We start from the raw sequence: 63,333 nt of genomic DNA, 5'->3' as shown, positions 1-63,333 counted from the left end.
AAATATTGATTATGTTTTCAATAGAAATGGGTGGATTGATTCTGAACCACTGATACTTACCATTCTAACATAACAACCATGATTGTTGAAAATATCAGCCATATTTTTAAGCAATTCAATGAAAATCTATAAAACTATGCTCTAAATGACATGCACTCATTCATGCTGTTATCTGAGCAGCCAATCGTGTAGCAGCTATGCGGTGCATAAAATTATGTCGATATGGGTTAGAAGCTTTAGGTAATGTGTATATTAGCCATCAAAATAAGGAAAATGGTTGGCTGATCTCCAGAGGCTTTCAAGCTTGTAAATAAAAAAAAAAAACATCAATTGAGTGACAGTGCTGCAGACAGGAATGCCTTGAGGTCAACAGAGAATGACCAGACTGGTCTGAGCAGGCAAAGGCCATGGCAACTCAGATAACCCCTCTGTACATTTGTGCTAAACAGAAAAGCGTCTGAGAATGCACATGTCTAAAGTTAAGAAGGACGGTCTACATTAACATATGACCATGTCAGATTTCACTTCTGTCAGCTAAGAACAGAAAGCTGAGGCTGCAGTGGACACAGGCTCACCAAACCTGAATAGCTGAAGGCAAAATACAGCCTGGTCTGACGACTCTTGGTTTCAGCTGCAGCACACATATGCCAGGGTTTGGCATTACTACCAATCAATCATTACTTAAATTCCACAGGCTATTTGAGAATTGTTACAGAGGAGAGGATGTGTTTCCAGCATGGTACAAAGCAAAAAGCAAAGCAAAAGTAGCCTCAAACTGGTTTCATGAACATAAGAATAAGTTCAGTGTTCATCAGTGGTCTTTCTAGACACTGTATCTGAATCCTATAGAACACTTTTAGGAGGTTGCCGCATGAACATGCTCCTGAACAAATCTGCAGGAATTGTTTGGCATAATTAAGGAATTCCTACCCTCTCAGAGAGAGCAAGACCAGTTATGCTCAATGGGACTCCTGGTCATGGATGGCTGTGGCATCACAGCAAATCAAGCCTGCCATCTCCTGATGATGGGGCCAATTTATACATGGTTGCACACGTAGATGCTTTCAAAATGGAAGTTTAATAACCCCCCTGAAAGATTTTCCACAATTCCACCATTGGGTATCAGTATTAAGAAAAAGTAGTATGGTCTCTTGGATCTCATTCTTACGTATTGTTACTTAAATTCAGTAATAACTCAAAGTAAAACCAGCCAAAAACCAGCTTAAATAAAATGTTACTGGGTAAAAACAAACTTAAACAAACAAACAAACAAAAAATCTCCTCAAGCACAGCAGTTGCTATGGTACCTCAGGTTGTTGCTAGGTGGTCATCAGATGGTTGATGTGCTTCTGACTAGTTAATATGTCAAATATGATTATTGCCAGGGTGGTTGCAATGATACTGCTTGGTGTTAGCTTTGATGTGCTGAATGGTTGCAATGGCATTGTTAGTATACTAGTGTGATGAAAAAAAAACCCAAGTATATAGTTGCTATATGCATTAACATTGACGTTCTACACAGGAACACCATCCCTGATCATACCAGACAATGGGATAACAATGCTTTGCAATGCACACTATAAAAAGAAACAACTAAAACAGTATATGGAAAACTATTATTCAAATAAAACAGTTTAATAAGTTTTATTCTTGTTTGGAGGTGAGTGCCGATCTTTCAAACAAATACACAGACAACCATAATCAATGTTTCTGCTAATATATTTTTATTTTTATGTTACTACATAGACAAAGATTCTCACATACACATACAAACAGCCTCAAATAAGTTCTTATTAAAATTGTTTGTGTTTCACTGAAATATGTACAAGGAACTATAATTGCATTAAAATAAAAAGACACTGACTAAGAAGGTTGGAAATGGCTTAGAAATTTATTCGACAAATTAAAATGGCACACAAACATAAAACAAATTCAGTAGGTATCAACATCTAAGGCACTTGCTGGTCAGGCATTGATGATGCTCAACTTCAGTATCTCAACTTAATTCTATTGCTAAAACATGAATATGCATATTCTCCTTATGAAGTAATAAGGCTACTGAGAGTTCCCTAGTAGACAAAAAGCAGCGTAATTCAAAATTAACCCAAAAGCATTTCTCAAAAAAGACGACCAAGAGCTTGTAGGAAAAGTGTAAAATGTGTTAATAAGGACCATTAAGAGTTTAGTAGTCAGGGCTATTAAGAGTTTCATATAGAAATGTTAAAAGGAATTAAATGTCATGTAATTTTACCAGATGACACCCCTCCACTCTTGCTTCCTCAACCTAACAGCCGTCTTCTATATATCACTCCCACAAGAGAACAATCAGCCCTCTCGGAGGGGTCTGGAGGCAGTTGAGGTGGTCACTGCTTTGACATGAGTCGTGGCAGATAACTTGTTACTCTGTCCAGGAGGGGCGTGAAGTCTGGAAGAACTCCAGCCAGGTTGGACCCGGTGTAGTAAACAGCTGAGAACACGGCAGCGGCTGACACAGACAGGAGTAGAGGAAGTGAAGAGTAGTGGGACTCCTGGACAGGAGCGCTGCGGGTCTTCATAGGCTGGGTCACACGCTCCCATTGGGTGTAAATGGCTTTGCGAGCCCCATCCCACCGGCCTGGCCCAAACAGACGATACTGATATGGGGTGCTGGGACCGAACAATACCCTCCAGCCCAAACCAGGATCCGTTAAGAAGAGCCAGAACAATCTGGGATGCACACCCAATTGTCCAGCCAACTCATCCATGTAGGGCAGGTAGTCTACTTGGATGGTGTGTCTCTGAGAGGCCACATACCTGAATGAGGATGGCAAGAATTACGCTGCAGCAGAGGGCAGTGATGTACATGATATACAGGCACTCTATATGACTAAGCACTAGAAGGAGTAGAAATACATTCAAGGTCCCAGCATACTGCTTGGGATAAAAGACGTGGTCTTTTAATTGGCCTTTGCAGCTGTAAACTTCACTAATTGTGAAAGTATACATTCTCAGATGTTTATAAATGATTTTGGAATAGTTTAGGTTTATTATGTTGCACAATGGGTAATGATCCCAAGAACCACCTCAAAGAAATTTTGGTCACAACCTGAACAACCTAAGGCAAATCTGCCAAATAAAATTGGTGGCAATTGCTACCAAAGTTGCTATTACAGCAGAGGGTTGTTCCACTAAATAACAGTCTGAAGGGCTGATGACTTTTTCAGTTTTTACAGAATTTTTACATTTACTTTTAGCATATTGTTTTGAAATAAAAATACTAACTGAAACAATCTGTGTGTCATTTGTAATTTAGACAAATGTGATGACTTTGGCAAGGCCCTGTAGATATGTCTAAGTTGTCTGAGTTGAAGTAAACGTCACTGACAACAAAATACACTGAAGTGACGTTTACTTCAACTCTTGGGGCTTAGACATATCTTCAGGGCCTTGCAAAAGTCACTAACAACAAAATACACTAAAGTGAGCAGAGACTTTGCTAAACATGCATCAATTAATGAATTTGAGGAGTTATATTTTTGTATGTTCAGCATTGCGGTGTAGAATAAAAATGGGAAAAAGTTGGAAGTGCAGACTGAACCTGTGAATTTAGAGTGTAAACTGTCTATGAATATACATTCTTGCATAAACAACTATGTAATATATAATGTAATTGTGTAATTATTATTTAAACTCAAATCTAAAGGCTTAACCCCAATTGATACCTTAATTATTCATTAATCAGGGTATATATTATTAACCAATAATAGTTTTTCATTTTAAGCAACTACCACAAATTATTTATCGACTATTATGAAATTATAAAATTGTGTGTATTTGTGACCTGTTTGTGATCTTTAAGCTCTTTCTCAATACTCCTATGCTTTTATTCTCTCTACAGCAGCAGTTGGACCAGACAGTGAACCCACATCTTCCAAGACCAGAACTGGGTCATGCCATAGGTAACTGTTTCTTACCTTTTAGCCATTTGCTCCTCCTTTGCTTTGATGTCTTTCAGCATTTTTCCCGTTGATGGAAGCTTAAGCAGTCCTACATGACACCACAAAACAACAACAGTCATGTGCAGTATAATCTACATAACATGGAGCGGCCATCCTACTACGGAAAAGCCACAGCCCAGTCAAGTAATTGGGTCACTTATTCCACAAATCTCACAGCTCACGATGAAAGCATACTGAGCTGGGACATCCAGCAGGCTAAGTCACTCACTCACTCACCTTTGAAGACACGTGTGGCCCAGCGGGCCTGCATTTCAGAGATGGGCATGATAGCGCCCAGAGGCTGGATGAGGCCAATTACAGCCAAAGTGGACTTCTCAAGGCCTGGAGGGTACATATGCTTATACAGTGACGTCTTGTTCCCAGTTACAGAGACCACGTGATCGGGCAGAAAGGGGAAAGAAAAGGTATAGCCAGTGGCGAACACGACCAGGTCAATATTGTCCTCAACAGTGCCGTCCTCAAAGACCACGCTGGAACCGCGGAACTCACGCACGTTGGGCATGACCTTAACTGTGCCTGAGATAATGCGGTTAGGCAGGTCATCATTCACCATGGGATGTTGGCTAAGCAGTCTAAGGGAGAGAAATGGGGAAACATTTGCTCAATTAATGTGCATATGACATACCAAAGCTTCCACTACATTACAACTGTAAACCCACAGCAACAGACACATACAATTAATTAAAGCCCACATTCCTGGCTTAAAAAACAACAACAAAAAACAGAATTGCACACATTTCAGTTTAACTTATTTTAGGGCACGATAATGTTTGGGACATAGCAATGATAGCTACATTTAAAGCAGTCATGCTCAGTACTTTGTTGCAAATGTCTTGCATGCAATGACTGCTTGAAGTCTGAGATTCACAGACATCACCAGGTGCTGAGTACCATCACTGGTGATGCCCTGCCAATCAGCCAAAGCAGCCATCTTTAGCTCTTGCTTGTTTCGGGGACTTGATCCCTTAGGTTTTCTCTTCAGCATAAGAAACGCATGCTCAGTTGGATTTCAATCAGGTGACTGGCAACTTTCATTGCCATCATTGTTTAATTGGTGTTTTGTGAATGTAATGCATCCAATTAAAAACAGACAGTCTCCAACAAGGTTTATTTACTGTTACACTGTGCTGTTGAGAGGCTCTTTTATGACAATGTTGATTCTGAAATTTGCACTCTGAATAATTAAGGGAGTAGATTATAATTGAGTTACTGTACCTGTGTTTTGGCTGCAGTCCATACATTGCATGGTTGAACCTCATATTGAGTGCCTTCTCTCCAAAGCTGTTTATGACATTACGAGGCACAACAATCCGAAGCATTCGTTCAAACCTGCTAAAGACCATGTCCGTGGGAATGCCTTTATAGCCCACGCGATTCAGGATCCAGGAACCCCTCCTAGTGCTCAGAAAAAGCTGGAGAGACACAACACTTTTTTTATAACAACATGACATAACATGACATAACATAACATAACATAACATAACATAACATGACATACACACACAGCTGTGCACCGGCCTGAACATTGGTTTTTAGGGTTATCTGCTTGGACATATAATTCCAGGAAAAACCTTTAGGAAAAACCTTCAAGAGCAGCTGATTGAGTGGTCATTCCTTTCATTTTCATAGAAGTGCAGAGGTTGTTTAATTTTCAAAAGAACTGCCTTCACTTTTGCCCATATAAGTAACAACTGTTTATAAAAGAAAATTGGTTCTAAAAGTGGTTCTGAAATCGGTCATGAAGTACCACTCTTTTTCATGTTGTACTATGCTTTTACATACTACTCACCTCAATAAGGGCTTGTCAACTTGTTCATTAGTTGCATCAGGTGTGTTGGTATCAGAGAAAACTCTAAAATATTCAAAGCAATGGTACCCCAGACTATCAAAAATACTGTAAAATTCTCTGAAGCTGAGCACAATACGGCCTTCTAGGTTTGGCAACCACTGTTCTATAGCATCTTTCTCAGAAGCCTTTTCTGGCATTTCTTTTAAAAGTGTCCAGGTGTATTCTTCTGGACCCATGCTCTGGTTTTATGTTCTCCCATCCCTGATTTTCCCTTCCACCAGGTGGTGGTAGTGAGTGTCTCAGCGCCAATGAGTTTGTGAGACTTTGCTGAAGGCAGTCTGAGGTCTCATCTTTCTTTCCAGTGAGTGCTCACTGGTGCTGACTAAACACATTCATTACCTCAGACAAATGAGAAACATGTTTTACCTCAGCATCTTTTCATTCAGATACATTCAGTTCAAATACTCTGATGACGACATGTCACTGAAGCAAAACGTCAGCTTTACACAAGATTTGTTGCAGTAGTGCTGGACTTGCCTGCTTGGTCATCCTGCTAAGCTCCACTGCAATGTCGCCTCCTGAATTGCCAATTCCAATCACAACCGCTCTCTTGCCACGCCATTCCTCTGGGGTCTTGTAATCCCGACTGTGGAAGTATTTACCCTTGAATGTGTCCAGCCCTAAAGATAAGTGAATTATTATCCCCAAAAACTTGGAAACTGAGTGAGCACAACAAATCACATTTTAAAAGACTTTTCAATTGAATTACCCTTTATTAATTATTTATTATATTACATTTAAGATGTTTATTCATAACCTTGTGTGCCTCAAATGAAAAATACAGCATTTGCCAGCATTCCAAACCAAAGGTTACCTTTTAACCTTAGTTAAAATCCTGGCCTATGTGCTGGCTTTCTCAGAAGCTACTCTTTTGAGACCCAGGATGCTACAAATATCTATTATCTAATATCTAGTTCAATTCTTCTCCAGCAGGATGTCCTTGTGTGATCTGAATCAAACCAAAAAATACTTAAAAGGCAGTACTTATAACACATTATATGTGTGTATATATATATATAAGATATTGAGTGCGACATGATTGTTGGTGTCATATGGGCTGGAATGAGCATTTCTAGAATTGCTGATCTCCTGGTTGTTTCCAGCACAAGACTCTCTTTGAATTTCCTCAAACAGGTTTCCGAAACTGCAACACAATTATGCTTGCATTACAAATAGTATGTGTTTGACTTCTGTAGGCTTTATCCATTGTGCATAAAGTGCACCACTCTACCACTGCCTATACATCTGATAGGAACACAGAGTACTAGCAAAGCCTCTGTTGCACCTGTACACCTACAGTCCAAAGTTCATTCCTGGGCAGGTGCCATGGCTCCTTCAATATTGACATTATGCAACATGGTGCAGTTAAAAATATAAACTGAAATGAACCCTTTATTCAGAGACTCTTTTATATCAGGGTTTTGGGTGCTCATCATGGTCCACCTAGGTCTACAATGTTAGAGCACAACTTGCTGCAATACCTGGGAAGTCTTTTACAGGAATGTGCGGGTGGCAGTGGTGTCCAGTGCACACCAGCACAGCATCAAACACATGTTTCTCTCTGTTCCCTTGGCTGTCCTCCGTCTCTATATCCCACTGACCAGAATGAGCAAAGTTTGGTCTTGGAGTGACTTGAAGGACTTTTGTCTGGAATTCAAAACAAAGTTTATGAATACACTCGATCTTCAACAAATGAATACTGATGGGTCAGTTGAATCACACACAAGAGGCGAAGTGCAACATAATTGGATACACAACATATTTCGAGCACTGCCCTAATCAGAAAGGTCATTGTGCAAGTACAATGTGGTACAATATGTGTTAATGTGTCACTCTCACTCCCACACACCTGATGTTAGAGCGTAAAAACAGCCTGTGGCCTCAATATACACTACTCACAAAAAGTTAGGGATATTTCGGGTGAAATTTCGGGATGAACCTAAAATGCACTGTAACTATTACAGGTGAACTTAATGTGACCTTCTCCAAACATTTGAATGCACATGTCCAAATGTTCAGTGTTTTAGTACTTTTTGCATGACTTGCTGTTTCTCCAACAAGGAGCTTAACGGCAAAATTCACAACAGGGGTTTGATCCATGAATCCACCAATACATTTCCTGCTTATATTAGAATTGGTATTTAAACAGTCCTAATCATCAAGCTGTTCACATTTTCACATCGTGAGACCAAGACAACACCTAACAATTGATCAACAGTACCTCGCCACTGCGAGGCTTCAAACAGGATATTCTCAGACGGAAGGGGCTATTGAGCTTAGGGTGTGACAGCAAGTCATCGGCAAATTGCAACAAAAATACGGAGAGACTGGAAGAGTCACAGAAAGGCATGGCGAGATTACATGGCCATTCGATAATTGCCCATCTCTAGTTTAGATAACAGTGTTAAAATCTGCAACTCCTGGTGCATTTTATCTGCATGTCAAAATCTTGTGTTAAATATTACGCATTGTGATAATATCTTTACCTAACTGTTATAAAATAGAGAGAAAGGCCCGTCTCCCTCCACCCATCCTCACCCTCTTCTATAGAGGGACCATAGAGAGCATCCTGAGCAGCTGCATCACTGCCTGGTTCGGGACTTGCACAGCCTCTGACCACAAGACCCTCCAACGCATTGTGAGGACAGCTGAGAGGATCATCAGAGTCTCTCTCCCCTCCGTCATGGACATTTACACTGCTCACTGCATCCGCAAAGCAACCAGCATCACACAGACTGTTCTCCCTCCTGCCATCAGGAAGAAGGTACCGCAGCATCCGGTCCAATATGACCAGACTTTGCAATAGCTTCTACCCCTAAGCCATCAGACTTCTCAACTCAACACAACTTCTGAACTGATGTAAATAACTTTACTACCTCACTGGACTACACCTTGCATAATTTGCACACTACCCCCAATTATGTATTATTCTCTGTCTGTTCTGTGTTGTGTTGTCTGTCTGCACTTGTTTGTGTTGCACTTGTGTTCTGTACGCACTGTGTCTATGTTGCACCATGGTCCTGGAGGAACGTTGTTATTTTATTGTATGACCTTGTGATGCCAGCATAAAATAAATATGATGTTAAATCAGTCAAAACCCTGCTTATTACACCCATCAGATACATGAAAGTACAGACCTAGAGCAATCACCCTTCACCATGGAGCAAAAGGCCCCCCAGGTACAAGCCATGTAATCTCTCACTTTATATCATCATGTAGGCTACAGTATTAGCCTACAGGCCTCCAAGCGATGCTGGCATTAAGGAAACTTTGAAGAGTCGACACTTCCAGATCTACTGAACTTGTTTAAGATGAGGAAATCACTGCTGCATGCTGCTACTTAAATGCTCTACTATCCTGATATAATGTCACCATAGCATGCATTTTTTACAGTTTCCTAACTTTTTGGAGTAGTGTATATTCTGACATCAATGTAACAATACAACATTATTCACAGTCTCCCACATAAATGATGGTCCTCTGCTCATCCCGATTAATGCAAGCGCAATCAATTAGTAATAGTTGGGTCAGCTCACCTTCAGGCGAATGTATGGCCAGAGCTTGAAGTGCTCAGCATACATGTGGAAGTATTCCATGATGTACGAGTTGTGCATGAAGTTTGGAAAATGGGCTGGAATGGGGTAGTCGCTGAAAGACATCATCTCCTTTGAGGTGTTGATGATCACTGAGTGGTAAATGCTGGCCCTGTCTTCCTCAGGATTCTCCTGCAAGTGTGGGTGAGAAAGAGGAGTGTCCTTGTCATTATGACACTCTACTAAAATAACAAGGCAATTTTACAGTCGCCCAACAGTAACACAGCAAGACCATCGATGATCACTTCACCTCACCTTAAACCTCCAGAGCCCTCCAATGTCATCACTGCTCTCAAAGCATACTGGCTCCAGCCCTTCATCCAAGCAACACTTAATGCAAGCCAGTCCAGAGCTGCCTCCTCCAATCACAGCCACCCACCGAGCCATACCGACACCTTTACAGGATAGAAGAACACAATTTATGAAGACAAGTACAAGTGGATAATATTTTGTGTGTTTTGCCCAGTTGTGAGAATACTGCGAGTTTGAATCCTGGCTATGATGAAAATCCAAGAGAGCATCACTGGCAGGTGTATATGACAGTAAATACCAGAGCTTTACTGTATTTATTGGGGTTTTGCCCTATATAGCAAAACCATGTTTGTAATAGTGATTTGTGAGTGTGAAGAACCTCCTAAAAGCTTAAATAACCTCTCATCTGATGTAAAGGTTCTTTAGCAAATAAAAGCTTTTTTTTTTCCACTCACTCATCTCTTTTACAAACATGGTTCTTTATTGAATTCTTTCATGGCATCAATAATAATAATAATAATAATTTTAAGATCGTACATATGCAGCATATTATACAAAAATGTGTACTGTTTACAAATTGCTACAGTAAGTTTTTAGCTTTGCTGTTAACTTTTACTGTACATTTGTAGTGCACTACAAAAGCCAGCATACTGACATACCTTAATATGTACTACAGCAGTGAGTGGTGGTATGCAGTCCAATAATTCTGAATGCCAAATGTGCGGTTTTGTCAGCTGAATACATCTAGGCATACAACCGAACTACAACTACAGCGTCCATTAAAAGGTTTGGGGAAGATGTTCGAAAGGATAGTTTTGAAATAACTGACATTCGTGAGGAAAAACACATCTGAAGTTCCTCCTGGCCCCATTTATCTTCCTGTAAATTCCCATTTCTAGCTTTCAATGTAACAATGTTCTCTCTTGTCCTACAGCCATGCAATCCCTACTCCTACTACCATGGCCATGCTTTCATCGACTTACTATACTAACCAGGTTTATTCCAAGAAGCAACACTACATTACAATACTAATGTACACTGGGCCACAGGCCAATACTGTATTGTATTATGACACATTTTGATATTAACATTACACAAAGAGTTATTAATCATGTTTAACTGAATGGAGTTCAGCATATTTTCGGTAATAATCACTGTACTAAGTATGGGATAGTGTTTAGATTAGTGCTTAATTATGATTAATGAACGTCCATGTTGCAGACTGGACAGGACTGAGTCACATGACTACACATGCAGTAGTATGTTTTAAAGAGAGCAGTACATGAACACATGCAGAATGACAAAAACAAATCCAAATAATCAACATGGGCGAGATTACACGGACAGTGGTGGCATCTGCCATCTTTTATGGAGTGGTCTGCTGGGGCAGTAGCATCTCGACGACAGACAAGAAGAGACTGGATAAACTCATAAAGAGGGTCGGCTCAGTCCTGGGATGCTTCTTAGACCCAGTGCAGGTGGTGGGAGACAGGAGGATGACAGGCAAGCTGGCATCCATGCTGAAGAACAGCTCCCACCCCATGCATGAGACTCTGGCAGCACAGCAAAAGGCCCCCCAGGTACATGCCATGTAATCTCTCACTTTATATGGCTACATCATCATATGGGCTATAGTATTAGCCCATCAGCCTCCATGGCTAAACGTTGGCAAGTCAACAGACAGGTCCAATATATTTTCAATTGATTAGTCTAATCAATGTATCAGACCACATACATACATGCATGCATTAAGGGCCTGCTCTACAACGCTCAATGGTATTCAGTCGTTCACAGCACACAACGACACAGCAGTGTGACACGTTCCAAGGGGTCCTCTATCCAACATTAAATACTGAGCTTTTATATGTGAAGCCCCTGAAAGTAGTTCCCTGAACAGCAACGACAGTTTTTCACACAAAAAGCCAAGTGTCCCCAAACTTCTGACGGCCAGCCTACAGGCATGGCGTAACACACACACAGCGATGCCATCCTCCTCAGACTCTTTCCCCACGGGTAACGGGCCAGTTCCTCGAGGGGTTTTCAGCGTGTCTGCGGTGTTGTCTGACGGTAAACGTGCACGCCTGTGATCGCTGACGTCACTGGTCACGATGTTTCTATCAGCACTGCGAGCGATGCTGGCATTCAGGAAACTTCCAAGAGTCGACACACACACACACACACACGCACACACACGCACACATGCACGCGCTTGCTTGCTTGCTTACCTTTCCAGATCTACTGAACTTCAGAGTAAAGATCAAATGCTGCTGAAGACTCTCTCTCTCTCTCTCTCTCTCTCTCTCTCTCTCTCTCTCTCTCTCTCTCTCTCTCACTATGACACGATCACTCTCTCTCTCTCCATTCTACTTGCTAACAGCTATAAAGGCCAAGCCAGGGACGAGGGCGGAGACAGGGAGGGTGGAGATAGAGAGCGAGAGAGAGAGAGAGAAGAGGAAGAATGGAGCAGAGAGAGAGAGAGAGAGAGAGAGAGAGAGAGAGAGAGAGAGAGAGAGAGGAGGAAGAATGGAGCAGAGAGAGAGATTATGCAATCATGGAAAAGTCATAAACACACACTTTTACATTCATATAGTGTTTTAGAGTGTTGTGGCACTCCGATTGTATTTTGGAAAATACAATCATGTGTTTTTATAAAATGATCCTCACCATATTTTACCTTGACTAAATTACTACTACAAATGAATTAACCCTTAAACTACCTCTTACACACTATAAAAATGTGAGACAGTCCTGTCCAAACCTTGTATAGGCTTCTGTAAACACACCAAAAAAAAACATTTCTGCGAAGAAATTGTTTATTTGCTAATTAAAAATCTAATATTACAATAAATACAAGCACCATTTAAAGGAAAAATTGTGTCACTGTGTAGTTATGTTTATGTATATGTATATGTATTTGCACTCCTCATTGGATTGTAGTATTATTCATATTTAATCAACACCTGGTTTGGTAAATCAGTGCTTGATGATGGTAAATCAGGCGCATGTTGGGGATGTCCCGGAGAATGTAATAATCTAATGACTTTCTGTATACTTATTGTATTTATGTTTCATATTAAAGAAACTCTTACTCTTTATATGCTGCCACTGGGCAAAATAATCCATAAACATGGCATTGACTTTAATTACTATGCTAAGGACACCCAGCTCTACTTATCTGCCAAACTAATTGAGGTCATAGTTAAATCGGCCTTCTTCCACCTACATAATATTGCTAAACTGTGTAAAGTACTCTCCTTACCTGATGCAGAGAAGCGTAAATCACTAAGAAAGCTCCAACTAGTTCAAAATGTGCTCATTAGGGCTTTGACAATATTAGTCCCATTTTCTCATCCCTGCACTGGTTCTTTGATTATATCATTCTCTTTCTGACATATAAGTCACTAAATGGTTTGGACCCACAATATCTTGGCAAACTTCTCAAACCATACTATCCATCACATACACTTCGCTCGCAGGACGCTGGCTTTGTCAGTTCCTCGCTTTAGGAGAAACAACGCTGGAGGAAGAGCTTTCTCTTATAAGGCTCCCCAACTCAGACTCAGACACACCCTCTGTGTTTAAATCTAGATTAAAAACCTACCTTTTTGCTCAAGCTTTCAGATAATCCATCAATGCACTGTACTGTTATCTGAGCTGCTGTAGCTTTTATGAATGCTAACATGTTCGGACTGTACTGCTCTCTGTTCACAGGTTCCTGATCAGTACTGCAGTCTCTCTAATCTACTTGCTTTACAGGTCGAACATCAGTCTATTCAAACTCCTAAACACATCATTGTTTCCTCTCCCCTATACGATGAGCTGCCCCCTGCTGTCTGCTTGCTGCTGATACAAGTCCATTTATTGGATCCTACCACACTATATTACCCCCCCCCCCCATGACAATTTCCTGTGCTCTTCCTAACCTCTTGTGTTTTTCCCTCCTTTCTGTTTTCTCTCTTTCTCTCTTTCACATGTACTGAGATGCCCGGTTCCAACTGTTCCATCCTGTTACCACCTGACCTGGCTCTCCACTACCCTTCAGCACGCTGTCCTGCTCTGGGAGCTTGCATTGATTCATCCTCTCCTCACTGCATGATGCTATGCTGGCTGTTTATCTGCAGGACTTATTCACATTTTCGCCTTGTATGGCTTGACGTCACATTTATCATTGTTTCCTTAATTCAGTTTAGTTTTATTGTTGTGTTTATTCCTATTTTGCTTTTTATCATTATCCGGTGTTGACCTAAAGCTGCTTTGTGACAACATTTGTTGTAAAAAGGGTCATATAAATAAAATTGCTATGAATTGAATATAATTATTGTGCTTATTTTCTCTGTGATTTTTCTCTGTTCTCCATCCAATCAAAACTACTTCTGTTTACTTTCTCCGGGTTAATGACTGCCCACTTATTTGACCTAACCTGTATATATAATATATAACATAATGTTGCACACCTAATCAGTAGAACAGTCTTATGCAGTGGTACAGTGATGCACAGAACACTTTTTCACAATCAGAGATCCACAGCTGGAACAGATCCTGATCAAGTATGGCTTCTGTGATCAAATTCTGCTTGTACATCCATGGATGTGCAGCTTTTACATATCTAGAAATCTATAATATTTATAATATCTTTAACTCTGGCACCTTTGAAGGCACACCTTCCATCACTGTTAACCCTACGGACTCTATTACCTAGGATTCCATGAACACCCATGCCACTGTCACGTGTCCCCAGCACACCAATCGTGAACTGTCCCAATGATCCATGTCACCCGAGCCCTCACCCAGTTCTCATGTGTACAGCTTACCCATTTGCCTCTATTGTTGTAAAGTATTGCCATTCTTTTATCCAGTGCATTTTTGCTTTTCTCTCTGTGTCCTTTTTGGATGGTCTCTTTTGCTCTGTTTATTTTCTGTCTGGTTTGGGTCACATGGGGTGGATGATTGATTGCTTGGACTCCTCTTGTTTGCCTAATCCCACATATCAGTTTTTGCTTCTTACGGTTTTGACCTGGCCTGGCTTTTGTACCACTTTTTTGAATCCACCTTTCTTTCTTACTTTCTTTTTTTTTTTAAACCAGTTTGCAGTTTTTCATCCAACTGGTTTGCACTACAGCAGCGACACACTGCCATCACAAACTCTTGTGTTCTTCTTTTCCCGTCTTTTACCACAAATGGTCACAGTTGCTATTTTGGAAGTTGTTATTATGTTATGATGAAGTTCCTCCAGATTAGACAGGATACATTTCTCTGTTTACTGGCAGACAGAATGTTTCTGTACACTCCTGAATTCACCCAGAGACTGTCACCATCAATGAGTCCCATCATCAGTACAGATTAATATTTCTCTTCCACAAGCAGCCATGCAAGCCCCCTGCATTGACACTACCTCCACCATTTTGAGCAACAAGCTCATATGTTTTGGATCACGAGCAGATGTTTCCTTTCTCCCACACATTGGCCTTTCTGTCAGTAGATGTTAGTTAGGTAGAAGTTAATCTTGGCCTCGTCAGTCCATAAAACCTTCTAGAGTATTTCCTATGGCTGTATGTCTTTTCAAACTCCAAACTGCTGATGAAGACTTATCATCTTGTGGTATGGCCTCTGGTTTTGCTCTTGTCTTCTTCAAATGGTGAATTGCAATGCCTTCACCCCTGCTTTCTGGAGGTTGTTGGCAATGTCCCTGACTGTTGAGTTTCCTTCTCAGCTTCAAAATGGCTTATGTTTCTATGATAGACAACTCTCTTATCTGATCTTCATGTTGGTTTATCCTTTTTCAGGCAAATTAATGACAGCCTGTGTCAAGCCAAGAGTAAACATTCAGACTTCGTATTCAGAGCCTTTTTAAATAAACTCCTAAATGGTTAAACACAAATTTCAAACATCCCTAAACACTAGGATATGCTTTGTATAGATACATAGTGTGATATTGCCAAAAGCATCACATTGTACATCTCTATTCCTTGCTGAGTTTATGTGCTGAGATTTATGAAGCATACTTTGAATGTTCAAATAACAATGTAACTAGTAAAAAGTATTTTTCCCCTTTATGAATAAGTACATTAGTAAAAAAACATAAATAAATAAACCAACACATAATACATATTTCTGTACTGATATACACTTCCATCCCTGCACACTTGTACATTTACATTCCATTTACAGCATTTGCTGCAAAGTCTTATTCACAGTGATTGAGTTTATTCAGGTCACAAAAGTAGGTTAATGTATCGTTAGGTCAAGGACAAAGTGTGTATTGGCAGAGTGTGTTGTGTGATTGCCCGAGTGTTTACACAATTTCCTCATCAATAAAAATTGATTACACTACAATTACTATCAAAATGCTTGAACAAATACATTCCAATACTTCTAAAGTTGAGTAAAAGTAGTAAATATTACTGGAGAATGGAAATCCATTGGGGTTACACTTGATATGAGATGATTTGTCAACATCACAAATTCTTTTTGGCTTCTTGGATACCCTGGGATCTTTGGCTCTTTAGGTATATGTGATGGCTTTTTTAATTCTTGCCAAAAAGCTCATGGGACTTTGGATGTAGGAACTGCATGTGATTGACTGAACTGAGTAAAACTGCTTTCCTCACAAATATGCAAAAGCAGATGTAAACCTATTATCATTCAAAATTACTCAGAGAAGTACAGCCCTGTTGAGATTTTGCTTATGTACATGGAACTGAGTATGATACCAGTGCTGCTGGGAAGTTCTGTAGTTCTGCATACATCTGACATTATATCCATTACCTAGATAAAGAGAACCCCAACTCAACAAATGACACAATAATTATATTTATTAATTGGACACAATTATCCAATATTTATCACTGAACCTCTAGGAGGATCAGTTCATTTGAATGTGCTATGGAAGACAGATGTTTCATTCAAGAGCATGGTAATGAGGTTGAGGAGTTTAGCAGGCCCTCTCATGTTTCAACATCATACACTTGTTCATACGTGTTCTTTAAAGAAAAGATCTGCAGTCCTGTAGTTGAGTAATAAACAGGAATGGAATGAATAGGAGATTAATAAAGGGGAAGCCACTGCTCTCTAAAAGCAACACTATAGCTTGTGCAAAGTTTGCTCAAGGCCACATGGACAAGCTAGAAGCCTTTTGGAAGAACGTTTTGGAGAGCTCATCCAAACTGTGAAATGTGAGGGTGGCAGTATCATGATTTTGGGCTGCTTCACTGCCTTGGGACCAGGGTGGTTTGCAGTTATTAATGAAATCTATTACGAATTCTAAATTGTACCAGCAATTTTGCAGGAGAATGTCAGGCTCTGTCCAAGAGCTGAAGCTTAACCTTGAGTGAATCATGCATCATGACAATGACCCCAAGCATTCAAGCAAGTCTACAAAGAAATGGTTAAAGCAGAAGAAATTCCACATTTAGGAACAACCAAGTCAAAGTCTAGTACTTAGTCTAATAGAAAGGGTGTGGAAGAAGCAAAAAAAGTTCAGCGCATGCAAGCAGCCCACCACCAGCAATGGACCAAAATTCCTCCAAACTACAAAGGGGCCACACAAGTTACTAAAAGGGAGACTTTTTTTTAAACAAAGATGTTTAATATTAAGTTAAAATTGTCCTCAACATATGCATTATCAACTTCTGGTTTAAGGTGTAGGCCAGTGTGACGCAGTGTTTCGAATGTGCACCAAATTTTGAAATTTAGGCAGGGACAAATACTTTTCCCCAGCACTGTATGCCACCTTTCTGCTTTTCTCTGTGGGAAAGAAGAACAGAAATTCTACCCAAAACCTTTTCGATCACTAATGATGAATCATGACTGATGACAATAGCAGGACGAAGTAGAGATCAGAGTCCAGTCCCACAGCTATCATCATGCACTCAGCTCACACTTCAGCCCCCCCGAACTGAAAATGTGTGAAAGGTTCCCCTATCTAACGGAGCTATCATGTAGTCTAGGATTTAAAGATTCTTTCTATGTCAGCGTTATTACACTAAATGAAATCACTGGTTTTGGATGTACCTGCTGAGTGTTTTCCCCCAAAAGGCTGGGTAGTATAACGTCAAAACGACACTTTCAACAGAAGATCCACCTTAAACTTTCTAGCTTTTAGAGTTCTTAGTTGGACACAAGTATGGTGAGCTGTATTATGACGTATATCATTTTCAAACTAATGAAAAATAATATGCTTAAATTCTTACTTTATGTAGTTTGTGTTTATGTAACATACATTTATGCAGAAGTGGAATTCAATGGTTCTTCAGTTAGAAGCTTTATAACACAAGAGCATGATTCACATTTTTAACAGTTGTAACATTTGTGTTTCACATGTATGCAGATTTACATGTAAAGCTGTTTATACAGAGTAACCTGAATTTATCTAATCAGTGTTTACTGACTGATATGCATGTCTTGCTGACAGTGCAAGTGCAGTTACATAAATGACTGACAGACACTAAAAATGAATCAACACAGAGACTTTGATTAGCCATGTTAACTTTGGTAGCCACCGTACAGTACCATGTCGTACTACATTATACGTAGTATATGAGGGAATGCACTACTAATCATGTATGACTTTGACATACTGTTTAATGTGGTAATATGTCGTTTCAACTTGATCAGTGTCATGAATTTGCTTATATTTGAATATTTACCACCATAACTTTGTTTATTTCCAGAAATTAAAACATCTCTATTTTCATTAATGTAGCTTCATCATATATAGGCCTACTGATGAACCCTTTAAGGACTGAGCCTAGAAGTTGATGAATGAACATATGTTGTTACTGTTAACTATCATAAATACAGTTGTATTATATTATCTTTGTCAGCACAAATTCAGCTGTGACTATTTATCCAAACTTGGTAACAAGCTCTTACTGATGATATGCTTTGCTATCTTGCTGTCCAGGGGTTACAGATCACTGTGCTTTTAAGACTGGTAAAGGTAAATGACCTCTGTCCTAATTGGCTGCCCTGCACTGTGCCACATTGAAAAAACAGTCTGGACTGAAACACAAATAAAGCTTTACGTCCCTCAAACTACATGAAAGTGATGAAGGATGCTATCGATGCTACCCGATCCTGAAGGAAGTTTGGAGCTCTCTTTTGTAATACAATGATGGCAAATATCAGCACCGCCCCTCCTGTCAGACTCCAATAAGGAAGGCCAGACGTTTTGGGCTCTGGAATGGGCCGTGTCTTCATGGGCTGAGTCACGCGCTCCCACTGGGTAAAGATGGCCTGGCGAGCCCCCGTCCAGCGGCCTGGCCCAAACAGCCGATACTGATACGGTGTGCAGGGACCAAACAGAACTCTCCAACCCAAACCAGGATCTGTCAGGAACAGACACAGGACATTGGGGCGCACACCCACTTCCTGTGCGATGGAATCCATGTAAGGGAGAAAATCATGCTCGAGAGCAGCCTTCTTGGGACAAGCATATCTATGAAAAGAACAAGAGAGAAGATACAAGTGTTTTGCAGATTTTTGGAAGGGCATAGGATACCTACAGCCTGGATTATTTAGAAATCTGACAAAGATCATTTTTACAGTTACCTTTTGATTTTTGCTTTCATCTCCTTCCTAATCATTTTTTGCATCGTTGCCAAAGGAGGAAGACGGTTCAATCCTTGAAAGAAAACCCAGTTAGAACACGATGATGTTTTCTATACAAATCTTTGGACATGTAAAACCATGATGTTGACACTATATGGACAAAATTATAGGGACACTTGCCGATTCATTGTATCTTCTGAAATCAAGGTTATTACAAAGAGTTTATGCAGGTTTTGTTGGAGAAAATCTGGTCTGGAAAGTTCTGCCCTATATTTATGTATGTTAATGTACATTTATGTACATGTATGTTAATGTACATTTATGTACATGTATGTTATAAAAAGGTGCAACTTAAAGTAGCTCAACACATTCATTAGAAAGGGGTGTCCAGTCTCCTGCTACTGTATTCACACTACACTGAGAAAGAGATTAGTTAAGGAATTCCTCTGCTGGGTAAATACTGTGTATCTATCTAATACTGTGTAATTCTGAACTGTATAGTGCAGGAGAACTTTAGCACGAAGACTAGAACACAGACTATATGCTTTGCAACATCAGGCCTTAACCTCTTTGACCTCACTTTTTCAATACCTGTGATGACTCTGGTGGCCCATCGTGCCTGCATCTCTACCACAGGCATTATGGACCCTGTGGCATTGAGTAGCCCAATGATGGCCAGTGTCGGGCGCTCCAGGCACAGAGGGAAGACTCTTTTGAAGAGGATCAGTTCCCCCTCAGGACCATTATTCATGGAGGGTGGTAAATATGGGAAGGTGGCCTTGTATCCAGTGCAGAAGATTATGCTATCAATTCCTTCCTCTGTAACCCCATTATCGAACACAACAGTGGAGCCACAGAACTCTTTTATATTCGGTTTTATCTGCAGGGCACCCTGGAGGATGCGTCCTGGCAGTTCATCATTAATGATGGGTCGTCGATCAAGTATTCTGCAATGGAGACCCAAGAAATTAGTTAGAAAGGTCCCTTCTCCCACCATCTTCACATCTTCAAGACAATGTTTTAATGCTAAGCCAGCTCAGAGACCCTCACAGACACCATGTTTTAAGAAAAACATCACAGCATGGACAAAAGACTCACTATGTTATCCGATTCTGATTTTAATAATGCTGGGCTAAATTGCCCCACCTACCTATGGCTGGGCTGCAGTGCATACAGTCTGTGGTCATGTTTCTGGTTGTAGGTTCTCTCTGCTACCCAGTTGAGCAACACTCGAGGAAGCAGCTGGAACAGCATGGCAACCGAGCGCCTATTTACCATTAAGTCTAGTGGCAGACCACTTCCGGCCATGCGGCCCACCACCCACGATCCTTCACGCGTACTCAGGAAAGTCTTGGATGGGTGGAAGAAGGCATGTAAAATGGATTACACAATGGACTAATACTTACAATTATAGGCAAAAGGTTTGGTCATTATGTTTTATTTATTTTTTCCGAAATATTTATTGATCTTATATTAATTGACATGACATGTCATTAGAGCAAGAATGTGCAAACCTTTATATGCAACACTGCATGTACTGCAAGTACTGATCCTTACGGTACATATGGTACAGGACAGCAGTTTTCCAGTGCTGAATTCAGACCAGCAATGGCAAATGCATGATATAGGTCAGAACTGTGGTTGCTGGTGTGCTTATTCTTCATTATACTATGTAAAACAGTCATTCAAACATAATGTAGTTTGTGTATTCTTTAGTCTAAACAACATGGACAAAAATATTAGGACACTACACATTACACCTGCAGGAGCTTTTATGATATCCCATTCTACAATAAATCCATATGCATTAAAATGGAGTTGGTCCCTGTTGGTCTCTGTTGGTCCTTTGCAGCTCTAACAGCGGGTTTGGATCTTTGCAGTTATTGAGACAGCAGAGCGTTGGAGACTTTTCTGCACTGTGCTCCTTAGCAATCGCAGACCTCACGCTGTAACTTCAGCTGTGGTTCCCAAACGCTTCCACTTGTCAATAACACCACTCACAGTTATTGGTGGAATGTCTTTGGGGGGGGGGGCGTACTCAAGTGGCATCCAGTACCATGTCCCAGTACCATTTGCCAAAGGCTGCTTGACTGAATGAAACGCCTGAATTCAGTGATTATGAGATTATCCATATGGTGTATATTTTCATTGAACCAAACCTTGCTAAATGTCATGGCATAATACATGGAACCAATTCCTCGAGAACTATAATCCAATCAAACAGTGAGGTCAGAGATTCTCAATGTAGTGTGCTTACTTTCTCTGCTACTCTGCTGATCTCAACAGCAATGTCTGTTCCAGAGTTGCCAATGCCAATAACGAGCACTCTTTTTCCATGGAATGCATCGGGATCCTTATACTCCCAACTGTGGCAACATTTCCCAGGGAATGTCTCAATGCCTGAAGCAGAAAAAAGGAATGATCACAAAAGGAGGCTGATTAGTGAAGGGACTGTATGTGCGTGCATGCATGAATGACAGTGACATAATCGTACCAGGGAATGATGAGAGGGGTGTGACTGGATGTGTGAAGTGTCCAGAACAGACAAAAACACCATCAAACACGTGCGTTTCTTTGCATCCATCTCTGCTCTCTGTTACTACCTCCCACTGGCCAGAGTATGAGAAGTCATGCCGCTGTCTCACGCTGCACACCGTGGTCTGAAACACACACACACGCAAACTTTTCTATATTTATGTTTTGGACAGAGGTTGGCAAGTGAAAATTAGAACTGCAAATGAACCAACAGCAAATGAAAAGTACATAAAAAAGATAAAATTCTTTACAAAATAGCATTTGTTTTAGAGGAAAGCTCAACAAACTAAAGATGCACCAACATGGTAATTCAGGGCCAGTGCCAATATCTGATATTTTTATATACGTATCTGCTGGTGGTAAGTATTATTATTATTATTATTATTATTATTATTATTATTATTATTTCTGTAGTGTAACAGAAACAGTCAAATAAATAAAATGTAGACATTTTAGAGCAGTGGCTATAGTGTGTTGCCTCCTCAGGGTTGTAGTGGGTCTGGTACCTACCTAGAATCATTGAGCACAAGGCAGAAATATATACCCCCTGGGCAGGGCACCTGTCCATCACAGGGTATTCCAAATTGCTCATTCACTCACACCTAAAGCGGCACCTCATGTGTATTTTTGGGAAGTGGTAGGAAAACCACAAGGACATGGGGAGAACACGCCAAACACCTTACAGACAGATACCGGAGTGAGAACTGAACCCTTAACCCCATGCCCTGGAGCTGTGCCACCCGAAAACCTAAACCCAAACCTATAATAATTTGGGCTCAGAGTGGCTCAGCAGTCTACTGTGCTACCACTATGGCCTGGGGGTCGTGAGTTCAAATCCCAAGTCATGCCACTTTGCCATCAGAGACCGGAGTCTGAGAGAGTGCAAGAATGCGCTCTCTCCAGGTGGGTAGATAGCACTCTCCCCTCATTGCTCTTAAAGCAATGTTGGACAGCACAGACGTTTGGTTGCTGGTGTGGTTGAGGTGGGGATATGACACTTTCCTGTCCTGAGTGTGTCGGCAATGCCACATTGGCAGCAGTTCGAAAAGAAGCAAAAAGTGGCTTTGCATGTATTGGAGGAGACATGTGTTAAGGGCTTACCCTCCTTGTGATGGGAGCATTACTAGAGTACTAAGATGTGAACACAGTTTTAAAATGGTCAATTTAAAAGACAAGGCTTGACATTTTGTTTCCAAATACTTCCTGAAGTCAGTGTAGGCACAGATTATAAAAATAAAACTACATATAAGAACAACAACTAACAACTAGGAACCAAATAATGGTGTAAAAACACCTAGGCGATTACCTGGAAGTGAATATGCTTGAGCAGGTCAAAGTGTTCTGCGTATAGTTGGAAGTACTGGAGCAGCAGAGAGTGAGGCATGTAGTTTGGGTAGTGTGCTGGCATCGGGAAATCACTGAAACACATCATCTCTTTGGAGGTGTTCACAACGAGTGAACGATAAATACTAGCACGTTCAGCCTCTGGTGTCTCCTGCATGTTTCGAAAAGCACAGAAATGCAGTCAAATATTGACAACTGAAGCATATTAGGATAGGATGCATATTTTGGGATTACAGGTACTCCCTGCTATTCTGCAACAGCAGTGATGCAGGTATTGGTTATTTAGTTTAAGAGAGATCCTAGGCTAACACTGCTAACAATCACTGGATTTCAACTGTCCTTACTGATCTTAATTGTTGTGTTTGTGAAGGTGAGTTGAATTGAATTGGGACTAATTTCATAAGAAGGATTGATGTCTAAGAGCAGGGTTGGGTGTCTCTGGTCTTTGTGTCCCTCTCATTTATATCAAATCCATCACATATAGTCACATATAGTCACATCCCATGGCATCCCACCTTAAACCTCCAGAGTCCTCCGATGTCATCACTGCTCTCGAAGCAAACTGGCACCAGCCCCTCATCCAAGCAACACTTTATGCAGGTCAGTCCGGAGTTGCCTGCTCCAATCACAGCTACCCGCCGAGCCATACTGGACAATTAAGAAGCAAGAGTGTCAGTTGCACGTGTACAAACACACACTCACACACACACACACACACACACACACACACACACACACATTGTCACACAAATTGTGTTAAGTTATTTCTTACAAAGATTTCCTTTCCTCTGAGGCTGAATTTGGCTTCTTGTCTGGAGCTTCTTATTCAGTCTAATGCGAAAGGTTGGGTACCCATGTTCAAATGACACATTTTGTAGTAATGGCCAGGGGTGCTCAGACTTTTTCATAAGACTGTAAATATCCTTGCTGTCATTGAGATACAAATCAGTTGATTTCTTTCACCAGTTGCACCAAACTGTGTATGAATGTGTATGAATGTAGTTGCTGCTGAACTGAAAGAAATCATAATCAGCATAATTTATTATCTAATTTAATATGGCTTGTGTGGTTAGGGAAGTATAGAATTGGCTATCATTATACTATATACTGTACCCACACAGAGTCGATAATACCTTCACGCCAGTGCCTTGATGTTAGGGCCAGCGGCAGACTGGCCCAAAGTGAGATTCGCACTTAAAAGTGCGGTGACGTAAAACAGCAGCAGATGCCTATATACATAACCTAAACTGGGCTGATAAGCTCTACATTGTATCACTAAATACTCACCTTTACAGAAAGGAATAGTGCTTCCTAAAATAATATGACTGCATGCTCAAAGTGATAAATATGTGCATTTAATTTTATGCACCTTTGAACAAGCCACAGTATTAAAGTTTAAAACAGTGGGCCACTAAAACTCACAGAAACAGGCCACACTTTGGGCACCCCTGGTCAAAACTTCTATTCTTATGAGTAGTTATGTGAACAGAAGATAAAATGACCTCCAAAAGGCATAAAGTTAAAGATGAGACCATTTTTAAAAACATTTTACAGTGTGATGCGTTGTTTATTTATTTCTTTCTTTTTAAAAATGCAGCACCATGAAAAGGTTTAGACGTACCAAGAGATTTGAAATCTCCTAACGTTTACCTAACTTTTAAGTCTGGAATTTTATTGAACTTATTAGGGCTATGTTCACAATCATTGCCAGAAATGGCCTGGTGATGCAAATTTCTCAGCTTGATAATCACCCTGACTTCAAATATTAACAATCACCAGCCATGGGCTCCTTTAATCAGCTACCTAACTCCCTTACAAATTCAAATACAATAATTCAACTAAAAACAACTAAGACTATAAGAAGATAGCAGAGATCCTAAACACACCTTAAAATCCACAATTAACTCCCTCAAGAGACACAACCAGAAGGTTTGCCCTGCCCTCTTGAACTAAAAAAACAACAAATGCCAAATAGGGGTGTAACCAAGTACTGACCATGCAGGGTACCCAGGCTTTTGCCATGGGGCCTTTTTTCTTTTTTTTTTTTTAACTGTAAAAGATGGGAGAAAATTTTCTTTAAAATATAAAATAATTTAGGAAATCAGGTAATCTTTTTCTCTCTTAACCATTTATAATAACAGAAATAATTCCACTCCACCTTAATTTACAAGCACATGTAATATGATAATACGATAATCATATTTTTTTAAGTGATGTTTCATGTTTAAATGTTTTTTTGGGGGGGTTCTTTTTTTTCTTTCTTGAAACATTAAAATAATAATCCCTCTGCTCAATTTGCTGATCTTGGACAAGATTTGTCTAGTCACAAAGAGCTACAGTATCAGACAATTAATCATATAGGAAGCACAGGGAGAACTGAAGAAGCACATTAAGAAGGTTCAGGTTCAGGTTCAGCTTGCTTACAACAGCTATATTAGAAGAATTCATGTCTCCCAAGACATGTCCCAATGCTGTCCCTCTGTGCTGGATGTATTGGCATGCAAATGCCTTCTTTATTTTTGGGTTTTCACTAGCAGTTCCTTTTATCTATGCCTAAAGGAACTCTCAGATTCAAACTGATTTTTAAAGTTTCCCAGCCATTAGCAGCCTCTTCCTTTCTGCTTTGTGTTGCAGTGTAAGAAAATAGTGGCTGTCAAAACCTTAAATGCTCATAAATGCACCATGTATTCACATTGATAATACTGGCACACCTGAAAATACATGCTACATGCTGTATATTAAAAAAAATGGATGCTTCCCTATTATGCAACAGTGACACTACAGAAATAGCTGCAGACTGCATCTGAAAACCTCTGAACCTCAGTTTACATTTAGATCCCATGTTACAAAGCCAAAGTAAAGAGAATTAGTGAATTCTTTAAGTATTGATCAGTCTTTTACGCACAAATCAATGAGCCTACGTTGGCTTACATTAAAAGGAAGCTCACAGAAATACTGCATTTCCTAGTAAAAGAGATGAGAGTGTTCTTACCTGCTGACAGTCAAAGGCCTGCCAGAGAAGTGTGAGCAGTAACCTGTTACATAATCAGTGCAGCTGCACGACTTTTGCCCTCGTTAGTCTGGTGCAAGCTGGGCAGGTACAAGCTAGGGGGAAAGTAGGTGGATATAGGTCAGAAGTGCTATAATGGACCAATATTATTGCTTCACTTGAACCTTGTCAAAAGCCTGGCATCCTATGACATGTCTGACCAGCCTTTAGATATCATATACATATAAATAAACCTAGATATTTATAGATATGTACAGTCATGCCCGAAAGTATTCATACCCCTGGCAAAGTTTGACTTAAATTTACTTTTATTTAACCAGAAGTTATATTTTTGCCTTGAAACGACACAGGCATCTCCCAGGAGATAACACGATGATGTACAAGAGGCATCATTGTGGGAAAAAGTATTTCTCAGCTTTTATACACATTTGAACAAAAAGTGGCATGTCCAAAATTATTCATACCCTTTGAAAACTGTCACAGTATATGGGAAAATCCAAAGTTCTATACCATTCCAAATAGTCCAAGCTGTTTTAAAGCATCCTAATTACCCTGATTCATTGGGAACAGCTGTTTTAATCAACTCAACAGGAGAAAAACAGCAGCTCTCTGCAGTTGGTTTGTGGACAGTCATGGCTAAGACAAAGGAGCTCACTAAGGACCTGCGGCTGTGCATTGTGGCCGCTCACAAGTCAGGAAAGGGCTATAAAGCCATATCAAAATGTTTTCAAGTTCCAGTGGCTACAGTGCAAAGTATTATTAAAAAATACAAGAAGTTCCGCACTGTGGAAAATCTCAGAAGATGTGGTCGGAAGCCAAAAGTGACACCTGTGCTGGCCAGGAGAATAGTGAGAGAGGTGAAGAAAAATCCAAGGATCACCACCAAGGCCATCCTGGTGAATCTGGACTCTGCTGGTGGCGACATCTCAAGGCAGACAGTTCAACGGACACTGCACACTGCTGGGTTCCACGGACGCAGGCCAAGGAGGACACCACTTCTCCAGAAAAGGCACACAAAAGCCCGCTTGACCTTTGCAAATGCTCATCTGGACAAAGAAGAAGACTTCTGGTGTTCTGTTTTATGGTCAGATGAAACAAAAATTGAATTGTTTGGCCACAATGATGTGTGCACCATTTGGCGTGAAAAAGGAGAAGCCTTCAACCCTAAGAACACCATCCCCACTGTCAAACATGGTGGTGGGAACCTAATGTTTTGGGGGTGTTTTTCAGCCAATGGACCAGGGAACTTGATCGCAGTAAATGGCACCATGAAAAAAGAGCAATACATCAAGATTCTCAACAACAACATCAGGCAGTCTGCAGAGAAACTTGGCCTTGGGAACCGGTGGACATTTCAGCACGACAACGACCCAAAACACACAGCCAAAGTGGTGAAGAAATGGTTAGCAGACAAAAACATTAATGTTTTGCAGTGGCCCAGCCAGAGTCCTGACTTGAATCCAATTGAGAATCTGTGGAGGGAGCTAAAGATCAGGGTGATGGCAAGGAGACCCTTGAACCTCAAAGAGTTGGAGCTCATCACTAAAGATGAATGGGCAAAAATACCAGTGGAGACATGCAAAAAGCTGGTCAGCAATTACAGGAAGCGTTTGATTGCTGTAATAGCCAATAAAGGCTTTTCTATTAATTATTGAGAAGGGTATGAATAATTTTGGACATGCCACTTTTTGTTCAAATGTGTATAAAAGCTGAGAAATATTTTTTCCCACAATGATGCCTCTTGTACATCATCGTGTTATCTCCTGGGAGATGCCTGTGTCATTTCCAGGCAAAAATATAATTTCTGGTTAAATAAAAGTAAATTTAAGACAAACTTTGACAGGGGTATGAATACTTTCGGGCATGACTGTATAAAAGATTACTTTACCTCTTCAGTGCTTTCAGCTCCTGCTGCTGCCCCATGTTGGACTTACTTGCACTCTGTTCCAAAACTGCCGCTGAGAAAATAAGCAGCAGGAGTAGGGGATGAAAAAAATGAGGAGGTGGGAAGTGAAGTATAGTCAAGATTAACTCTGTGTTGGGTCAAGCTGAGTTTTAGCAGGGAAAGCTAGAAGGAAGAGGACCACAATGTTTGGTCTTATTTTACCTTAGACCCTTATATTGGCCTTAGACCACAGCTGCATGCACACAGGTTCCACATTGGGAAAGATTCCTTTATTGTTGCAGTATTCAGACATTAAACATTAGAGGATTTGTAAATGCAAGTGTTTTGTGAAATTTTGAATCAAAGGGAGGATCGTCAAATAACTCAGAGGTCCCGTATAAAAAGGTCCCTTTATTTCCCAATCCACACAAACAAACCGAAAGTATACTTGGCAGAACGTTTTCAGTTTCACAGTGAGACTTGCTGTTACTTGACCCTTATTTCCGATGGTTACATAACAGCACCCTCATGAAAAACAAATTGTATAATCAATTACAGAAACAGAGGTTTACAGTATAACATAACCTGTGACTTAAAACAGCTGTATAAACCTGATTCAGCGTATTGCCATTACATTATGACGCATACCTTGGACACATTATGGACACCATGGATTATGTATGCGTATATTCGGATATGTAGACCATATTAGCATGGTTCCGCAGTGCACCTGCACTACTTCATAACGCCTTTCATAGTACAAACACCCTTGTAGCCTATCCAGAGGAGTAGGCCTCTTCCTAGTGGTTACATTCCATAACTGAACAGTGAGTTGCTCATACGATACAGTGTGCACTAATTGGACGGAGTGTACCCTAAGGCGGTGCCTGGGCTTCCGCAGGGCCGAATTCTTTCTTATTACAGCAAGGCATGGCTCATATGTTACTTTGTTGACCCTTCTCCCTTTTTGGTGTTTTTTTATCCATGTAAGTTCTTCCTTTGGCCAGAAGAGGATGCTGTTGTGCCCAGCTCTGTGAGTAACTGTGTTCAAATATTTATGAACCTGGCTGTATAACTGTCTTGGTGCAGTGCTCTTTACTGTCATACCTGACAGGATTTTCCTCCCTTACTCTTTCAAGTGGGTTTATAACTAGGGCCACAGCCATGCAGTACAGCAGTTGTGGGCTAGGCCAATAACTGATCATTTTCCTGCTGCTGCTGATATATATACATTTATAAGAATGTAGAACTGGATTAGCACTGTGGAGAAACCAAACATTCATTTATCAAATATTCAGTCAGACTCCAACATCATGACAGATGATGATATTTTTGCAATACTATTTGTTACCGCTCAGATTTCTAGATTAAATTCTGAACTACTACCCAGGAACTTCTCAATCCACTTTAAATAAGGCTTCTTTTATGTCTCTCCCTGTGACTGGGATGGTGAACCTTGAGGAACTGAAGATACATCTCCATGTGGTAAAACATCTTAATAAATCCTAGAGCCATAAGAAGCAAACTGGTTGGGTCTCTTTTTAATGGTAGATGCTGTAATTTCACATCAACTATGGTGAGAGCTACCGGTGGGTCTGATGATGATGACGATGATTAGAGACTTGTCACTTGTCAATTATTCTGTGGACAGTGGATTGGAGGATTTCTGATGAATCACATACATTCTATACATTACTGTACCTTTGGGTAGAAGTTCACGGTTTTGTTCATTAGACTAACCGTCTAGACAAGAAGCCTATATTATCCAAACTTATATGAACGTAAACGGTAAAAAACAAGCATGAAACAATGACATCATCTCATTTATGTATTTATTGTAAAAAATACAATCACGTTATGAGCTCATGAGTTTGAAATATACATCACATCACACTCAAACATACATATATATTACTTTATCCCAACAATATGCCTCTTTGGGCTATATTTTTTTAATGTAGATAAGTGATGTTACATTATACAACAGTCAAACTTTAGATTATAGTTCCTATATTCACTGAAAAAGCTGGTGAAATCACAGAAGATGAAGGCATACTAAATACAGTGTATTTCACAGAGCAGGATCGGTCAGTTAGCTAGACAACGGAAGTCAAATGTCTAGCTTGTCTAATGTAAACAGACATAAGGGATATTGCAATTAGACACGTTGGCTTATGTCATCCAACAAAACTGAGACCCCGTTTTATGAAACATCTTTTAGAGGCCCGGACTGGCAAAGAGCTCACAGCACTCAATCCTAACTCTAGTCCTAGAGTAGCCCCTGGTTCTGCCATTTAAGGCCCTGTCCACACACACATGGATATTTTATTAGATGTTTTTGCTTTCCATCTACACAATAACGCTGAAAACTGAGCTGAAAATGCTGAAGTCAAAATATTTTACTTACTCCCTACACACTGAATTACATAAGTCATAAAACTACAGTGTCCACATGCAGATAGCACTAGATTTCAGATCTCCACATATGACTAAACGTAAATACTGGTCACTACATAGGGAGACGTGTGTAATTCGGGATTAAACCTGTTTTCTTCATGGTGTTGTGATAAAATACTAACGGAGGGATGGAAATTTCTATGTTTTAAAATATTCGGATACTTGTGGACAGGGCCTATGTGTTTTACCTGCCATCAACATACCTGGTCCAGCTAATAAACAAGTCCCTGTGAAGTTAAAGTGGGTGTGTTGAAGCAGGAAAACAATTAAATGTCCAACTGTGCAGCGGGTACTCCAGGACCAGGACTCACAGGATCACAGGATAGGGAATCCGATGCAGCCTGAAGTGATCACAGTTACAGCAGTCTAAGAGACTGATCCAGAAACAGCATTCCCCTGAAAACATTTCCCTAAACCATGTTCAACTTTCAAGTGCTACCTTTCACTGGAGCCTTGGACTCAAGAAAATACACATGGTCCCTAGAAAATACACACCACTGGAAAACACCACATACATTATTGCAATTCAAAGATAACAATAAACCTTTGGCAAGCCTTTGATTTCTCATCCTCTCATATTGCAGAACTGAGAATGAACAGAGTGATGGAAATATCTGTTATTGCCAAAAATAACAACAACCCCCCCCCCCAAAAAAAAACAGTCAAAACAGCCAAGAACACCACAACGACAGCAACGGAAACTGGCTCCCCACTGCCTCATAGACATGCACCATCACAACAGGCATGGTTTCACCTCTGTGCTAGACATACGCTTACCTAGACTAAGAACATCATGTTCTTAATAATGTTTAGCTATACAGGGTCATCGTCACATATCCACACTATAACTGGTTAACTCCAACAGCAGCACTGGAGATGTTACATAAGCAAAGGCATGCTGCAGCTGGGACTGAAGAATGTGGAGGTGGACAAAGATAGGGGAGGGGGGTTTGTAGCAAGGGAAAAAGAGAAACGACCAAAACGGGGGTCTGAGGGTAACAGATGGCGTTATATCTGTCCTATGACAGAAAGAGGATATAAAAAGAGGTTGTAATTAGGTGTCTTTCTGGATTTTTATGGCTTTGAGGAAAAAGGGAGCGCATTACTGAACTGCTAAATTATCAATGTGGGAGAAGGGTTCTGGGGTGGCTTAAGCTTGAGGACTGCGTGTCTTCATTTATCTCAAACACACACACGCGCACATACACACACACACACACACATACTGCTAAAAAGAAACTACTAGTATTTCTCAAGCTAAGGCCTTCCACAGTGCTGGCAAGTAGCAAAAACAAGCAACAGATATAACACTTGCTTAAACCTCAACTTTTTTTTTTGTTGCCTCTAGTGCAGAGCTCTCAACCAAATCCCTAATGGAGGTACATCAAAGGAAAATGTTGCTTTGTACTCACAGTACTCTTCCCCAGTAACAGAATATCATCAATAAAAAAGTGCAATAATAATACTAAAAAAAATCTACAATCCAGCAGTGGATTCCAATAACAGGGCCAGTTTTCCTAAAATTTTTCAGAGTAGGAGTGCTGATCTAGGACCTGTAAACTTATCAAACAATACAAGAGGAATTCTATTCCGGATCATCACTCCTAACTTGAGACGTTTTTATGAAAGCAGGCTCTGATTTTCCAGCATATTATGTAATTATGTGAAGCTAGGGGTGGGCAATATGGCAAAACTATTCTTTCAGATACTGCAACGCACTATGAACAGTGACACACAACCAACTGTGCACTTCCAAAGTCCGAAAGTCAACAACATTCAAAGGCAAACCATTAGAAAGCACTAACTCAGAGCCTGAATAAAGACATGCAGTACATCAGTCGGACTATATATATATATATTTTTTTTTTTTTTTTTTTTTGTGTAGCTTTTTCTCTGCAGTTTGGCCTCTCACCCACACATTCAACTTAAAAGAGATTTTTGAAAACATTCTCCATAGTTAAAAAAACCCTCATCATCACCACATTGCACATGGTTGTTGCCGACTAACGTCTGGGTGGACTTTTTCAGTGCGCTCTGGCAGAATATCAGGACTGTGTGGGAGACATAACCATGCCAATACACATAACTTTTTGGTTTTTTTTTTTTTTTGGCCAAAGTCAGACTTTAAATCTTACTGAGATATGTGATTACTGGGGGTCTCCTATTTAAACAACACACTGTAGAAAATATTTTCTTTGTTGTGTATAACGGAGATCTACTGAGGACTTTTATTGAGGCATTCAACATCAAACTTGTATGGTATTAAAAGTACAGTATTATCACTCACGACTGGGTTGCCTTGCTTCTGTCTTCGTTTTAAAGTCATTTTTATGTTTTCTTACAGATGGAGAGCTTTTTTGAAACAGTCTTGGAGATGAAAAAAATAAACCCTGATTTTTTTGGATATGTGAGGAATGAGCATGTTGCAATAGCAGTTGCAGAACTACAACTTTTCTAAAAATGACTGTTTTATAGTGTTTAATACCTAATAATCCAGTCTGACTCTCCTCCCTGACCAATCAGCTCCCAGCTCCTTTACAACACTGCAGTCTAATCACTGTGTGTGTGTGTGTCCGGACTGATATCTGTAGTTGTTGTTGGTCTGCTGGTGTGTAATAGCTGCTTTATAATGGGTGAATGTGCTGTGATTTGGGTTTCTATAGCGTGTGTGTATTTGCGTCAGTGCTGGTTTATAAAAAGAGAAAGCGTGCGGTTCTCCCGCTGGTAAAACAGAGTGTTTCAGTGAGAGCTTGATAAAGGTTCAGATATTATGGTCGGTTTTCAGGTTTCACTGTAAAAAAGCTCCACACTGCAGACTCTCAACTCCTTTATTTACCTTCTGAGAGCGTCCGCACAGCTGCCGACTGAGCAATAATGTCCATTAATGGCATCTTCAGGACACCAGATGGTGCTCTAAACACCCTGGTTAAAAAATAAAAAACTGGAACTGTCATGATCCCTAATGATAGGCTTTAACGATGGGTCGATCTTAGAAACGCAGTTTTGCAACAATGACAAAAATAGCATGCAGCTCTAAAGCTCACCATGGCATACCAATATTTACTGTGATGTCATATTGCCCACCCCTGTGCTTCTAATGTAGGTCTATTTTGGATACATTTGCGCTCAATGTCCTTCTTGGCCAAAAGGTGAGCTGAGAGGACAGTCACATCCTCTGAGCTTTACTAGTGTGCATGGCTGCACAATTCAGCAATTCTCTACCCATTTACTCTCAAAATGAAGGAAGTGCTGTAGCTGCAGCTTTGCTGAAATCCCACAGGTAAACAAACCACAAATAAATTTGGAATTATTTATATTGACCTCTCACTTTGAGAGGCAAATGTTTTGGAATAAGTTCTGCCTCTTACTGCTGTGACTAAGATCCATTTAAGAAACCTTCAATAAAGGGAAGAGGAAAGCAGGAGGTATGGTTAAAAACCATAAAAAGCCATTTAAATTTAAAATATGAATAAGAATGATAAAACATCCTGCTTCATAAATCACTAGTGATTTTAAATGGGCACAGTATGGCTTAAGGGCTTTCTCTGAAGAGATTGGACAGTGCTGACAGTTCCCTCTTCCATTATTTTTTAATTAGCTAGATCAAATAAAAACATAAAATACATAGTTTTCTAATGTAATTTTGTAAAAATACAGCAAAATGGTGCCAGATGACTTGGCGAGAATGGCAGAGCTAGAAGTATTTATGGCTGAAGTAGTGTGCTATGGATATTAATCTCTTGCCAAAGATTCATATTGCTTTTGACAAGTTTTCTTTTTTCTCCTTTTCTTTTTTTTTTTTTTTTTTTTTTTTTAAAGGTGATGGTGCAGAGTGAAATCATACAGCAGCACCTGTCCGCAGCAGTAAGAGGTCATCATTTCTGACATCTCCTTAACTTATCAATTATTTATCATTCGATTGCTTCATTCAAAAACAACCCCATGGCCTCACTTAGCAGATGAACGACACATTACATTTATACTTCAAATATTTAGTAGACACACACACAATTCAAAACTCACAACAAATAAAACTGGTGACAGCATGATGATGACGTTACTACCGTGAGGCGTGAAACAGCAGTCAGTCTACATTTTCAGCAGGGGCTCCTCAAGCCGCTGCAGCCTCCTGGACTCTCCTTATTCTTCTGCTTACCGTTTTCTAGCCCAGTCCTCCTGACCCTCACTCCAGTTGTCCCATCATGTTTTGCAACGTAACAGGTGACAGCCACAGTGCCTCCACAAGGTTGTACTGGCAGTAGCCCATGAAGAAGCCGAACGCTACATCTGTCACATTGTGACGTCCGAGGAGGACCCGGGAGAAACCCACGAACACTGCCCAGAGCAGGACGAGCACACGGAGCGGGGCGGCCAGTACGAGGTGGGCCAGCAGGAAGCGGGCACACATGGCTGCACGAGTAGCGTGGCCTGATGGGAATGAATAACGGTCCACTGAGAATGTGACAAACATGTCCATGCGGTTATGGGCGGGACGCCGGCGACGTACCACGGCTTTAACTATGGCCACCAGCACCAGGTCCAACACCAAAGCTAAAAGAGAGGGTGGTGAGGGGGGGGGGAGAAAAGAAGCGAGTCAGCAAAATATTGCACTGCATTGAGGAATTCATTAGATGTGCTTTCAGTATTCCAAATTAAATGAGAACACAGAAGAACCACATGAGATTCGATATATAGATCGGAGCCGATCCAGGCATATTTCAATGGATAGGGTAGCGCCAAGTCTGATGGGTTTAGTTGCAGGTTGTTAAGCCTGCTTAATCAGGTGTATTCTTTTTGTATTACTTTATTTTTCCTTCAGAACCTTTTGGCAAGAGAACAAGCCGTGTAGAGCTGCTTTGGGACTATTTAGGCTTCAGCCTTTTCTGTGCATCTCTCTGTAAGCATTCTTTTAAAAACACTCTTGTACTCTTGCTTCTCAGTTCAACTACTTGTTGGTTGTGTTTGTTTTCTGTGTTCCAAACCACACACTTCTGCACTTTACCTAGCACACTAATTAATGCACTTGCAATGGTGGATCACTATTTGTGCACTATTTAGTGTGCTTGTGTGCGGTTAGGCCTTTGTGTTTGTTGTACAAGGAACAAGGAATTTATGTATGTATGTAAGGCTAATTTATGTATAAATGTGTTATTTTCCTCAAAAAATAAAACAAATTTGCTAAGTTAAAGGAACATTACTTTTTTGCTGATATTCATTAAAGCAGCATCATGCAAGAATTGGTATTTTGGACTCCTGGGCTGCCCCTACAGTTAGGGAGGGTAAGTCACTTTTGCAGTACTATAGTAAATACAAATCACGCCTTGAGCACCTCCTCATAGAGAACTGTACATGTGCATTTGTTGATGAACAGAAGTAAAGGAAGCATGCAGACTGACATGATAGTGTAATATTACAGGGTTCTATACAAATATGACTCGGGTTACACAGCATTACACCGTTCTCTTGAGGGGTCTTGAGTCAAAGTCATATAGCGCAGAAGCAGCATTCCATATCCCAGAGTGGGAATAAGAGAGACACCATTCTTTCCATAACATGTGGATTGAGCAAAATAATTTTGAAGCTAATATTAAAAGAAATAAATCTACATAATGTCCCTTTAAATGTTAGACAATTTCCAATTCTATACCAGACATTGAAACATTAACATTCATCTTTGTTGTAAAAACCTTGTTGTCTGTATGAAAACAGTGGAGAAGTACAAACATTGCAGTGGATGAAACAGACAAATAGGGATAAACAGAAAGAGAGAGACAGACAGCCATAGCGGCTCACTTGCTCACCGTCATTACCCCTCCCCCAAGGTCCCCTTTTTACTTTCCTTTCCATCCATCCCCCACCTGCCTTCAGTACTCACACCCCTGCATCCAGCACTCATTACATGCTTGTATGTAATGGGCCAGCTGTCTGCGGTGTCTCTGGTGGGCTGTTTAAGGTGTAGCAGCAGGTCTGGCACATTAAAAATGAACACTCGAACATGGACACAGAAAAAAAAAAGATGTGAGAAAGACTGAAATAGTGCCAAGAGATGCCGGCTAAGAGCTTCGGCTGAACAGCTGTGAGGCTCCTGTGTTTTAGGCTTCCCAGCAAAGTCAGGGATACAAAAGTAGCCAGTTAAAAAACATAAAACTAATCAATACACATGGGAAAAAATAATAAAACACACACACACACAAGCTGTGAACGATAAAGGCATCACTTCTCTATGTGTCCTAGTTCTTGGTTCTTTCATAAACACTGCTACATTTTCACTCTGGCTGCTTGGGCTGTCGCAGTCTATTAGCATTCGGTTTGATGCACTTTCATGCCACCTTCAAAGTAAACCTGTGACCACTGTGTTTTTCGCAGACCGACATGGCGTAATCCAGACGAAAACATTCTCCATAATTCTGCATAGAGCAAAATATGAACCACGTGTTGGTAGCACTGCAGGAAAAGACACAATCCATCCTCAGGACTGGAGGCACTGATTTGCAGCAAGGCCTGTTGATGCATAACGCTTTGCCTTAAGCCCTTTACTCATTCGTCTCAATATTCTGGGGGAGTCTCTTGCTCGAGGGAAAGAAAGGAACGACCCAGTGCCGCAAGAGATCTGCAGTGACAGATTACTTTGACCTGCTGGAAGTGGATCAAACGGCCTTGCCAGGTTTCGCGTACCTGCATCTCGCCACGGGGCTGATGAACAAATTGGGCGATAAGAGCTTGCTGTCTAAGTGGTCTAGAAAATTGCTGACGTTAGCCTGTATAGTGTTAAACCAAAGTCACAGTGCTGTTACCATAATGACATCACCACCATCAGGAAATTGGTCAATAGGGGACCTTGGACATTACTGGACCTTTAAGAGAACGGCTAACTAAGAGCGAGGGATATCACACAACGAGGAAGGATATCACACTACATGTACAGAAGTACCAGGAACACCTGTTCTAATCAACTACCTGGCCAGCACTCTCCGCTTGTGTAAGAAAAAGACTGCCAACAGAAGGTCAATGCAATCAAATCCTCACATAAACAGAAGAGCAGAGACTGGTACTGCAAAAAGAGAGGGACACACTGGATAAACCGTTGTCAAATGTTTGGACATATTTAGGACCCAGACAGGGATTAAGCCTAGGCCTGGACTTCACAGCAGTCTGAATAGCTCAGATCTAAGCTTAGTCCCTGTCTGGGAAGTCAACCCACAGTGTACGAATTCTGGCTTCAGCTGTTTCATGAAACAAGTAAGCTAGTAAAGGGCAATGAGGACAGATGAGACTTGGTGTGGGAGCGAGGAGCAGACAGCAGGTGTGGAATAGGAAGAGAGGGATACAGTAATGGATGCAGAGGGGCTCCCTGGTTTACAGACATGAAGAACAGGAGGCTGACAGAAAGGTGACCAGAAAGTGAGGGGGAGCCATGAATGTGCCAGGGTTACAGTATGGGACATGGTGATCCAATATAGGGGACAGCTGTGACTACATTACCCATGAGCAGGTTGAGCATGACCTCCTGCCCCGCGGCGCTGTCACTTTTGTATAAACAGTACGCGGCACCGACCAGCCACGGTATTCCGTGTCCAGACACCTCGACCAGTTTCATTAAGGGCCGCATGCTTCCCCACGACGAGTCCTCACAAGCACACACGCCGAGCCGCTTGGACAGCCACAGGTCTATGGCAAGCAGAGAGCTGAGCGCTATGCCGATTATGGAGGGGTTTAACCGCATACAGTCCTCTTCCGGCAGCTGCTGCCCGCCGGTGGAGGAGGTGGAGGAGCCGGAGCCCCTCCGCCGGGTCGGGCTGTCGGCCGCTCGCAGACGTGCCGCTGTCGGGTCCGAGCCCTGGCGCTGCAGAGACGGTGGAGGAGGCGAGCGGCTCAGCGACATGAACTCATACCGCCCGACGCCGCCGCCGCCGCCGCCGCCGCTGCCGCTGCTGCTGCCGCCTCCGCCGCCGCCGCCGCCGCCCACACCGCCGCTGCTTCTGGCTTTCGGAGAGGGCATTTCCGCCGCTGTAGCGCAAGGACGAGCTCGCTGCAGTTGCTGTTGCTTCAGAAAAGCGTTGGTGAGGCGTCTGGTACAGGTTTCAGTTCTCACACCCAGCCGAACTGCCCACACCAGCCATGATTCACCAGCCCTCTTTGCGGTGCACACTGGGAAAACCGCGCAGCAGCTTGGAGCGGTTGCGGAGGCAAACCACGTGACTCACATCAACATGAACTTAAAGTCCTTCAGTGTGGAAACTGATAGTGAAGTTATAGTGTTATTTTCATTTAAATAACATTTAATATGCAACCCAGCATTATGTATTGGGGCTGAAACACACTGCGGCACACAGGCTCAGTAACCTGTGTGTTAAAATATGCCACAGGCTGCACTGATTACTGTCCATAAACTAGCAGGAGGGGCTACTGAACTAGCTGGAGGCTCGAGCGAAGAAGGAAGAAATTGACAAGCCAGCCAGCCAATCAGATCTCAGGAGAGGATGTTTAACTAGCTAGTCAGATTACAAGAGGGAAATTGAACTAGCAAATCGTATTGCAGATTTTATTTTAACTAGCCAATCAGAGTCCAGAAGGAAACATTTAACGAGCCAATCATATGTCAGGAGTGTCCCTCGGGTAACCGGGTAGCTGTGGCCTGAAGGTTAGAGATGCAGGCTTGGGACTGCAGTGTTGCTGGTTCAGTCCCCAGGACCTGTTTTCTGTTGAGGTGTGCTTCTCAGCGGTATCACATGTGCCCTCATCACAATTTTTAATGTTTTCCTGTGTTTTCCATAATTCTCATGTTCCTCAGGTGCATTATCCAATCATACCTTACCCTGATACTTCATTTTCATATAAGCATATGTCCTACCTACGGTTTTATTTAGGCAGCCTAGCAGCCTAACCCATTACCCTTTAAACCTTTACCTCAAGCGGGGATATTGTAAAGTGTGTAAGATGAATGTGACACTTTAAGGTGTGTCCCATGCTAACATAAGAGATACTTCATCCCAAGTTAGTATCCCAATACCAATACTGATACACTATCTGACCAAAAGTATTGGGACACCTGCTCATTCATTGTTTCTTTTAAAATCAAAAGTATTAAATAGAATAGTTTACCCTGCTTTTGTTGGAGTAACTGTCACTACTGTCCAGGGAATTGCTATGAGCAATAGTGAGGTCAGGATGTTGCATGATCGCCGCCCCACCTCATCTCCAACTCCTCCCAGAAGTATGGGATAGAGCACCATCATTCCAGAAAACTGGAAAACTGGAAAACCCATGCCTGGCATTAGGCATTGGTTCCAGTAGGTCCATGCTTATGTGCTCCAGAGAGTCCTATACTATTGGCAGTACTTCTCTACAGGGACTTAATGCATTCATTAGAAGGGGTGTCCACAAACATTTGGACTTTTGGACATAGTGTACTTTTGAAAGTATTCTTGTGCATGTGAAGAGAGAAATCTGTTGTTATTTACACATCAAAAACAGGTATACAAACAAAAATATGGGCATGCAAATGATATTTGAATGAATCTTCTTTCTTCTTCTTACTTTTTAGTCCAATAACTCCATATTTGCCCTTATAGAGCATCATAGCTACTCTTCACCATAAAAAAATGTATATTCAGTTTACTGATTAGAATATATTGAGAGAGCTGATTATCCAGCTGTTTGATGATTATCCTGGTCAGACACCCCTGGATTAACTCAGTTCCAATGTACCAGGTAGTGGAGGTGTGTCTGACCAGGAAAACCACCACACAAAACTGGACCTGGTCCATTGAAGACTGTGGTGCCCTCCTGCTCTAGAGGCTGATTGGGTAGCTCAGCCTCACCCATTCGATACATGCGGCTGAGTGTGTGTGAGTGAGTGTGTGTGTGTGTGAGCTCCAGCACGCTGCTGTTAGGTCGAAGAGAAGCGCAGTCATGCCGGGTCTCCTGTTAGGAGACGTCTTTCCCAACTTTGAAGCGAACACGACGGCCGGCAGGATCAAATTTCACGAATTCTTGGGAGACTCGTGAGTATCACACCGTTAACGCTATGCTGTCTTTATCATTTAGGCTGGCACGCGCGCTAACGTTACGTCAGGCCTGTCGTGCCCTGACAGACACAGCATGCAAGCTATCGCGCTTAGCCTCGCGAGTTTAGCAAGAGCAGCACCAGTTACTACATTAAAGGAATATTCGTGGTAGGAATCGCTTATCTTAGCTCTGTAATGCTTGCACTACACTTCCCCATCAGAGCAGTGATATAACACAGCTAGCTGGCTTGTTGTCAAGCTGTGTCGACACCTCGTGGACTCGGTTCACTTCTGTTTGGACGCCGTTTAAACCGCCTGAAATAGACGGTTCCTACTTTTTATAGATTAATAAATGCATATTTTGAGCATGTGCAAGCTCTAACAGCAAATACGAAAATATATGAAGGCGAACACCCTCTAAAATCCTCAGATTTTTGCATATTACCGTCAGCTGAGCTTGACTTCCAGTTCCACCTTAAATGGTGGGGCGGTTACGCTCTGAACGGAGCCGCCGCACTGTAACCACTGCGCCATTTAAGGTGGAACGGGAAGTTGAAAAAGGAAGCTGGGTTTTTTATTAATAGTGTGTCATGGGTGGATGGAGAAATGCCATGACTTTCGATTTCATCGAGGGCAAACTAGCTCTTGCTTGGAGAGAACCCACCTGTTGGGACTTGTGACCCCCATCAGCTGCTATGGTTAAAGAATCAAGGAAAATCAGGTTGCTTTGAGGAGAAAATCCTTTAACAGGAACAGCCACTGTAGGTTTTCAGTAGCATTAGGTTTCATGGTCACAGTGAGTTGCAGAACACAAGGCCACTTTGTTTAAATTTGGGCAAGATGAGCCTTAGTTTGGCCCTTTCTCTCAGTAGAGAGGAGAAAGTTCAGCGTTTAGGCCAGCTTTCATCTCTTGCACAACTTAATCAGCTCAGAAACCTACACAGAATCAGGTAATGTGTACTGTGCTGCATGTTTAGTGGACGATTAAACTTTAACCCCCTACCATATGGATATTCTGAGCATTACCCTAGTCAAGAGGGGCAGTGTGTTTACAGTAGTATTATATATGAAGAGTTCACTGTTCATGAGAAAGGGTGGCTGAGAGACTCACATGCACACATACATGACAGCTCATTGTCATATGATGGATGAAAGTGTTAAGTATTACATAATTCATCATAAGATTACATGTTTCTATTGGCCCAGATCTGATCTGTTGGGGGGTATTGTTGACTGAGTGGTCCTAAAACCTGCTAAATGTATGATGAGTTAGCAGAGGTAAGTATCTAGGACAGAATGAGTTTTATTTGGGGTGTAACAGGGCACACACGTTGCTTTATTAGCTTGAACTCCTGTTGGTTCATGACTATCACATTAGATTGTGCCACTATAAATCATTTAGTTTAGTGTTTTGTGTGGATCTGTGCTGCTATGAAACCAGTCTGAATAAATCAGCTAGAATGGAGGCATTGTAAAACCTCAAATATGGTAAATTTATAATGAAAATAGAAAAAAATCAGCATTGTGCTGGTCTCCCAGCCAAAATCACAATAGGACATTTTTACCCAAAAAGGATACTATTGGTCAGATCAAGATGAGGGATGTACCATCGTCCTCTATCTTGGGAAATTATTAAGTAGAACAGGTTCTTCGTATGCAAAGTGGATGAGTTGTTTTAAAGTAATGACAATTTCTGGAGCTAAGTCTGTGTTTAACAGCAAGAGTTGCATTAATAGCAGGCCCTGGGATCTCCCTACCTAATTATTAGGTATCCCCTCAGGTACAAGGAACAAGTTGCTGAGACTGAGAATTTGGGACCGACTACTTGATTGGACAAAATGTCAGGTTACTAAATTACAGGCTCAAGGCCCAGCCTAGTCTTGTTGACTAACCTGGAGCTGAAATGTTTCTCAATCCAGCCCCTTCAAACTGCAAATGATCACATTACTGGTCATAAATGCTGCAAATGTAAACGTTTAATGCAGTATCTGTGTTTAGCAGCAAGAGCTGCATTAATAAGAGGCCCTGGGATCTTCCTACCTAATTATTATCCCCTCAGGTACTAGGAACAAATTGCTGAGACTTGCTTGGGAGAGGTTGATGGATATTTCTTTATACTCAATCATGTCATTCAGTTGTGTAATGAATTACTAGCTATGGAGCCAGCTTCTCCAGATGCAGCCGTTGTATAATTTATGATGCGTGTGTTCGCTAAAGTTATGGCCACCTGTTGCTTCAGCCTGAGAACAAGTAAGCAGGAATTTCCTGTGCAGCAAAGTGCTGTTGTGCTACTGTGGTTCTAGCAGTACAGGTTTAACTGACTGAGTACTCCTGCCTCCTTTCTTGTAGATGGGGCATCTTGTTCTCTCACCCTCGGGACTTCACCCCAGTGTGCACAACGGAGCTGGCTTGCGCTGCTAAGATCAGCGATGAGTTTAAGAAGCGTGGTGTGAAGATGATCGCCCTATCCATAGACAGCGTGGAGGACCACATTGGCTGGAGCAAGGTAATTATGGGGGGAGGGGTGGTCAGAAAAAAGTACCTTTCACTGATTTTAGACCACATTTTCCTTTCCTGTTTTGAAACGATTCAACCTTTGGGTCAGTCGCTAATGGGGTCTCTGCATGGATATTGTTTAGAAAACTATATTAGTTGCATGCCTTATTTCTGTTACCTTCAAATAAGCTACCGCTGCTGGTTGAACCTTATGAAATATATGAAATATTTGTATGAATTATAGAATAACTATCAAACCACTCAGGAACTCAGAAAGGACTGAAAAAACACAAATGCAGAGCATGGGTCTTCTAGACTGGGCCTAAAAAGCACCATACCGATGCCTTTTTTACATTTATATGTGTTGGTTAAAAGAAAGAAAATTCAAATTTCACTTAACCATCAGGATTGATTTTGGGGACTAACACCACCATTTAGCATGCCCAATGTGTCATTCACTCACATATGGCCACTCTGCATTGATTAGAAATAGACATCTCAATCAGCCAATCTCAGCCAATCACCACAGAAATGAGGTGAACACCCTGATTGGTGGACAAGGCACCTCCTCTATGTGGTCTCAGAAGGGGAGGGCCCAGTTTTTGTTGTTGTCTGACCTGCTTTGGAATTCTGGACCGACTTTTTAATTGGACAAAATGTCAGGTTACTAAGTTACAAAGGCCCAGCCTAGCCTTGTTGACTGAACTGGGGCCAAAATGTTTCACAATCGTGAACTGCACCCGCAGAGGATCACATTACTGGCCATAAACATCACAAAACTAAACTTTTCATGCAGTATAGCTCTGTTTGGTTATTAAAAGAGCTTAATATTTCTCCCTAAAATGATAAGTGACCGGCCTTACAGTCAGTTCTCCTTCACGCCCCCACACAAGTGCTTGCCTGCTGTGTGCACTCTAGCAGAAACCTTTGGCTGAACTTGTGTGAATGGTGAGAGCTCATCATTCCCACAAGACGGTATTATGTTTGTCTGAGGTCCAGAGGCTGATTAAACCCATTACAGTCATCCTGGAGCTAAAACCAGAATCTGTCTCTACTTATACGTCCCAAAACACATCTCCAAAAAGCTTAATTTTTCAACAGAAATCTATTAACAAACCTTTTTGCTTGTCTTAGTTTTTATTTATGTTCCTTGAATTTGTCATTGCTGTAAATTCTTGCATTTACTGTCCTTTGTTTGGTTTACTTTAGCTTTTTCCCCATGTAACTGCATTACATTTTGAGCTGCATGTTTAACGCTTAAAAACTCTGATACCTTCTTCTGTATGTTATCTTTTACACATTGACCCTCTTTATCTGTGTGCAGGATGTGATGGCGCTTCACCCAGAACAGGCAGCCTCTCCCCTGCCATTCCCAATTATTGCAGATGACAAGCGCGAGCTGTCTGTCCTGCTTGGGATGCTGGACCCTGATGAGCTAGACAAAGACGGCTTGCCTCTCACTGCTCGCTGTGTGGGTTTTCTTTAGAAGCTTCTAATAGATTGAGCTATTTGATGAGACTCAACATGGATATCTAGATAGATATCAACATAGAAGCTCCTAGGTTAATTCTGTGCTGCCCTTGCCTGAGGAAATCAAACCTAGCCTTGAGGTTTAGCTTTAGAACTATATGTCTTCATTACCCGTCACTGTACAAGTTCAGAGTTGGCCTTTATTCTCTGTAAGAATGCAAAAACCTTGTATGTCGATTTGCCAACTTGACAGTCCGAATCTAGTAGTTGTTCTTTATAGTCTGTCAAAATTTCACAATGAATGGATCAGTACAAATGCTTCAAAATAACTTAAGAATAAAATTGTTTTACATTGACTTCCATTGAAAGTAATACTTTTTTATAGGTGTTTGTTGTTGGTCCTGATAAGAAGCTGAAGCTGTCCATCCTCTACCCTGCCACTACGGGGCGCAATTTCACCGAGATACTTCGAGTCATTGATTCCCTGCAGCTGACCGCTAAGAAGAAGGTGGCCACGCCTGTTGACTGGAAGGTAAGTAGAATCTTATCTGAGGATTGAGAAACCAATGTCTTAATGATGTTTTTTCTTTAGATATGAATGGACACATCTAATGGTTTACATTCTCTGTCTCTGTCTGTCTGTTCCTCCATAAGCCTGGAAATGAAGTCATGGTCATCCCCTCTCTCTCAGACGAAGAAGCCAAGAAGCTTTTCCCTGCAGGTTTCACCACCAAGGATGTGCCTTCTGGGAAAAAATACCTGCGCTACACCCCACACCCATAAACCACCATTCGGGATCTTGAACGAGAATAGCAGAAATAGCACTTGTGATGTAATTCTATCAAATTTCTTTACTATTACTTTTCGCCCTTAAACCACAAACGTATAGGATGTAGACAGTTAAATGGGGTCAAACCTAAATCCTGAGACATTAAGTAAAGCCTGATGACGCACACTCTAACGTATAGTGCCTTATCTCTAAAACAAACAGCAGGGTAGGTGGTGAACATGCATGCTCAATGAAAAAAGCTGATCTTGTTCAAGGTAAATATGTGGGAGACCATAGGTGTGTATCGAGAGGGAAGGAAGGAATGAGCTGACTTAAAGGTTTACTTCTATACTGCTTGGTGTATGAGCAAGGGTTTTAAATACTGATGCCCCTCAGCTCTTTTCTTATTGGGCAGGCTTGACCCTAGGCTCCTGTTATCTGGCTAAATTGAGAAATCCTGGTATGTGAAATACTCCCTAGATCACATGTGAGTTATGCAACGAGAGCATCCTGTTACCAGTGACCTGGATGAACCTCAATTCTTTCTGTTTGCAGGAGTTTTAATGTCAGCATTCTTTGACGTTCAATAAATGTCACTGGATGTTAATGTAGCCTCCAGCCCTGTTCATACTGTCTTTAACAAAACTGGATCAGGTTTCCTTCATGATTTTTATGTTCATCTGCTTTGGAGCATTGTATGCCGAGTTGGCCAGACATCTTCATATGTACCTTGATATTCCAAATCTAAAGTTCCAAAGATAAAATTATTGTATTCTCCAAATATTTGTTGGATTTCATTCTGAACTATTAAAATGTTCTTGTTTACACTAAAGTTGACAATCTAAGAAGTGATAGATTCACATTGTAATCATGTTTCTGAATGATTGATGTAGGATGTGTGACTAGCAGCAGCCCGTTGTCCTTAAAAAAAAGCCAGCAGATGGCAGTAGAGGCTTGGTCAATGTAAGAAACACACCACTGTTTTCATGGAACTAAGAGCTGTAATGATCAACTTGAAGTAAAGACTTTGTGCCACCAGCTTAAACTCTCACAAGTCAATATGCTACTCTCTCTGTCTTTTGTTGTCAGTGATCCTCTCTTGTGCATGAGAAAAAATTTGCCCAACGCCAACTGAAACATTAACATACAGGGTGTCAATGAGGCATGAAGCGAAGCCTCTTAATCACAGGCATTCCATCTGTCCAATTAAAAACCAAGGAATGTCCCCAGGCCGGCACTTAGGCGAGTAAATCATTGACACACAATCTCCATTCCTCTTCTAAGAGCAGGAAATGCAGGCTGCCTCTGGCCTCCAGCTTTGAGGGGCAGGTGATAGGGACGGCGGTCAGAGCACTGGGTGTGGGTTACCAGAGCCATTCAACCCACATAGCTACAGCTCATATAACAGTCTAAAGGTCCTGGAAGCTATGCAGCTCTGTGGTTTAGAGCCAGATGCACTGGTGTGATCTAGTTGCCAGATCTCTCTCTCTCACTCTCTCACACTCTCTCTCTCTCTCTTTCTCTCTCTTTCTTTCTTTCAGAAGGTCATGGCCATGGGCCGGGATTCCCCTCATTGTCCATGGAGGGTTCTAGAATGCAGATGGAATGTCTTTGATTATCAAAAGCCACACCCACATGCCCAGTCAGTTCGGGTTGACCGGCCAATGGTTGGCAGCGCTCCTTTAACTCCCTCGTTGGTGGGCACGTCTCAGGCGACAGAACATGACCTCTATAGCTGGTAATCAAAGATGCTTTTGGCATGTGTGAATATCTATCTGGCTTAGGTTTCAGTGGTTCTGCATTAAGTTTAGTGAGCACTAGATGGCAGTCGTGCATTGCTACAATCAGAAAATAGTGCCCAACCACACACACTTAGCAAGCCCAACCTTTTACTATAGTTAGGTCTGCCCTTTATTTGCACCCCCAACAGTGCTATTTCAGAAGAAATTTAATTTGCGCAAAGTAGAGCCAAATAAAAGCAAGAGTCGAACGTTTAACCTTTGTCCAATTTGTAATTTAACTACATCGACCTGTATCGTAACACTCTTTAACTTCGATAACTGAGGGTACTGTACACTCTCTAAGCAAAAAAGACTTGGCTCAGAACTACAGCAGAACCCTTTTTGGTGTAGAATAGAACAGTTTTAAAAGGTTATTCAAAGAACCATATACAAAAGGCTTCACTTTTATATAAAGAACCATTTAAACACTTTTATTTCCTAGTCTCATGAAAAAAAACCTTTTAAAGATGTATGTATTTTATATAACCTCAATTTGGTGTGTGCTGTGTACAGGTCTGTAAGGACCCTCATTTATGTACTACGTTTTAGTTGCAGACTCTTAGAAGATAAGCCAAACATTGGAGGCATTATGGTTCTTACAGTTCAAATGAATTATCTTGGGCCCATCACTGGAAAAAAAGACCAGTAGATCTGAACAAATGTGTTTTTAATCTGGATTAATCTGGATTAGCGTTTGCTACATAGCACAGCAGGAGGCATTTGAAACCCAGCTTCTGGCATAAGAACATGATTACTAGACACCTGCTCATTCACGGTTTCTTCAGATATCAGAGATATTAAAAAAGAGATCCTGCTTTTGTTGGAGTAACTGTCTCTACTGTCCAGGGAAGAAGGCTTTCGACTAGATTTTGAAACACTGCTGTGAGGATTTGATTGCATTTAGTAAGTACAGCATAAGTGAGGTCAGGATTTTGGATGATCATCCCCACTTCAACCCAAACTCCCCAACTCATCACAAAAGAATTGGATGGAGGGACATCACAATTCCACTGCTCCACAGCTCAAAGCCGGGAGACTTTATATTTGTACTCCTCTAGCCCACATCTGGCATTAGGCATGGCGCCAATAGGTTCATGGTTTTCTGCTCCAGAGAGTCCTATTCTCCAATGACTAGACAAGCTGTGCGTGTGCATTTTTACATCTGTGTCAGCAATGGGTACAATTAAAAGTAGCTGAATGCATTCATTACAATGGGTGTCTACAAACATTTGGACATATAGTGTATGGAAAAAAAGGAATATACTGCCATCCAAAAAGCCTAGCCGAGTTTCTTATTAAGCTAGTTAAGGTAGATGAGGCCGAAGGTTGATTACAGTGCTAAGCTGTTGTCTTGTGCTTGATCACTGTTGTCACTGTGCTTTATCTTTTCACATTCTATGGCACATGCATGAAATGTGAGCATAATCCATACAACCTACACCAGCAAATACATGTGAGAGGCCTATGCAGACAGATCTCAACAGTAGCTGAGAGAAGAGACAAAGAGGGAAGCTGAGTAAGCCTGTGCCCTGACCTCGAGCACTAGTAAAGTTTACAAGGGAAAGACAATGCCTGCCAGTCTGTGCATGTGTGTGTGTGTGGACATGCATTTATGAGTGGTGTGTGTGTGCGCGCTTTGTGAGAGCTGCAGGGTTGACAGGAGCACTTCAGAGAATAAGCAGCCACACAGTCAGAATGACAGATGAGAACGAGGGTTTATAAGGGGTTAGACAGACACGGGTTACACACTGAGACACACACACACAAGCAAAAGCACCCACACGACTGATTTGACGGATCAAACGCATTTCTCAAATTCCAGACCACAATGACGGGTGTCGGAGCACAGAGAGTGGCGGTCGCTTACTGCCTCCTATCACTAGACCCCAGACACACACACACACACATATATATGGGAGAATCAGTTTAGCGCATATGTGCATGTGTGAGCATTTCAGTAGACGCAGGAGACCACTGGGCCTCAGGCCTTTGTGAATGTATAACATTTATATGTATGCATTGTAAAGAGAGAGAAAGGGACAAAGAAAGAGTGTGTGCCCATGTCCCATACGTGCAAAGTGTGTGTTCCTCCACTTCTCTGGGGACACCAGGGTGCCAGATGTCAACTGGTATCACATATCGGTCAACAACAGTGTTGTTACTCCCCACAGAATACACACTGCACTCTGTCCATGTCTAGCCCAGCCTGCTAACAAAGGACAACAGAGTAGACAGGGCAAGAATCACTGCAACTGCAGTATCACTTGGTTTCTCTTCACACTGTGTGTGTGTTGTTGTGGTTGTGTTGTTGCTGCAGCCATTTCTGGGCTGCTTTGGGGGTATGACTGGACAGTAATCACAGGGCAGCGCTTACAGTTTCAAAGAGTTAATGGCTAGCATGGCTGCTATAGTTAGCCAGTGTAATCTCAGTCTCGCTAATAACACCTAGTGAAAAATTAGCACAGCTAATGCTAGCAGATGTTGTGCTATCCAGCCCATTTTGGCTCGTTTTATGTTTTATTGCTGTCACACATTTCATGTGGTTATTCCCAGCGGCTTTGATCGTTTTCGTGTTGTTCTGGCAAACGAGATTTCTGTTTCTTTGCAGAGTATAATTGGACTATAATCACAGAGCAGCGCTTACATTTTCAAAGAGTTAATGGAACTTCTTAGCATGGCTGCGATTTGGCTAAACCCGGGAAGGAGAGACCCAATCAGGCTGATAAAGAGCCTGGGAAAGCTGGGAAGTCTTTGTTATAATATGTGGGTTATAAGTACTCCCCATATGCCACAGGTCTTTAAACCCATGAATTTCAATACCACTAAAATTACTGTAACAAATCACTACATCTGCTTGTCACTGGGAATTTCATTTCATTAGCCATATGGTTTCTCCATCCTGCTTTTGCAATTTATGGCCTTCGGTTGTGAGGACCAAAAAGAGGGAGAGAGGGAGAATAAAAAACCTCAAAGCTGTCCCTGCTTGGTTCATGGGACAAAAGATCTCTTGGGTTTTGTACCGTTGACGAAATAACTGCAGGTCTAGATATGAATACATTACCTCGGATAAATAGGACCTTAATATAATTTTAAGGAGTGTGATAGATTTGACTCCATCCATTCATCCTGCCCTTGTGCATCTGCTGTCTCATAAGGAGCAGCTGGGGAGACTGGTAGTAACAAGTAATACAGAAATACAGACATCTAAAATTAGATGCACTCGATCAGAAATGCGACTTTACTGCTAATCCACCATAGGCTGGATCCAATGACAAATTGAGATTGAGAACATCATTAATACATATGCATAAATGTAAGCATTATAAACAACCAGCTCCATATACTGGTTTCAATACCAGTCAAAGTAAAGGTGCAGGGGTAACAGTATTACACTCAAGATGAGACGGGGATTAAGTGGTTCAAGTCCTCACACAGTTTCCAAGATATCAACACATCTGTCCTGATCTGGAATAGTGTGCCTATATACAGCTTTTAGATGCAATATTATTTGTACTGTAGTATAAAAGAAATGGTGTGGCCAAAACACTCCCATAGGATTGTATTGAAATGTGTCTAGAAACTTGTAACCCATAAACTCAAGTTTCTCCACTGGCTTCAAGCTACAAATACCAAATTTGGCACAAATAACAGATTTAATAGCATAGTGTTGTGCCTTATGCTTTCTGAACCAATTTGACTTCTGGTTTTTGTAATTATTGACTACTGATTATTGTAGTTTTGGCACCCCATATTTTAGCCAAAAGTTTGTGGACACAGCTCTATTAGCCAAACACAATGAATAAGATCGTAGTTGTTTAAACCAGTAAAAACACTTTCTGTTTGAGGAGCTCAACTATCTCTCACATCTGTAAAATCTCAATCTGCAACCCTACAGGATCGACAAAGACTATCTTTCAGACAACAACAGTGCACACCCACTGAAATGTAGCAATAGCTGATAACTATGCTTAGCATGCAACTCAGAGTTAGCCTGCAGCACTGTTTCACAACCCATGATTAGAGCTTTAACAAATTTCATACAGCCTTTGCATTAACCAGCCTACTTAGAATGATTAAATCAGTGGTGCTGTAAGTTCCAAATGTCTTTTAAATGGGCAAGGCCTCGTAACGTCCTGTTAGTGATCATGATTGACTACAGCTGGTAGCTTCTCTGTGCCCACATGAAAAGAGTTTGTCTGATCAACATGTAATACATTTACGGCATTTAGCAGACGCTCTTATCCAGAGCGACTTACAAAGTGCTCTGCTATTTACCCAAGAAAACCTCAGCTAGTTAGAATAGACTAATAGTTCAAAGTCAATAAGGTAACCATAGTACCCTGCTATTTGTCCAAGTATTCTCGGAAGAGGTGGGTCTTCAGTCTGCGTTTGAAGACAAGCGAGCGACTCAGCCGTTCGGACACCCAGGGGAAGCTCGTTCCACCACTTCGGTGCCAGGACAGAAAAGAGCCTAGACGCTTGTCTTCCGCGGATTTTGAGGGATGGCAGGTCGAGCCGAGCGGCTTTTGACCATTGCCATCAAGTATGGAGGGGCTGGTCCGTTCTTGGCTTTGTAGGCCAGCGTCAGGGTTTTGAATCTGATGCGGGCAGCTACAGGAAGCCAGTGAAGAGAACGCAGCAGTGGAGAGACATGGCTGAATTTAGGAACACAATGGGAAAGTCCAAGAAGCTGGAAGCTGCTGGAACATCAGTCTACAGTCAAGTTTTTTTTTTTTTTTTACAAGCGAGTTTTACATCGCCATGGACTGAGAAACTACCACCCAAGAAAGAACACCTGACACCTTCAAGCTTGACTAAAGTTAGTAGCTGACCACATGGACAAGCAAAAAAAAGCCTTCACGAAGAAAGTTTAATGGACAGATGAGCCAAAGATGTTTAGAGAAGTAAAGGTGAGTTATTCCTCCTCAAGTCCACTGTACCAATTGTTAAGCATGGAGGTGGAAGTTGTTTTGGAACTAGTGACATCTGTGTCCATGATGAGTGTGTGTAAACTTTTAACTGCCACTGTGTATTACAACATCAGGATCAACTGATTTTTTTTCATGCATTTTTCAGGAATTGTGTTAGTTTCTTATTTTATTAATGTAAATACACGCAACACTTTACTGTGCACATCCCTCACCCACAAGCTCATAACTCAGCCAGAGTTATTACATACAACTGAAGGGAGGCAATACTTCACCTAGAGCATGTTTTAGACTCCCCTGGACAACTGACTGGTCCGAGCACAATCGAGAGCCATACTGCTACATCCATACAGGGAAGACAGGGAGGGCACTGAAGGATTGAGCACAAGTTGAGAAACTGTATAGATGAACCCTGGATAAATAACTAGGTAAAGCACTACTGTTCTCTACTGGGATACACACACACATATACACACACCACCTTAAGTAACTTATACACCCACACACACCAAAACCTCCTTCAATCACTTATACCACCCTCCATATCTTACATATCTTTCCATCACACACACACACACACACACACATATCCACTGTCTGGGGCATTCGGTTCAGCCGTTGCTGTCTTGAATGCATTACTGTGCCAAAATAAATCAGCGGCTGGTTGCATCTAACCTGAGTAATGAAAACAGCCATGACAGATTAAAACACTCTCTCTCACTCTCTCTTTTTTTCTCTCTCTCTCTCTTACACACACACATACACACTCCTCCACTCCACTTGCCAAGCGCTCCACTCAGCCCACAATGCAAATGGCACACACTCCATAATAATGACAAAAAGGCTTTGGCTATTAAACACAGACACATCAAACAAGGGAGCAATAACCCAGCCAAAACGGCCTGCTGCAACGCAGGACAGCCCAGAGCCAGCGAAAAGCCTTCCCAACTCACCCAGCCCAGCACTAATCACTGCTCTCCTTATGCTTTAGCCGAACGAGCAACAACACAGCTGAAACGCAGTGCAATCTGAAATATGACCACCAGTCAAGCCTAAGACTCGAGAACGACATGACAGTACACATGAACTCATTTAGATCAGGGCCGCTAACTGAGTGGCTGAATACAGACACGGCAGAAAGGAAGGGAGTGTCAACAAACAAATAATTTAAAGGTGGAAAATAGGCCATAAAAACAGCCCTGCTGTTGGACATGAAGCCCTGACTCCAGGTAAACCTGGTATGCTACACCATTTATTCCCATAATTATGGCCTCATTATTCAATCAGTGCAAAACAGATGGCTGATGGATCTGCGAGTGTGCGAGAGCTTTACCATTTAAATGCGGCCCAAAGGTTACATGTTCTTTTTTTAGTTTGTGTGTGTGCTCCATTTTAATCAACCACAGTATATGAATTCACATACAGGAGTGATTACCGTACACGTGTGTATGTGTGTGCGTGCATACACATGTGGTCATATGTATGTATATGAGGGCAAGGGGCAGGAAGAAAAATCCCCACAAAAAATGGTTGCTATGGTTTCTGTTTGGGGCTTGGATCAGATTCCTGACCATAGCAGAGCCATTTGGGTCATAAACCGCAGAGGGTACTAATGAAAACAACATGGCTCTCCTGGCGCTGTGTGTGTGTGTGAAGGAGCGACTAGGATTAAACAAGGAAACTAGAGAGCAAAGCGAGGGATGGGGAGAGAAAAGCTAGATTGTGTTGTTGTGTGTACCTACTGTTTTATAAGGATGTATGTGAGTGTGTGTGTGTGTTGCTCCTCTGGCCTGCATCAACAGGGTCACATGGCCTGGCGATGTTTTGGTGCTGGACTGGGAGGGAGGCGAGCACATGTTTTGCTTTATTAGTTGTTTATGTTCAGCGAGCGATTTTGGGCAGAGTTGCGGAGAGCAATCAATTAAAGCAGAGATTATAAAAGAAAATGCTGTAAACGAAACTCGTAAAGTTGATAGAGGAGGAGATGGGGAAAGATGAGGAGAGATAGAAAAAGATTAACACACACAGAGGAACCTTACTTAAAAAAATTAAGGAAAAGGATGTGCACAGGCATAGCTGGATTGTGGAAATATGTTTGGATCTACAGATTGCAGGACTTATTGGACTTATACTTATTGCAGAATAAGTATATGAAACCAGTGGTATTGGAAGGCCAATTATCCAATCACATGTCTCCTCTGACACATGTAAAGCCCTCCACGACCCGCAGCATTGCTAGGTAGCCAGTGCGTGCAGAGGAAAGCACAGCTCCCCAGCTCCAATACAACAGCTAACAGATGCCTGTGCTGACCATCATCCCAATGGGAGTGATGTGGGGAGGAAGCACCATTAACCCACCTTTGAGAGAGCAAAGCCAGCAATTGTGCTCTCTCTGACTCAGGCGACTGATGGCAAGCAGCATGACCCAGGACTAGAACCATCAATCCTCAGATCATAGTGGGCAGCGGCTTTAGTCCTCTGAACCACTCGGAGCCACAATTTTTTGGGTCATTCCAGACAAGATATGCACATTTGCAACTATATTGGAAGCTTGAAGCAGACATTAACATATCCTTTACCCTGTATGTAGCAGTTTACTAGCGACCTACAGTTCAGAGTCATGGCACAGAGAGACCACCGCTGTTTTCCATTTCTGGTGACTGACTGAAACCTGGCTAGACTTCCATCCACCATGGCAGTCAGTGACATACAGTATCTAGGACTTCCAGGAGGCCTGTAGCAACTTTTTATTGGCAGGAAAAATTGACAAAAATTGGTCACATCCATTGTAAATCAAAGCCATGACTCAACTTTACTACAAAACCTAGGGGAAGTATGTTCCACTACCTTGGTACCAGGACAGAAAAAAGAATAGATACTTATCGTCCATGCATCTTGAAGGATGGAGGGTAAAGCTAAGCCAAACTTGAAGCTCAAAGGGTTCTACACCCTTTCTGTTAATAACTCTAACAATGCTCTAACCTTGCTTGACTTTATCTACCTAGATACTCTGGGAAAATCCTGATTGGACAATTGTTCAGTGGGTCAAGATTTTAACCTTTAAAATTATGAAATCTTAAATAAAAGCACTACTGGAAAACTTGGAGGGTTTGAAGTCAACAAGCATGACAATTGTGTTAAATAAAATCTATAAAAATGACAGGCATGTATTCATTTTACTTTTCACAAAACATTAGGCTTCTCTGAAGGTCACGAAAGGCCTAGAAAGTTGCCCAACTAAAGATTACAGGACTGTATATGATGTGGAAAAGACTTCTATTTTATGTTAAAGCCATAAAATGCTTCTAACTCAATGGTCTTAGAAGTGATACAGACATTTATGAATGCCTATGCCAACAATGAAATGACTATGTGAGCTATAAGTGTGCAAACCTATTTCAACTAGCAGTAATATCAGACCAGCACCCAGTTAAAAAGCTTTGGATCTGGGTGAGTTTCCCAACCTGTACAAACAGTCTGGCTGAATAGTGCCAATCATCACAGAGGGCATTCTGGAACTGCAGTCATCCTTGCAGGCCCTTGGCAGGGGGTCACAGCATGTGTGTATGTGCCTTAGTGTGTGTGTGAGTGTGAGAAAGAGAGGGAAAGTCAAGGTTATGAGCTTTAATTATTGCACACAATCGTGTGTTTTTGTGTGTATTTTTATTGGATCTCTGAGTTATTGGTGCCAATTATAGCAGAGCAGGTTCTGTGTGTGTGTGTATATTTGTACCGTTGGTGTACCTGAACCTAATTAGTTCCCCTGGGCCAGCACAGCTTGCCCCACTCATGGCCTTGCTGTGTCAAAACCATGATCCTGTGTTTATTTAGTTAAAGGAACAGGTAGTAGGAATAAACAAGAGCTCAGACTTTTAGGTTTCTGCTTCTAATGTTAGTCCACCCGTGTTGCTGATAATGACCTAAATCTTTGTGTGCATATTACTGAGCAAGCGTGTCCATTCCTATCCGGTGTACGGATATACAGGGTCTTTAGAGGGACTTCATTAAGGCTGCAATGGCTGAGTTGAGTTTAATGAAATAGGCTATTCTCTTGCCCTTCTGCCCCTCTGTGAACTGCTGTGTCTGATACATTCCAGCACCATACAGGCTAACATGCCACTTCCAGAATGTGTCAACAACACAAATAATATCTGGTATAGAGCAGTGGTCCCGAACCCGAGAGGTGAGGTGTGGGACTGGGAGCTGGGCTTAGAACAAGTTTCCTTTGACTCTCCACTATCCACACATTTATTACTATAAAAATTAATACTAATAAAACAAACCCCCTCAATATAACAAATATACTCACAGTACTGTGCCACAATATACCTACAGTACTGAGACCACTGTTTTAATTATGGAGTTGCCAGTTGGCAAAAGGTCTGTAAGTATAAGTTATTAATCTTTCACAAGATATTTCTGAGGAAGTTAGATACAGAATATTTAACTTGCAGTAAGGACAGGGAGGTCAAAGTTAAACAAACAAAAAACATCCAAAAACAGCAATGTCAAAAAAATGCCTATTAAAAACTCTATTAAAATGTACAAAGAAAATGGGACTGCAAGCCAAGGTAGTCCACCGAAAACTGAGAAAATCAAGCCCCACTCTCACTTCAGACATGAAAGCATCCACAGATGTTTCTGTTCATTCTTCCACACTTCCATTTCCTAACACTGTGGGTCTGAAAAGTTGTGAAGATAATCAGGAAGCTCTTTCTGAAAAAGAAAAAAGACAAAAAAGAACAAGAGGGGGGTTCTTGGAACAATGAACTGACCACCCCAGGCCTCAACATCACCAAATGTGTTGGAAGTGGATATTATGTTTGGTTGTTCTGTGTGAATTTCTCCTATACAACATGTTTCTGCTGAATCAGCATTTTTGTAATTTCTTCTTCTTCAGTTACTGCTCGTATTGTGTTGATAAATTCCTGATCAACAAACCAACGGAAACGGTCCAATAAGATCTTGTTACATTAACTTCTATTACAACTCTAAACACTAAACAATGTCATGACGTTTTTGGTTTCTCCTGTAAACTAACTATTCTTTTCTCTTTTTTTAGGTTTTATTTGAACATATTACATATTAATCACATTTAATATGCTTTGTTTAAATGGTATACAGGACATATATAACATGCTTTGTAATATGTTTTTTGAGACACTGAAAAATGTATAACCTTTACTTAAAAAAACTTCATACCTGCAAAATAAAAGATGCCTTAATCCAGCATTCACACACACACACAGATCTTTGTGACAATGTGGATGTATATTGTGTATTGGTGCTTTCATATCAAACCACATATTCCTATTTTAAAGCTGTTTAAAAACACCAGCTGCCCTTTACATTGCATGCACCATTCATAAGAAGTGGACCAATGTATAATATATACGAAATGCTTCAAATTGTTGATCACGTCGAATACAGTGTCAGTAATTCATCATACACTAACCTTAAGTGTGTTTGTGTGGCTTCTGTTGCAGAAATTTCGTTCGTGTTGGGATAGGTAACTCTTCTGTCTGACACTGGAGCCAAAAATGAAATAATAAGATTGCATATTAACCCCGCCTCACCTCTGACATCATGAGAAATGAAAGTGACAAAAGACAGCCTGCAGACATGCATTCAGTATGTGTGTGTGTGTTGTGTGTCTGATCTTTTCTTTTGAAGTTCCTTCCAGTGCCTTTGGTAAAAATCAGAGGTCAGGAGATATAATTTACATACACAACACAGACACACACACCCACACCCACACACAAATACAAATAGTAAAGGTTGAGAAATGCCAGCAGTCTTTGTGGCAGTTTGGCACCCAGGGGAAAGGGATATGTGAAGGTGCAGGGAAAGTGAGGGGCAGTAAATGTCACGCATGGTTGAGGGCAGGGCTGTGTGTCTCTGTGTGTGTCTGTGTGTGTGTGTGTGTGTGTGTGTGTGTAAAACGTTCTTCACTCTGCTTCACTGTTTGATCCAGCCTTGATGCGCTCTGGCGGAAAAGATCCAGAGAGTTCCGGCTTAAGGAAGTCAGAAGAAGCTGAAGTTACCCCATACAACCTCTTTCAATCACGAGCGGGCCATACACACCACCTGCTAATGAGAACAGAGGAGAAGAAAAAGGAGCTGAGAACAAAACAAAACACACACACACACACACACACACACACACACATATTGTATACATATTTCAAATAGATGTCAGGGCCATGAACCCTTAAGCTAGGCCAACAGGGTGGAGGCTCTTCAATGGAAAACAGATGTGTTCACAGGCTACACAGACACAGGCAGGCACACACACACACACACACACACACACAAAGACAAAGACAATGAGACAGAGATACTCTATAACTGTAAATTGTAGGATTGAGCATGCATGCTGCCAAAGTAAAAGACGTCTCAATGAACACATCGTAATCCAGCATTCAAACACACACACACACACACATATACACACATACACACAGATCTTCCTGTCAGCACCTGTAGTCAATCGCAAGGTGATCCTGCTTAGCATGATGTCACTGCTTTCCAAAGGGTTCCGTGAGGTGTTTCCAAACTGTTTTCCAACCGAGCAACTTCTCCAGCTCACACACACACTGCGTCAGCATACTGCGCTTACCTCATTAATCTAGTTCCAATAATAGACACATGAATATCGCCTTAACGTGCCATTCCATACCAGATTTAATGTAGAAACACCCTCCACACACACACACACACACATACACACACAAACACAACTAATAAAGCCTCATTCTGGGAGGAATTTGGGATATTTGGAATCTCGGGCATTACATAGTAAGCTTACTAGGTGTGCGTATAACACAGAGCTATATCTGGAACACTAAAAATGGCCAAATTGTTTTGTTTTTCTTTTGCTTTGCCTCGTACTAACCTACCTTTCTGTACAACATGTGGTTAGCGGGCTAGCATACTGACCTACCTGCTACCTGTTGCCTGTGGTATAGAGTGGAAACTGGGCCATTGTTTGTAGCCCAATCTGACTTGCACAGTTGTGATCAGCCACAAACTGTTTGCTTCTTTAGTCTTGTGCTGGTGCTCTAATAATGGATAAAATGCAGGCCTTAACAAGACTAAAAACCACTGTTTTTAGCTCCCTGCACTATTAGGTCCATTTTTGTGGTGCATTTGTTTGTAAGAAACAGCTGCATGTGTTATACAGGGTGAGATTAACAAGTGTACTTCATCTCAGTGGGGTTTGAAACAAGCCTGTCATGATTCAGACAAGCAGTCGGCAGGATGCTGGTGCTGCATAAGCTTTGGTCCATGACCACATATTGTACATTGGACATGTCTTCGCTGTCTGAGTAAGGGGAAAATAAGGACAAATTAAATTCTTGCTCTTCACGAAGGTACAGCAGACTGTCAGTTCTCTGCAGGCTGTGTGTGCCAGTATTAGCACTCATCATGTGGATGGCACAGGTCCACATGGGAGGAATTCCCCTGAAGCTCAGACACTCTGACTCAGGGATTAGCTCCTTAATATAGGAGCCTGGAGCTGTCAGTGGGGAGATCCCCAGTGTACTGGGAACCTAATTCTAATTACACACACACACACACACACACACACACACATACACACAGACTCTCACAAACTACATCATACATTACTGTCTGTAATCAATGTTTAGAATAATATACGAGCAAGTTGCATGTGGATAAATTATTATAAAATTATTATTATTATTATTATTATTATTATTATTATTATTATTATTATGCATCATTATTATTCATATATATTATTGATATTATTGATAATAAAAAATAATATTTACTAATATTTCATAATATAATATTAAGAACATTTTACTTAAAATACATAAGTAATACATAAGTACATACATAAAACCTTAAAAAAACAGCTGTTTAGCTTATAATATCTACCATCTTCACTTTATAAGGTAATACCTATTGTGACATACACATAAAAACAATAATATATATAATAATAATTATTAATATTTCAAGAAATTCGAAATCTTTAAATACTGTAATTTCAGTCACACACATAAAACCACACTAAAACCCTCCTCCCACGTTTATAAGCCGTAACCTTTCCTAAATCTCCGCCTTATCTCCCCCTATTGAGCATCCAAGCCAGTCCGTCTGCTGTATTTTTAGCGCCGGATTAGAGACATGGTTCCACCTCACTGTCGTTGGTCGCCCCACCGATGTCGTCTTGCCCTGATGACCATCATTTCCATGTTTATCCAGGCTGAGCTGGCATAATTCCATTGCCTTCTCAATCCCTCTGTTACCAGTCCCCGCGTGGCACGTGTTGTTTTGTTTTGTTTTTGTTCTTTTTAGCAGAAACATAATCTTCTCAAGACACACGCACACAATAGCAAAGCTGGATTAGAATTAGTGCAAAATGCTGTAATCAGGCTCTGCTCAAACAATACTATATCTGCTCTGGCTTTGCAGGAATGCTACATAGTTGTTATTTGTGTACTTTCTAAGTACAGTTGCTTTTAATCTAAAAACACAGATTATCCCCCAGAATAGATCTCTAAACCTCATAGATCACACGTTTCAGAACTTTCTCAATTGCCAAAAATAGCCACTCTCCAGCCTCCAGCTACCTGGCTAATATTAAAAATAGATTAAACCTAGAAGAACAATGCGCAATGCAAAATATGGAGCTTTCAACAAAGCTATCCGGAATGCTCTCGAGCATAAATTCCCCTCCTTGGAGAAGTAGGCCTACTGTTTAGCAGTGCACTGTGTCACACGCATCAATGACTGGGAGGTCTTCAGGATACAACTGGGGATATAATTGTCATTGAGAAGGAATGGTGGTTTAATCTCTCTCTCTCTCTCTTATCTTTCTCACACTTGTCACCATGTAACATAGTAGCTGTGCATCTGGGTTTTAGATTGGAGTTTTACTGGACATGAGGTAAAGGTGGGGACACATATCATCAGAGTTTAGGCAGAGCTGTTCACAAGTCGTTTCATTGACAATGCCTTTGTCATTGCAAGCTTTGCAGTGCTGAAAAGTCACCCCCTTCTAAGAAACTTGTCAGGATCAACATGGATTCAAATGACAAGCCTTTCATAAACAACAACAGAAACACCTTCTGTCAGAAGGACAGAACTAGATAGCAAACATGCTGGCCAATATGTTAGCTGCTAGTCAAGATATTTGGCTTCTTTCATTTACAAATATTATGGTATGTTACGGATTGTTCTACCCATCAGTCACTCATCCATGTGGTACTTAGATTGGACTGCATTACACTGCATCAGTGCACCAATAAAGACTGATCACCTCAGCTAAACAGTAACTGATGCTAATAATAGACTAACCCTTACCCATTTGGCTCTGAATCTGTGCCTGTTAAAAGCAACCAAGAGAGCAGTGCTTTGGATCCTATATTCCCTGTGATTAAACTCTATTATACTTCATTGACTAGCTTCACCAATTCAAAATGATTAGTGCTGAACAAGAGCAAAGCTAACCAGCTCACAGTCTCAGTTCCTCTAAAGCCAGAAGTCCCTGGGAACCTGAATCTGTATCTTATTTTAAGTTAATCTGGCTCCTCAGGGCCCACCAGTGTAAGTATACACAGTATGTATTATAGCTTTCCTATATCAAATACATGTCTGCTGTATTTCATCAGTATTGCTCTCCTGTCGATGTGGAATGGGTGGTCCTAAAAGTGGGTCAGGTTTACATCAGCATACCCCCTAACCAATCACAAGGCCATAATGGTTCCGCTTCACTGTGGAATTTGGCAACAGACGGGCGGCTCTGATGCAGCACCCCAGTAGATGGGGAGATCCGCTGCCTGCTGCCTATCCATACCCTGCCCTACCAGCACTGCACATGGCCGGCCACCGAAAAACAGAGAGCTGATGGACGCTGGTCAGAAGGAAAAAGATATTATTTAATGTAATATGTATTATTTTAAAAACTGCCCACTATTAATACCAATATAAATATACAATTTGAGACAGGACACTGCTGACCACACCCTGAAACTACCTGAAATATATCCAACTTGGATCAAGGAAAAAATGAAATATGAAGAGCCAGTTATGTTTATGTCAGGTGTGTGTCATAACCAATACCCATTAATTAAAATAGTTGCAAACTGCACACACTATGCCCGTGTTGTCCCAGGTTTGGCTTATTTGGTCCTAAAGCTGTCCCTGTTCCTGTCCTCATGCTTCAGTCCAGGCTGTTCAGTTTCGGTTGAGGGCTGTTTTTATGGAGAACAAACAGCACAGACTCGCCCAAAACCTCATAAACTCTTACAACAAAGGCCACTCTGTATATGTGTGTGTGTTTGAGAGAGAGAGAGAGAGAGAGAGGCTATAGCAGGGACTAATAAGAAATGGCTAATGAGAGAGGTAGAGCGTCTGTTGGTCATGGTTCTAACAAAGTGGACGTTAATGGTTGTGCCTGGACTGGTCTCAGTGGACAAAGGTAGCAGAGCTTCAGAGCCAGAGACTCCTCCTGGACTAGTAAATGTGGACGACGTTTAAGGACCTAGAAAGACTTGTGCCAGCTGGGCCCTGTGTTTGTGAGTGTGTGTATGTGTGTATGCCAGCATGTACAAAGTAAAGTAAGCTCCCTTGAGATAGCAGGCTTGGAAAGATTCAATAAAGCCTCTGTATAACTCTGTTCACTTAGCTGAGGGCTGGATCCAAAGCGAGGCTGTTATTCATGTGTAGAAATCATTAACAGTACCTTATTTTCATCCCTTATTTCCCCCATTTTAAACTCTTCTCTGTTCATTTGGTATTTTCAAGTGCAGACCACGTCTTTAGTCTATAGCTGTGATTAGAGGAGTGACTATGGGATGGTAGTAAGAGAACAAGCTCTGAGAACTTAAGCTGGAATTCGGAGTGGCCTCTGCTTTGAGATATTCAGTGCAGATTTTATTTAGGAGAAATATGAGAAACTGGGGGATTAGGAGGGAGTGAAAATGTTCTCCTGAGGAACATAAACAATGCTCTGATATATGCCGGACATTTGAGGTAGGAACCCCAGCCAGTTTTCGGTATTCACACTAAATTAGTCAGTAAAGGTATACTCAGTTTCTCAATTCATTCAATGGATTTTATGCGGTAGAGGTGTTAAAATGCATTGATTCATTATGAAGCATTGAGGCAATTGTCATTTTGGCCAAAGTCAGATTAAGATTTTTAAAAATGTAAATTGAGCATTCAGTGGGCATTGATTGGATTGAGTGGATTTACATCAGTCACCTATTAAATGAGTTAATTAAATAAATAAATGAATAAAAAACAGTATGTTCCAAAATAATGTACATTGGTCAGCCACAACATATCTGAGCATGTAAAGCATGCACTTCACAAGACCTCTGAAGACGTCCTGTGTATCTGGTACCAAGACGCTAGCAGCAGGTCCTTTAAG

General features: G+C 41.3%; 4 protein-coding genes across 5 annotated transcripts; 1 reads left to right on the top strand and 3 right to left on the bottom strand.

The window, feature by feature from the left end:
• Nucleotides 1-1,872: 1,872 nt before the first annotated feature.
• On the bottom strand, nucleotides 1,873-12,033 carry LOC140557579 (flavin-containing monooxygenase 5-like). The gene is made up of 9 exons (XM_072682129.1): nucleotides 11,918-12,033; nucleotides 9,696-9,835; nucleotides 9,384-9,572; nucleotides 7,329-7,494; nucleotides 6,325-6,467; nucleotides 5,214-5,410; nucleotides 4,215-4,570; nucleotides 3,954-4,026; nucleotides 1,873-2,793 (listed from the first exon to the last, which is right to left on the bottom strand). Exons 2-9 carry the CDS (start codon nucleotides 9,825-9,827, stop codon nucleotides 2,364-2,366), a joined length of 1,686 nt encoding a protein of 561 aa, XP_072538230.1. The 5' UTR covers nucleotides 9,828-9,835; nucleotides 11,918-12,033; the 3' UTR covers nucleotides 1,873-2,363.
• Nucleotides 12,034-18,021: 5,988 nt separating this feature from the next.
• LOC140576591 (flavin-containing monooxygenase 5) lies at nucleotides 18,022-28,075 on the bottom strand. Of its 2 annotated transcripts, none has more exons than XM_072696061.1 (10): nucleotides 28,019-28,075; nucleotides 26,113-26,225; nucleotides 23,636-23,768; nucleotides 23,083-23,271; nucleotides 21,736-21,901; nucleotides 21,499-21,641; nucleotides 20,392-20,591; nucleotides 19,833-20,188; nucleotides 19,242-19,314; nucleotides 18,022-19,128 (listed from the first exon to the last, which is right to left on the bottom strand). In XM_072696061.1, exons 3-10 carry the CDS (start codon nucleotides 23,765-23,767, stop codon nucleotides 18,726-18,728), a joined length of 1,662 nt encoding a protein of 553 aa, XP_072552162.1. In that variant the 5' UTR covers nucleotide 23,768; nucleotides 26,113-26,225; nucleotides 28,019-28,075; the 3' UTR covers nucleotides 18,022-18,725. The 2 variants fall into 2 exon arrangements, with proteins under 2 accessions (XP_072552162.1, XP_072552170.1); XM_072696069.1 differs by lacking the exon at nucleotides 28,019-28,075 and adding an exon at nucleotides 26,915-27,258.
• Nucleotides 28,076-29,829: 1,754 nt separating this feature from the next.
• plpp6 (phospholipid phosphatase 6) lies at nucleotides 29,830-40,553 on the bottom strand. The gene is made up of 2 exons (XM_072682100.1): nucleotides 37,955-40,553; nucleotides 29,830-35,023 (listed from the first exon to the last, which is right to left on the bottom strand). The coding sequence occupies exons 1-2, from the start codon at nucleotides 38,469-38,471 to the stop codon at nucleotides 34,656-34,658; spliced, it is 885 nt and encodes a 294-aa protein (XP_072538201.1). The 5' UTR covers nucleotides 38,472-40,553; the 3' UTR covers nucleotides 29,830-34,655.
• prdx6 (peroxiredoxin 6) lies at nucleotides 40,300-46,252 on the top strand. Its single transcript, XM_072682114.1, has 5 exons — nucleotides 40,300-40,476; nucleotides 42,829-42,985; nucleotides 44,300-44,446; nucleotides 44,831-44,977; nucleotides 45,100-46,252. Exons 1-5 carry the CDS (start codon nucleotides 40,385-40,387, stop codon nucleotides 45,226-45,228), a joined length of 672 nt encoding a protein of 223 aa, XP_072538215.1. The 5' UTR covers nucleotides 40,300-40,384; the 3' UTR covers nucleotides 45,229-46,252.
• Nucleotides 46,253-63,333: the final 17,081 nt, after the last annotated feature.

Source organism: Salminus brasiliensis, chromosome 1 (assembly GCF_030463535.1).
Source record: "Salminus brasiliensis chromosome 1, fSalBra1.hap2, whole genome shotgun sequence".
NCBI lineage: Eukaryota > Metazoa > Chordata > Actinopteri > Characiformes > Bryconidae > Salminus > Salminus brasiliensis.
The sequence above is the reverse complement of the archived record's forward strand: the minus strand, read 5'-3'. Positions and strand labels throughout refer to the sequence as shown.

Coding starts and splice junctions, on each gene's coding strand:
- LOC140557579 (XM_072682129.1), bottom strand. CDS start 9,827: ATGGCTCGGTGGGTGGCTGTGATTGGAGGAGGCAGCTCTGGACTGGCT. Junction 9,573..9,695: donor GAGGGCTCTGGAGGTTTAAG/GTGAGGTGAAGT, acceptor CCACACTTGCAG/GAGAATCCTGAGGAAGACAG. Junction 4,571..5,213: donor GGACTGCAGCCAAAACACAG/GTACAGTAACTC, acceptor TCTCTCCCTTAG/ACTGCTTAGCCAACATCCCA.
- LOC140576591 (XM_072696061.1), bottom strand. CDS start 23,767: ATGGCTCGGCGGGTAGCTGTGATTGGAGCAGGCAACTCCGGACTGACC. Junction 21,902..23,082: donor TCAAGCATATTCACTTCCAG/GTAATCGCCTAG, acceptor TGTGTGTTTCAG/ACCACGGTGTGCAGCGTGAG. Junction 21,642..21,735: donor ACCCCTCTCATCATTCCCTG/GTACGATTATGT, acceptor TTTCTGCTTCAG/GCATTGAGACATTCCCTGGG.
- plpp6 (XM_072682100.1), bottom strand. CDS start 38,471: ATGCCCTCTCCGAAAGCCAGAAGCAGCGGCGGTGTGGGCGGCGGCGGC. Junction 35,024..37,954: donor CATGCTCAACCTGCTCATGG/GTAATGTAGTCA, acceptor CCTCTCTTTTAG/CTTTGGTGTTGGACCTGGTG.
- prdx6 (XM_072682114.1), top strand. CDS start 40,385: ATGCCGGGTCTCCTGTTAGGAGACGTCTTTCCCAACTTTGAAGCGAAC. Junction 40,477..42,828: donor CACGAATTCTTGGGAGACTC/GTGAGTATCACA, acceptor CCTTTCTTGTAG/ATGGGGCATCTTGTTCTCTC. Junction 44,978..45,099: donor CCACGCCTGTTGACTGGAAG/GTAAGTAGAATC, acceptor TTCCTCCATAAG/CCTGGAAATGAAGTCATGGT.